Source organism: Piliocolobus tephrosceles, chromosome 3 (assembly GCF_002776525.5).
Source record: "Piliocolobus tephrosceles isolate RC106 chromosome 3, ASM277652v3, whole genome shotgun sequence".
Classification (NCBI taxonomy): Eukaryota; Metazoa; Chordata; class Mammalia; order Primates; family Cercopithecidae; genus Piliocolobus; species Piliocolobus tephrosceles.
Window position 1 is genome coordinate 99,654,693 of NC_045436.1, and position 72,089 is coordinate 99,726,781.

A 72,089-nucleotide genomic window follows, 5' to 3' on the forward strand; every position below is an offset into this window, starting at 1 on the left:
CTATGTTCTTGTGAAGCAGCAAACCGGCAAAATTGTCAAGGATAGACCTGAAGAAGGTCAGTAGAGTGACCACAGTTGACAACGTTGAATCTAAAATAATACATTTCCAGCTTCATTTTCTTTATATTTCTACCCTGGGATCACAGCAACTGTGCTATAGCACTGGCAACATTCAGAGTACTGTCCCTTTTTATTGGACTCACAAGAAATGTATTGGACCTGAGCTTTTTGGATTCAGGAGGGAAACTTGAGTCCATACATAAGGTGTAAACAACTGTTACACTCCATTTCCAGAAATTTTATAGGAATTATTTTATAGTAGCAGTATACTCTGAGAATAATCCCAATATTTATAAAAACTTAATGGCTAAAACATAGACTCAAACTTCCATTTTAAAGGTTTAAAATTTTTTCCTAAAACTTAAGAGTAGAAAATGAAATTTGATCTTATCTTTGGAGAACTCTTTCACCACATAAAATATTCTTTTAAAACTCCCTGTAAAGGGCCTTCATCACCTGAAAAAAAAAAAAATCATTTTTTCAGGCTGAGAAATTAAATGTTCTGTTTAATAAAATAAGTTGAGTGTCATTTTAGTAACATTGCTCCTATACAGTTATTTTTTATTTTTTATTTCTAAGTCTGAACTGAATTTGCTTGAAGACTTCTGAAATCAAAATTTAAGGCACTGCAGATTAAAAAGGATTAATTTTTTGGGAATGTGCATTATTTCACTATAAGTTTTTGCACTCATAGAACTGTAAGACTAGACCAAACTTGGAGGGAAATAGATATGTGAATTTCTCTTTATTTTATACTAGAAATGAGACTGAAAAGGGAATGGATTTGATTAGGCTTGGCACAGTGAAATCTGGGCTGAACTGCTGCTATTACACTACTAAGGTTATGATAGATTAGATAAACCAGATTTAGGGAATTAATTTAAGTTGCTTAAACACACTTGGCATTTGGTCAACCATCCTATCACTGGGCAGTGAATAAGACGTGAAATGTGAGAAACAGGATAATTTCCTTTCTGGAGTCCTAAAGAGTTAGTGGGAGCCCAGACTGTAGGCAGAATTAAATGAACAAACAGGATTGCCTTCTGTAGAAGATGAGATGCTCTTGATACATGAAGGCAAACTCAGAACTTCATGGGTGTTCAGCTAGTAGGGAAGCTCCTGTGAGATGTCCCAAGTGACAACAGAGGAATGTCTGGAACCAGAGGTGAGAAGCTATAGCCAAGACATATTTGTAAGACAATGTAATCCTTCCCTGGGAATTCTTAAAAACACAAAGGTTAAAAAATCTTAGTAGATGTGGACTTCCTATAATGCACAGAATGGGATCTCATTCTAAGATAATTGGATTTTTGTTAAAAAATTAATAATAATTAAAATAAATGTTAACCATAGTAATTTAGAAAAGAAAGAGGTTTATTGGACTTACAGCAACACATATGGACTTAAATCATACATATGGCTTGCAAAGCAAAAAATTACTTAAGAGGCGTGGAATAAAATTTCAAAAATTCATTATATCAACTTATTGCTCAAAATGCAAGAATTTTCTTATCTGCTTTACTGGCATAAATTTGACAAGAATGGTTTTTCATAACCATATAATGAATGACATGTGTGAGATTACAGATTACAAACTAAAAATTATTAGGCTTTCATATCATTATTTTCTCAAAACTTTCATATTTTTATTTTATGTACATAATTGAACAATAAAGTAGTAGCAAAAATAGACTACCTCAGAATTATGTATGTAACATATTTGTAAATAAAAATGTTGTCCCACTGTTAGCTCGCTTTTAAAATGGAAAAGTCCATTTAAAATATATTTCAAATACTATCCTTAAAATTTGACAGTTTCACTAGGCTCCTGTAAAGCACAACTGCAGCTATAAATTAGAAGAAATGATATAACTTTATAATAACAAATACATCCATTAAGTTAACTGAACCAGCAATAGTTTCATTTTCTAGATATTCTTTTTGCTATATAGACCTAACACCACAAAGAAATCTGTTAAAATCTTAAAGGTAGCCAGGCACAATGGCTCATGTCTGTAATTCCAGCACTTTGGGAAGTTGAGGTGGGCAGATCACTTGAGCTCAGGAGTTTGCAACCAGCCTAGGCAACATGGTAAAACCCCGTCTCTATAAAAATACAAAAATTAGCCTGGTGTGGTGGTGCATGCTTGTAGTCCCAGCTATATGGGAGGCTGAGGTGGGAGGCCTTGAGCCCAGGAGGTCGAGGCTACAGTGAGCTGTGATAGTGCCACTGCATTCCAGCTTGAGTGACACAATGAGACCCTGTCTCAGAAAATAAAATTCTTTCATATCTGTTTAAATACTATATCAAAAGAGTCATGGACGATATATAGACTGATATAATTAGGGGTAACAAAAAAAAAACAAACAAACAAACAAAAAAAGCTCCGCTAAGTAGATCCATCTAGGTTCAAAATCCTGGAGGATGTCTTTAGCCTGTTTGGTAAAACTCAGCCTGAAGAGCCTGGGTTTATATATTTTCCAGAAGCAGCAGGATTTCTTAAGACACAAAGTTTAACACTTCTTGTATATAGTACTTTAAATGCTTGAGAATTTTTTTTTTTTTTTTAAACAGACTTTTGCTCGGTCACCCAGTCTGAAGTGCAATGGCATGATCTCAGCTCATTGCAACCTCTACCTCCCAGGTTCAAGCAATTCTCCTGCCTCAGCCTCCTGAGTAGCTGGGAATACAGGTGCCTGCCTCTATACCCAGATAATTTTTGTATTTTTAGTAGAGGTGAGTTTTCACCATGTTGGCCAGACTGGTCTCGAACTCCTGACCTCAAATGATCCACCCACCTTGGCCCCTCAAAGTGCTGGGATTACAGTCATGAGCTACCGTGCCCAGCCTTGCCTGAGAAAATTAAGAGCACATTCAGGATTCTGGTGGATGGCCACAATTAAGTCAGCTCCATAAATGACCTTAAAGTTTTCCTTTTATTAGTCTCTGCTCACTCCTGCACACGGATGAAGACTGATTGTTTTGTTCAGTTCTTATTTTTTTGTTCAGTATAAATAAGATTCAGTACAAATAAGGTTCTTCAGCATTCAACAAGAAATCTGATGGGCAATGTGTGTATTTGTATGTTGTATTACTCCATTTTCACACTGCTGATAACGACATACCCAAAACTGGGTAATTTAGAAAAGAAAGAGACTTGTTGGACTTACAGTTCCACATGGCTGGGGAGGCCTCACAATCATGGAAGAAGGAGGAGCAAGACACATCTTACATGGGTGTCAGCAGACAAAAAAGAAGCTTGTGCAGGGAAATTTCCATTTTAAAAACCATCAGATCTCGTGAGACCCATTCACTATCATGAGAACAGCATGGGGAAGGCCCGCCCCCATGATTGAATCATCTTCCACTGGGCCCCTCCCACAACACATGGGAGGAATTATGGGAACTACAAGATGAGATGTGGGTGGGGACACAGAGCCAAGCAATATCATTACACCTTTGGCCCCTCCCAAATCTCATATCTTCACATTTCAAAACCAATCATGCCTTCCCAACAGTCTGCCAAACTCTCAACTCATTTCGGCATTAACTCAAAAGTCCACAGTTCAAAGTCACATCCAAAACAAGGTAAGCCCCTTCCACCTATGAGCCTGTAAAATCGAAAACAAGCTAGTTACTTCCTAGATACAATGGTGGTACAGACATTGGGTAAATACAACCAATCCAAATGGGAGACATTAGTCAAAACAAAGGGCCACAAGGCTCATGCAAGTCCAAAATCCAGTGGGGCAATCAAATTTTAAAGCTCCAAAATGATCTCCTTTGACTCTGTGTCTCATATCTGGGTCACTCTAATGCAAGAGGTGGGTTCCTATGGTCTTGGGCAGTTCTGCCCCTGTGGCTTTGCAGGGAACAGACTTCCTGTCAGCTGTGTTCACAGGCTGGCATTGAGTGCACCTCTTCCAGGTGCACAGTACAAGCTGTCAGTGGATCTACCATTCTGGGGTCTGGAGGATGGTGGCCTTCTTCTCACAGTTCCATTGGGCGGTGCCCCAGTAGGGACTCCATGTGGGTGCATCAACCCCACATATGCCTTCCGCAATGCTCCAGCAGAGGTTCTCCATGAGAACCCTGCCCCTACAGCAAACTTCTGCCTGGGCATCCTCACATTTCCATACATCTTCTGAAATCTAGCCAGAGGTTCCCAAACCCCAATTTTTGACTTCTGTGCACTTGCAGGCTCAACACCACATGGAAGCTGCCAAGGCTGGAGGCTTGCACCCTCTGAAGTTATAGCCTGAACCCTATGTTGGCCCCTTTCAGCCATGGCTGTAGTGGCTGGGATGCAGGGCGCCAAGTCCCTAGGCTGCACACAGCGTGGAGATCCTGGGCCCAGCCCACAAAACCAGTTTTTCCTCCTGGGCCTCTGGACCTATGATGGGAGGGGCTGCCATGAAGACCTCTGACGTGCCCCAGAGACATTTGCCCCATTGTCTTGGGGATTAACATTGGGCTCCTGGTTACTTATGCAATTTCTGCAACTGGCTTGAATTTCTCCTCAGAAAATGGGATTTTTTTCATTTCTATCTTGTCAGGCTACAATTTTTTCAAACTTTTACACCTGTTCCCTTTTAAAACTGAATGCCTTTAACAGCACCCAACTCACCTCTTGCATGCTTTGCCACTTAGAAATTTCTTCCACCAGGTACCCTAAATCATTTCTCTCAAGTTAAAGTTCTACAAATCTTTAAGACAGGGGCAAAATGCTGCCAGTCTCTTTGCTAAAACATAGCAGGAATTACCTTTGCTCCAATTCCCAACAAGTTCCTCTTTTTCATCTGAGACCACTTCAGCCTGGATTTCATTGTGCATATCATTATCAGCATTTTAGTCAAAGTCATTCATCAAGTCTTTAGGCAGTTCCAAACTTTCCCACATTATCCTGTCTTTTTCTGAGCATTCCCAGCCGTTCCAACCTTTGCCTGTTACCCAGTTCCAAAGTTGCTTCCACATTTTCGGGTATCTTTTCAGCAATGCCCCACTCTACTGGTACCAATATACTGTTCTCACACTGCTGATGAAGACATACTCGAGACTGGGTAATTTAGAAAAGGAAGAGGTTTAATGGATTTACAGTTCCACATTGCTGGGGAGGTCTCACAATTATGGCAGAAGGCAAAGAGGAATAAGTCACATTTTATATGGATGGCAGCAGGCAACAGAGCTTATGCAGGGAAACTCCCATTTTTAAAACCATCAGATCTCATGAGACCCATTCATTATCATGAGAACAGCATGGGAAAGACCTGCCCCCAAGAGTCAGTCATCTCCCACTGGGTCCCTCCCACAACATATGGGAACTATGGGAGCTACAAGATGAGACTTGGGTGGGGACACAGAACCAAACCGTATCATATGTGTACCAACTGGCTTCAGTAGTAATCACAGTGGAATCGATGTGGATGAGATAAAGTTCAAATCTAATTTAACTCATGACTCACTACATCAAAATTATCAGTGTTAAAAAAGCAACTTACGATTGCAATAAGGAAACACAACTTGTTCTCCTGGACACTTAATCACTTTCTGCCCAACAGCCCTAAGTCTTAAAAAACGTAGCAGAAGATAGATTCCCTCTAGATCCTTACACTGTAGCTTAGACAGCAGTTTGTGGTATAGACATTTCTATGGTTAACTAAAGGGAGCTCTCGAATTAGAGCATGGTGTAGATGTTCTCAGTAAAGCCTCGACTTATGAACATCATTTATTTTTATGTCCTGTTCTGGTAAGCAGTCCAGCCTGTGAGTTCTACATTTTATCAATTGTTTTTAGAAAAGTGCTGTTCTTTCCCAATATCCATTGTAAATCCTAGTTGTTGTTTCTATGTGCAAACTCTGGAGTCATGCATGCCCTGTGGTTTCTTTGAAGCCTATGGGTTTCTGTCAGGATTTATGTATATGTGAGCCATAGTGCTGATGCAGGTTTTAAATTTCCTTTCAGTGTGGGTCACTCTATATTTGAAGTCTAACCTGAAATGTCTTCACTGGCCACAGCATCGTGACACTTTCTGAGTAATGGCAATCAAATACCAGGAAACAACAATGGTGGGCAATATTATTTCGGTGCCTTCTGACCATACCATATGAGGTACATTTGTGTTCCTGCTAGCATTATGAGGAAGACACTGGGATGTGCATAATGTCTAGGTGCCCTTGCCCTAGAAATAGAAAAACTAGGGAAAATAACTGAAGAAATGATTTCAGAAATGTAGTCTGGACCCATGTGTAGACAGAAGGAACATGTAATAAGGCTTACATTTCAGGGTTCAGGAGACAGTTTATGGTGCTCTATAAGAGCAGCAAGAGGCATTCAGGTATAGAAGTAACATTCTAGAGTCTCTGTTCCAGGATCAATGCCAGATAAAGTAGCTAGATGTCTAAGTCAGCCTGGGTTGCCGTAACAAAATACTATATACTGGGTGGCTTAAACAACAGTAATTTATTTTCTCATAGTTCTAGAGGCTAGAAGTCTCAGGTCAAGGTAACAAAATACTACAGACTGTGTGGCATAAACAACAGTAATTTATTTTCTCACAGTTCTAGAGGATAGAAGTCACAGGTCAAGGTCAGGGCCAGTTTCTGATGAAAGGCTCTCTTCCAGACTTGTAGATGCCACTTTTTCACTGTGTCCTCAAAATGAGAGAGAGAGTGAGGGCAGGGGGGGTCTGTGTCTCTTTGTCTTTTTTTTTTGGGAAATGGAGTTTCGCTCTTGTTGCCCAGGCTGGCGTGTAGTGGCGCCATCTTGGGTCACTGCAACCTCTGCTTCCCGTGTTCAATGGATTCTCTGCCTCAGCCTCCCAAGTAGCTGGAATTACAGGCATGCACCACCAGGCTAGCTAATTTTTTGTATTTTTAGTATAGATGGGGTCTTACCATGTTGGCCAGGGTGGTCTTGAACTCCTGACCTCAAGTGATCTGCCTGCCCTCAGCCTCCCAAAGTGCTGGGATTACAGGTGTGACCCACTGTGCCCTACCGTCTCTTATAAGAAAGTCAGTTATATCTGATCAGGGCTCCACCCTTGGGACCTTATTTAACCATAGTGACCTTCTTAAAGGCCTTATTTCCAATAGAGTGTTATGGGGAGTCAGGACTTCAACACAGAAATTTGGGGGAGGAATGCAATTCAGTTCATAGCACTAGATATCACACAAGAGCAAATCCCAAAGACAGAAGTGGAACTCATATCAGGAAACAGGGTGAGCATCATGTGTACAACAAGCAGGCTAAGAGTAGGCAAGGATGGCTTTTGTGCTATTTTCCCAGCTTTTTTTTTTTTTTTTAATAGGGTATTCCCTAATAATTTATTTAGAAAATTTTTAAACCGACCATTGGAAAAAAAAATAGTTCAAGGAATACCTGTATTCTCTTCACATGAATTCACCAATCATTAACAATTTTGGAAGCCCTGTTTCTTTCTTTCTCTTTGTTGAAAAAATATTTTCTTCTGGCCAGGCGCAGTGGCTCACACCTATAATCCCAGCACTTTGGGAGGCTGAGGAGGGCGGATCACCTGAGGTTGGGAGTTTGAGACCGGCCTGACCAACATGGAGAAACCCTGTCTCTACTAAAAATACAAAATTAGGCTGGTGTGGTGGCACATGCCTGTAATCCCAGCTACTCAGGAGGCTGAGGCAGGAGACTCACTTGAACTTGGGAGGTGGAGGTTGCCGTGAGCCAAGATCCTCCATTGCACTCCAGCCTGGGCAACAAGAGAAAAACTCCATCTCAAGAAAACAAAATCAAAACAGCAACAAGTACAACAAAAATATATATATTTATGTGTATATATATATGTTCTTCTATATAACCACATTATAATGATCACATTTAAGACATTTAACAAAGATGTCATAGTTGTATCTAATTTATAACCCATGCTTAAATTTCCATTACTGTTCCTATAATGTATTTTATGGCCATATTTTTTCAGTATTCAGTCAGTGGTCAGGAATTACATTTAGTTTATATCTTTTCAATGTTCTTTAATTTGGAAGTTTCCCTTCTCTGTTGGTCTTTTATGACATTGACCTTTTGAAGAATCTAGATCACTTACTTTGAAAAATGCCTGATGATTTGGATTTGTCTGAATGCTTCTTCATGATGAGATTAAGGTTAGCATTTTTGGTGGGCATAATATGTAGGTGGGGCTGCATCCTACTCAGAGTGCTATGGCTGAATCATGTAACGTCAGTGTGTCCCATTACCAATGAAGTTTAATCATTAGGTTGAGTTGGTGTCTTCCAGAGTTATTCATTGCAAACGCACCTTTCCCCTTACCTGTTGGGTGATATTTTGAGATTATTTTAATATCCTGATTTTAAAAATTCACTCCCATTCACTTAATATCTTATCATCCATTGATTATTCTTCCCTCAATCAATTATTATGTTGGTGGTTGAAAGCTGGAGATTTTCTAACTCTATAATTCTTTTACATTTACTAGCCCTCATTCTTCTGTAAAAAAGACCTTTTCTTTCCCCAACTTTGTTTTTTAGTATCATTACAGACTCATAGATTCTTGATTTTAGTTCAGTATGTTACAATCTATTACTGTCATTATTCTTTTTAAAAATTGAAGTATAATTTGCATATTGTGCAGTGTACGGATATTAGATATATTTCAGATGAGTTTGGACAAGCATACACATGCAGTTAATTCACACCCTTATCAAGATATGGAATATGGAATATTTCCAACACCCCAGAAAGTTTCCTCAAATTCCTTCCTAGGTAAGCACTATACTAATTCTAGGCAATCACTTTCCCTTATTAATTGTACGACTCAAATTATTTCAAATTTGGTCAATACAAACCTTTTACACTGACTTCTGGGCCTTTTTGTCATGGTTCCATCCATTTTTGAGCACTGCTTGCTTTCCTGCACGCTCATCTTTTGACTTTACTTAGGTGTTTTTGCCATATTAAGGTTTATTTTAATGTAGCTAAATAATCATTGTTTTTTTCTTGATTGTAGCTGGATCTCCAATTATAGTTACAAAGCCTTTCCCCACAGGTAGTACCTGTATGGTTCGATCATTTACATTGAATTTCTTATGTATTTGGAGTTCATTCTACTGAATATGCAGAAAGAAGCCACATTTATCATTTTCTCAAAGGTATTTCGGTTGTCCTAATGCCATTTGTCAAAAATTCCAGCTTTTCCTCAGTGATTTGAGATGCCGGCTTTGTTATACATTAAGCTTCCATGTGTACTTGGGCTGTTCTGCACTTTCTATTCCAGACCACTGGTCTTAATTTTACTTTGTCTTATGTCAGGATCATAACGTTTATTTCTGATTGTTTCCCTTTGCCTAATATAATTTGCCTATCCCTTTTTCAGCATTTTGAAACAATTCATTTAAGATGTCTTTTATATTCACCATGCCATTGGCTTTTACTCTTTGAGCCAACTTGGAAACCTCTTTCTTTTAATAGATAAGTATGTTTATGTTTACTATCATGACCATTTGCTCCTAACTTTTTCATATTATTTTCTTGTATTTACTATCAGTTTTATGTTGTTTACTGTGCTTCTTTCTCTCTATGATCTGTTCTTTGCTTAGTTTTCTTTTTTGTATTCCTTTCTGAATTAAAAAATGTGTATGACTGTGCTAGTACATTATGCTTTTTAAAATAATTTCAACTTTTGTTTTAGATTCAAAGAGTACAAGTTCAGGTTTGTTACATGGGCATATTGTGTGATGCTGAGGTTTGGGGTACAACTGATTCTGTCACCCAGGTAGTGAGCATAGTACCCAATAGTAAGTTTTTCAACCCTTTCTCCCCTCTCTCTGTCCCACCTCTAGTTGTCCCCAGTGCCTATTGTTGCCATCTTTATGTCCATGAGTAACCAGTGTTTAGCTCCCACGTATAAGTGAGAACATGCAGTATTTGGTGTTTTGTTCCTGCATTAATTTGCCTAGAGTAAGGGCCTCCGGCTACATCTATGTTGCATGATTTCATTCTTTTTTATGGCTGTGCCCACTTGTTTTTGTTGACAAGTGATGGCTCTATAGTGAGGGAAGCAGGACACTTTGATGAAATTTAAAATTTCATTTTCATACAGTCGTTTTGACTGCGAAGAACTTCACAGAGCAATTTTGATGAGACTGTATCAGCATGATTCTGTACAAATATAAAAATTTCAACATTTTATTTTCAAAAGATATCCCTTTTACTTATTTTATCCCTATTCCATACCTTACAGGAAAATTTTCACTTTCTCCTTTAGGAAATTATTTTATTCTTAAACTTTTAATGGCTGTGTTTTATTTATATTTTAAATCTTCAGCATGTTTTAAATTATATAAATAGTATATGCTTCTGAAGGCAAATTCAAAAAGTATAAAATGTATGAAGTTATACATATACATGATAAGGAAGTCAAAATTATCTGATCCTCTCTATTCCCACATCCTAGTGTTCACTACAGTTAACAGTTTACTACAACCATCCCAAGAATTGTCTGGGATTATTAATTAAGCAAACTTTTAGTTAAGTTCTCAGAGGATAAGCGACTAAGTCTTAGTGAAATGTTCTAATGCACCTGTATAAAAACAATATTAGGTTGGAATTTTGGCTAGTGCACTAAGATATTATATGCTGGACTTTAAAGTGAGATGAGAAAAATATTGATGCAAAATTGTCAAAGGAGATGTCAAAAACTATTTTTTGTTATTTTTAAGCTCTTTAACTAACTCACAAATATATAACATTTAGGAGAATTGAAGATTAAACGGAAGATTTTTGGTAGGGAAATATTTATATGCTATAACCCTTCTAACACATGGTGGGCAGGGTAGTGAAATTTGTGCCTTTACACTCATTCGAGAGAAATGGGCCTTGAAAAGACCATTTGGAGTGTCAGGTATTCTCTGGGAAAAGCAGACTGGGGTCTGACTCCCACCTGAGAAGTCTAGTGGACGAGGGGTCAAGTTTGATAAAGTGGATGATATGAACTTCATAAACTGAGTGTTTTTTCTCAAGCTGATATAAAAATAATACTTGAATAATGAATAATATCACATTCATTGCTTAGAAATTACATACAGAAAGTTCACTTTGAAAAATAATTTTTGATATGTGATAATTCCTACTCTTAGTTTTGCTTGAGCATTCCAGGGTAAGATGCAATAAAAATGTGTACACATATAAGCACACACCTAAATAATTTTAAATATAATGCCATTTTGTATCATAATTTTTCTTTTTCATGAAATTTGCAAACCCAGTTTGGAGAAAAAAATATGTCAAGTTACATTACGAGTCACTGAATTGTACATTTAAAATTGGTGAATTTTACTGCATGTAGTTTATACCTTATAAAGCTAATTAAAAATTGCATTATCTGGAAAAAATCCGTTAAAAGTTGTCAGAAAGAGTAGAATAATTCACTACCTTGGTAAATGTGCATTCATGATATTAACATATTAAAACTTTGATAACCAGATTACAAAATATAAAATATTCTCTTGCTTTGGGTCTATACCAATCATTTATGTTTGCTGTCTTTTATGTTTACTTTCCCACTGATTTGACATCAAATCCTGGCCCATTATATTTAGAAACTAAGCTATCACTTTTAAAAATATAGGCTCTATGCTTGCCAGATGGCTTTGGAAGTTCTCCCAGAAATGTTTTCATTGTCATAATCCACTTCACAATCCCATCATGAATGAGATCATTAGGGAATGACATCATTTTCAATACCTCCTAGATTATAAAATTAAAAAAAACCCTCATCTTCTATTTGTTTCTCTTAAATAATCATGTCCTAAATGAATCAGGACATAATTCCTAAATTACACACCCACAAACACACAAGGTATCATGAAATCATATGACTAGAGGAATTTCTCAGGACATAAATAGTTGTGTGTGGTCATAAAGTGCTAAAGGCTTTAAAAAATACTCTGGGAATATACTATGCCAGGCCAATGGGAAGAATCCACCAAGAGATGGCAGAGCAGACGAATTCAGAACGGCAGTAAGAAAGCACCTAGGAGCTTTTCTGCATTCTTGACTCCTTTGAGAGACTATATAGAAAGTTGCCACTGTCTTTAAAAAGAGGGATTACATAATGAAAGCTTCAAATTCCTATTTTTTTATTTGGTCATACATACATGCATATAGTCAACAAATATGTATGATACAAATTCAATATGTAATAGGATAAGCACTAGAGATAGAGTTGTGAAGAAGTTAGATATGGTCTCTGCTTTCATGGAGCTAAAATGCTAGTTGGCAAGACAATCGACCAGTAACAAATTACAGGGATAATTTTACATTTTCAAATGTTGTCAGTGTTATAAAGAAGTTCATGTTTCTATAAAAGTCTCTATCACAAGGTCATAAGCAGATCTAGAGGGCCATGAAATCTTCCTTGGGCTCAGCTTTAAAAGACAATGAAGAATTAACTACAGGAGGCAGTTTGGTGTATGGTGTGTGGAAGGGACTGTTCCAGAGAGAAAAACCTCATGTACCATGTTTTTGACACAGAAAATTACACTACTGTGGTAGTAAGCTGATGAATCAGAACTCTGAAATTGGGGAGGAAAAAGCAGCTTTCTTTCACAAAAAAATATTGCCATCCACCAGAAAAATATTTTTGGATAAAAATATTTCCTCCTTTAAAATGAAACATCCCTTAAAAGGATCAAATCAAGTCTATCTTAGAGTGAATTATTTTAAAAACTAAACAACATCACTTTGTAATTTGGTTTTCAGGCAATGGTTTGGGAGAGAAACGGGGTGCTGAGTGAGGGCCATGTGTAGAACTATGTGACTTATCTACTCCAAACTTCAGATTGGCATTATGGTGAAGTCCATTTAAAGATTCTATCCCAGTGCCCTGATAACATCAGCTAATTCAACAGGGTGTAGTTACAGATGCCTGTTATATCCCAGCCACTGGCTGGCCTCGGAGGTCTTGGCGTGTCTTACTGCAGTGCCCATATTGTGAATGACAGCAATAGCCATAGAGACACAAATGAAGAGGAATGACAGAGATTTGGCTTCTGAGTTTCTTTCTCTTTCTTGCTGGGTGGCCCTAGTCTTCCAGGTGTGTGTCAGAGATTATTGCTAATAAGGATAATTATAGTCACAGCTGTTCTGAGCTGGTCTAATTAAGATAGAATAGGAGGTTTTCTTATGCAGAGAAATAGCTTCTAAAATGATGCCAAATAATGATAGAAATTTAAGACAAGACCCAATGCCATTTTTGAAATTATAGGTTATTTTTGAAGCTGAATAAATCATTTGCTTTTCTGGGAAAGTGTTGCGAGTGTACAGTCTTATTTTTACCATTTTTTACGGGGGATGTTTGCATCACAGAGCATTTGAAAACATTGTTAAACTACACTTCTGGCAGGTGGTATTACTGTTCACAATAATACACGATGCCCTTTTCTTATATACAGTTTATCCCTCCCAGCTTATTGCCACAGCACTTCCCTGCTTCCTGGTGTGGAAGGTGTATGTTTCCCCTCCTTTGCCACTGATTTTGAATTTAACCACGTGATTTCTCTGGCCATTGGAATGTGAACAGCTATGACTATGCTACCTGAAATTAGAGGCTTTAAATGAAATTCTAAGGAATAGCTTAGTATTGTGGTTTTCTTCTCAGCTCCATAAATGGGTATGTTCCACACTTCAGCTTACATGATTAAAAAAACCTATAGAACTGAGTTAAGCAGAGCCCCCGTAGTTACATCCATCTAATAACTGCCTATATGAAACAGAAATAAGAACAAAATGCTTGTTTTTGTAAGCCCATGGGATTTAAAGGTTGTTATGTAGAAGGCTGAACAGTATAGAATTTGATACTTAGAAGTGGAGTGTTATCAAAATAAAAAACTTGAAATATTTGGCATTGATTTTGGGGGCCAGAGACAGCTAGCAGTGAGAAAACTTATTAAAGGCTAGAAAATGGGCGACACATTTTATGCAGCAGCAAAATATTTGACAAAATATTTTGGCTTCCAGTAAAGAGGATTTGAAATGTTACTGATGTGAATTAGTCATTAGAAACTGCATTTGATAATACAAGAGAAAGAATGAGTGCAAAAGTAAGTGACTTGTTTGACACAGGAGATGAAAAGGAGACTAAAGAGCTGAGAAACTCCAGGATTTGCAGGCCTGGAAATTCAAACTGTTTCTCATCTCTAACTGGTGAAAAGATAAATATTTTGAGCCACAAAGGCTAATTAAGACTCAGAATAGTACTCATTTTAAGGACAAAGACCAAGTTAATGCCTGTGCTCAAAACCTGATTGGATTAAGGCATCAGTAAATCATTTCAGTTGGACAAAATGTCTTGGGTGGGAAAAGAAAACCAATGGAATAATCTCATAAAGTCTGATAAGCTCAAATACCTGTAATCAAGTTTAGACAGAGAGACAGATTTGTAAAAGAATAGAGAGTGAGTCTATTAGTACATAGAGGAGAATAGATTAAATGGACATTAAAAAGGAGAAAAGTTAAAATTTAAAAAAGTTTTAATGCCAAGAGTATTGCCAAAAATAGAAGAGTGTGTGGCTTTTTATAGCTTAAAATGTCTTCCCTACACTCAACTTTCTGAGGATAAGATGGCCAAAAAAGCTGCTCACCCCAAGAAAGGAATATTTTATAACTTTTTTTTTCAGATTTGGCAACAGAGGTAAAGAACAAGGAAGAAAGAGGCTGGTGCCTGTAACCCTGGAGAATATTCTCTGGAAAGTTAATTCAAGTTTCAGACCCCTAATCAAAGACTTAATCAAAATAGTTTCCTCTATCCCCAAGGCCAGCATGTTTGTCCAGTGGGATTTCAGAACTGCTACCTACTATGAGTTTTCTGTTTTCCTTTTTTTTTTTTTTTATATTAACTTCACGTTCAAATTGGAATGTTTATGTGTTTTTTCTGCCTCTGCTCTACCATTTTGTGTTGGGTGCTTGTGAAGAAGATAATTTGTTTACTTAGTTCATGTGTCCAGATCGAGATTTGCCATTTGGATCTGATGGCGATGAGATCATGAACTTTCAAGGCTGAAGTTTGGATTGGTTGAAACTTTTAGGATGTCTTCCATGTGGTTGTAAGTAAATTTTGTGTGTACAGTGAACAAAGTGAGTATCTGTGACCAACAAAGGCAACTGAGGTGGATTGTATTTACAGTTACTCACTTCCTCCTTCTAAGCAGGAGAATGACATATCACTGCTGATTGCATAATTTGGCCTTGGCCACGTGGCTTACTTTGTCCGGTGGAATATAATGTATGCCACATATAAACAAAAGCTTTAAATGCAATGTCTTGTTTAAACTAGGCCTCTTGCTTTTCTTCTTTTCAAGTATTTATGAGAATGTCTTAGAAAGGGCTGCTTCTTTAGCCTGGGAGCAGGAATGGGGAGACACATAAAGCAGAGACAACCAGAGCCAGGAAGCTATCTCTGAGCCAGTGATGTGTAAAATCAGAAAAAATTAAATGTTTATTTCATAGGCCACTGAGATTTTGGATTAATTGTTATGCAGCAAAACTGACTGATACAGCACTTAAGAAATTAGGGACTTTTCAGGATTGATGTGTCTAGCTTCATGAATTCAATCTTGATTATAAACCTAAAGTACTTGTAAGAGTACCCATATAGACATTCATGGCTTCTTTTTAGAAGCTTGCATATTCTCTTATCTTCATGTTTTTAAATATAAAATTTAATTTGTACAAATTAATGGAAATTTAGATGAACTTTTATTTCCTTAAAAGTCCTGTAAGTGTTGATAATTTTGACATCATGCTGTTTTGGGTTTCATAATTGTATGATAGAAAATATTTGGGGAGAAAAAATAATTTGTTTTCCCTGAGTGTTCCATAGGGGGGAAAGACCCTACTATTAAAACAAACCCCATATTAAAAGGTGGGTTTATAATTAATTACAGGTGGGCCTATCTACGTGTATGTATATAGAAAATTTTATATTAATTTAAAGCAACAATTATAGATGAGTTAACAGTTAGCAAGTAATAAAGCTGGTAATAGAGGAAATATATGAGAATATTTAAGTCATGTTGCAGGGAGATTTTAACAGTTAAAAATATATTCCTCTTTCATAGACATGCAGACTTATAAACCAGACATAAATATCTATTTAAGACAGTTCAGTCATGTTTAGTGTAAGTCATGATTATGTGATTTTTAAAGGCAGTCATACAAAGACTGAGAAAGAAAAACACCTTAATTGTACTAGTGAGTAATAATGACAGCCTATAATGATGAAACATTGTTTTTAAGGGTAAAAATACAATTTTATAGTTACAATGGCTGTCCTCAATACATTGGTTGACATTAAATGTCAGACTATCTAAAACTGTTCATGTCTCCAGGAGCCAGTCCTTACTGAGTTATAGTGAGAGGTATAAGAATTCCATTTGACAGAATGTCGTGATGAAATCGATCTAGAATCTCTGCAAACTGCTGCTATTTTCTCTTTTGCTTCCTTCAAAATTTCTGGACTTTCTACTCAGTAGATACACTCGGAAAACCATGGGAAGAAATTAGTGTGGGATACAGTAATACAATGGGTAGTCAATGAGAAATAAATAAAATCTTTATTTGGGATCTGCAAAGAAAAGAAATAACAAAAAGAAAAGAAAAATAAGACCTTGTTTTATTCAGGGAAATGACACTATCAGTGTAATAGTCAGACAGTTTAAATACTATGAATGACCTAAAGTTGTTATATAATTATGGATAGTTTATCAATTTGGAAGAACAGATAGCATGTTTTTCAATAATTCATAGAAGAAAACATTTCCATGGTCATAAAAATGTATTTCTCAAAGAAAATATATATAGATTTCAAAGGCTCAGTAAAAAGACATTCATATCCCAAGGCAGGATTTAGTGAAATTTTTACTGCTCTGTGTTGAATGAAGATCTCTGTAATATTTGTCTATGTTCAGGCTTATCAGAGGTTAAATGCTGAAGATGGTAATGCCAAAAAAGTTATCACGTATCTGTTGTCATTTGAAGGGAAATACTTAGAGTTTCAAGTATTATTTTCTGGGAAATTGAGGATTTTCTTGGAAATCTGACTTTTTAGAATTATAGATGTGAAAAATTTGTGTGGTGGTAATTTGATCATGAGATCAACAGGGAATGACCTCATAAAAAGATTTCTAAAAGTCTTACATAACTTTGATTCATCTGGCATAAAGGTTAAATTATTTTTTGGATCTTAGAAAAAGAAAATAATTATGATTACTTTTGGCATTTATTTCAATCAACATAAAGCATGTACATTATATGACATGCCTAATTAAGAAAAAACAGAAAAGTTTACATTATCCAGAAATTTAATTCTATTACAAATTTTTTTTTCATGAAAACACTTTCTTGTTTCTTATAGGAAAATACATTTTCTGGAATTGGAGTCACTATTTTGAGCCTTTCACAGATATGGTTGTTTCCTACCACTAGTATACCTTCTTATAATAAACAGCCACAAAAAGCTAGATGCCACTGGCTGTATGGACCTGAATTTTGAGTAAGAACTCCTATTGATTTATTGAAGCCTTTGCAGGGATCAAGAATATGTACAACCACCTAAAATATGCTAATACAGTTTGTCACTTTGTGGCATGATGTTGAATAGCTTAAGCTTTGGGTATTGATAGATAGGGTTTGGACTACTAGCTCTATCATTTACCAGGTTAGGTAATTTTCTTAACTTCTCTAAGCCTCAATTTCTTCATCTGAAAAAGAATAATAAGAATAACTAGACTGGGCACCGTGGCTCACACCTGTAATCCCAGCACTTTGGGAGGCCGAGGTGGGCGGATCACCTGAGGTCAGGAGTTCGAGACCAACCTGGCCAACTTGGCAAAACCCTGTCTCTACTGAAAATACAGAAATTAGCCAGGGGTGGTGGTGGGTGGCTGTAGTCCCAACTAGTCAGGAGACCAAGGCAGGAGAATCACTTGAACGCGGCAGGCAGAGGTTGTAGTGAGCCGAGATTGTGCCACTGTACTCTAGCCAGCGTGATAGAGCAAGACTCTTTCTCAAAAAAATAAAAATTAATAAAAAGAATAGCTAACTTATGATTTGCAAAGATGATTAAATAAGGTATTGTATTGTATATAAAAGTACTTACTGTGTTTCACACGTTGTTGGAACACAATAAATGGCAGGAAAAATGTGTTTTCTTATTTATGCTCCTGTATTAGTTCATTTTCATGCTCCTGATAAAGACATACCAAAGTCTGGGCAATTTGCAAAAGAAACAGGTTTAATTGGACTTAACTGCACATGACTAAGGAGGCCTCACAATTACGGCAGAAGGCAAGGAGGAGCAAGTCCCATCTTACGTGGATGGCAGCAGGCAAAGAGAGAATGAGGAAGACGCAAAAGTGGAAACCCCTGATAAAACCATTAGATCTCGTGAGACTTATTCACTACCACGAGAACAGTATAGGGGAAACTGTACCCACAATTCAATTATCTTCCACTGGATCCCTCCCACAACACCTGGGAGGTATGGGAGTACAATTCAGAATGAGATTTTGGTGGGGACACAGAGGCAAATCATATCATTTCACCCATGGCCCCTGTCAAATGTCATGTCCTCACGTTTCAAAACCAGTCATGCCTTCCCAACATTCCCCAAAGTCTCAACTCATTTCAGTGTTAACTCAAAAGTGCACCATCCAAAATCTCATCTGAGACAAGGCAAGTCCCTTCTGCCTAGGAGCTGTAAAATCAAAAGCAAGCTAGTTATTTCCTAGATACAGTGGGGGTACAGACATTGGGTAAATACAACCAATCCAAATGGGAGACATTGACCCAAACAAAGGGGCTACGGGGCCCATGCAAGTCCAAAATCCAGTGGGGCAATGAAATCTTAAAGCTCCAAAATGATCTCCTTTGACTCTATGTCTCATATCCATGCCACTGATACAAGAGTTGAGTTCTCATGGTCTTGGACAGCTCTGCCTCTGTGGCTCTCCAGGGCACAACCTCCCTTTTGGCTGCTATCATGGGCTGGCATTGAGTGTCTGTAGCTTTTCCAGGTGCATGGTGCAAGCTATCAGTTAGGGGTCTGGAGGGTGGTGGCCCTCTTCTCACACCTCCACTAGGTGGTGCCCCAGGAGGGAATCTGTGTGGGGGCTCCAACCCCACATTTCCCTTCCGCACTGCCCTAGTAGAGGTTCTCCATGAGGACACTGCCCCTGCAGCAAACTTCTGCCTGGGCGTCCAGGTATTCCTATACATCTTCTGAAATCTAGGCAAAGGTTCCCAAACACGAATTCTTGACTTCTGTGCACTCACAGACTCAGCACCATGTGGAAGCTGCCAAGGCTTCAGAGGGATTGCACCCTCTGAATAATATATTGTCATACAATAAATATACTGTCTGACAAAATGTATCACTGTATAATAATGCTAGGCCGGTAGACAGTCTTCAAATATTTTTGTGGACTGGGTAGAAAGCACAAACTAAAATTACCTAAAGTATCCAAATCATATTTTTCGGTGGCATTATGAATTTAATTTTAGGTAATGACTATTCCCATAATTATCTGTGAAATCTCTAAAAATTCCAGGGAAAAAAAAAAAATCTTACTACCCCTACAAAACTTATTCTATTAGCTAGTAGCTAAGTGTGTGTGTTTGTGTGTGTGTGTGTGTGTGTGTGTGTGTGTGTGTGATTTCTAGCCTAAATCTTTCCTTGAACTTGATATTCCTTTTATGTTGCTTTTGGTGAAACAAATGAAAAAAAGTTAGTCATTCTTCTGTCTAAAAACTGTCTATATATTTGAACACAGTTGTTAACCATTTTACGGCCTTCCCTCTGGGAGACAAGCACATGTTTAGAGATGCACTGTAGTTCTAGCAAGGTTAATGGTAACAACTTTAAGGAAAAAAATCTATAGTATGAAAAATAAAGAGTGATAATAAAAAGATATTTAATTCTGAGATGGATTCTACCTTAATATATTATTTTTAAAATAATGAACTACTAACTCTTTGTGACTCAATGTATTTATCCATCTGTAAAATGGGGATAAAATGCTGATTCCGTAATCTGTGCATAATATTTTAAATGACATTAGTTACAAATGTAACTAAGCAGATACGATATAAAAGAATCCTTTACTTTTGGCTAATTATAAAATACATTTCTGGTGTTCCTACAGTACATAAGCTATCTAGGGGTTGATACAGACAAAAGACAGGGAAATATTGGTAGAAGAAGGTGATTCCCTGGCAAAGGTCCCACCCTCAAGCCTGGATACTCATGGCCTTAAATGGAAATAGGCATTTCTGTTTTAGCACCCAAAAGTTACATTTTGGCCCACCACGCCCCCCTATCCTAGATCCATATAAACCCCAAACCCCCAGCCCCAGAGGGAGATGAAGAGACAAACAGAAGAGCAGAATGACAGCAGAGTGGTGTGGCAGAGAAAAGAGAAGAAGCATCTGAACACCAAGAGGAATTCAACTGGGGACAGTTGGTGAGGAGATTGACTGCTGGGTGACCAAACCCCAGGGGAAGATTATTTTCCCACTCCATCCCTCTTCCAGCTCTCCATCCATCCCATTGAGAGCCACCTTAACCACTCAACAAAACCCCCACATTCACCATCCTTTAAGTCCGTGTGTGACTCCATTCTTTTGGAATGCTGGACAAGAGCTCAGGATACCAAAAGCTGTCATACTGATCCTCTGCCCTTGCAAAAAGGTCCACTGAGCTGAGCTGGTTAACACTTGTATTAGTCTGTTCTCACACTGCTGATAAAGACATACGTGAGACTGGGCAATTTACAAAATAAAGAGGTTTAATGGATTCACAGTTCCACACGACTAGGAAGGCCTCACAATCGTGGTGGAAGGTGAAAGGCATGTCTCGCATGGTGGCAGACAAGAGACGAGAGCTTGAGCAGGAAAACTACCCTTTATAAAACCATCGGATCTTGTGAGACTTATTCACTATTATGAAAATAGCATGGGAAAGACCTGCCCCCATGATTCAGTTATCTCCCACTGGGTCCCTGCCACAACATGGGAATTATGGGAGCTACAATTCAAGATGAGATTTGGATGTTGACATAGCCAAACCACATCAACACTTAAGCTGTGCACTGTTTTAGTCTACAGGCTAAAAGAGTGCACTGTAACACACGCCCACTTGGGCTCCTGCACCTGTCCATCTGTGTGCTCCCCCTCCAGTAAAGAGTTTGAGCAGTGGCAGTGACCCAACAGATGAGCCACACCCCTGTCACATGTCCTGCAGTGGGGGTCACGGAACTCTCCCATTTTAGTGTGATTTCTGATGATCAAGAAATTTCTTTACAAAACAGGAGGATGGAAAGGATGTGGCCAAGAACACAGGTTCCAAGTCAAACAGCCTTGGTTTACTACTAATTAAATATGACCTTGAGGAAGTCACTTAATATTTCCTACCTTGGTTTTTCCATCTGTATAGTGAGAATAATAATAATAATCCTTCCTTCTAGGAATGGCATGAGTTATACATGAGAGAAAATATGTAAAATTGGTAATTATCGGTATTATATACTTGGTATTATAACTAATTATAGATAGAATTACTTAAAATTACTTGGCATAAATTACTCAATATTTGGCTGTTTTCATGACCACTGTTAACTGACTTGCTACCCTTGGGCAAGACACTTAATTTTTCTGAGTTGTCATTTACCATGTATAAAATGCCCATAAATCCCTATTTTGTAAGTTTGCTTGTTGAAGTCTATAAGCTTCTAGCTCATAGTTTATGATTAATATTACATTTTTCTTGTTTATGCTCTTTTTGACCTCTATTGCCTTTTCTATTTCACATTATTACTGTTATTTTTAAAAACGAAAGTCATTGTCTTTCAGCCGGAATTTATCTAAATTTAAAGGGTTTGCCGAAAATGAGTGATAGATGCATCAAACGTTCTAACTCAATTAGTGATTGAAATGCTTCCTTCCGTACCAGCACTATCACTGTGAGGGATGTGGAGCTATCAAGGACCACCTGTTTTTTTGGCAGGGAACCTGTAATCCAGGGGGGCAATTCCCATGGGGCCTTGCACAGTTGACACTACAGGCTGGCTCCTTTGCTGAATAATCCACAGATGGGCTTCAGGGCTGCTCCCTTCTGTAGATGAGGAGCTGTGCATGTCAGCACTGGCCTAGGGGTTTGTTCTACAGGGCCCTTTGGCTAGCCATCTCAGGGGCTCTTCTAGCGTATTACAAGGTATCTCTCCTCTCCTTGCAGATCTCATCCTGCCTTTCCTGGGCCCCTGCCCTCCAAGGCCAGGCCTCACCTGTTCTGTCCACCTCACCAGATTCAAGTGCCAGGGTATCTGCCTTTACCTCCATTTTTTCTGCAGCCTTTACTATGGCATACAACTCGTCCTCTGTTCACCTCAGGGACTTTCCCTGTAAAAGCCCAGTTTATAAAACTTCTTTGACATCTTGAAAGACCCAAAGCTCCTGTGGGAAATGGAAATACCACTGTGTATTCAGCGAGCAGCCTTGAGGTGCAGGGAAGAAAGAAAAACCCAATGCTGAAAGTGAATATTCCAGGAACTTCTCTCATCACTTATGTGGGGCCACAGTGTTGCTTTGTTGTCCTCTGAATGTGTGGTGCATGAGTCACTGCATCTACTTCACCATAATACCTGAACTTTAGGAATCTCATCAGTTCTGCATTTTAGAAAGCTCTGTAAGCATACTTGGGCCCAAGCTTTATCTGTGCTTCCAAGAACATAATAAAATTGTCTATAATATCTTGGCTCAAGAAATTGAGAAAGCTTCCAACCCCACTGGAAACAACAAAAAAAATTTTTTTAAAAAGAAAAAAATTAAGGAAGCCGTTCACAACATTTGGCCCATAACTCCTATTTCTAACTATATGTTGAATATCTACTATGTGCTAGGCTCTGTAAAAATGATAGTTGATGTTAGTGGCTCCTGTGAGCTCTGAGTACATAGCCTTATTTAATCCCTATAATAATCCCAGTGAGTGGGCGTAATTACTACCATCATTCTACAGGCGAGGAAACTGGAACTTGCATGGGTTAAACAGAAGCAGGGGGCAGGATTGGGCCTGGAAGGCAGGCCTGCCTGTTAAAAGGCAAATATTCTGTGTTTGACCACTCTGCTCTCCCATCTTATTTAACTAGAAGCTGCCTTCTTGGAAATTTTAACTATTTGTTAGACGCCTCTGATAAGGAAGAATGCAAGAAAGGCCCTGATAGCTGTATGCATTCATTTAAAATGGCTCATATTTTATATAAAAAGAATAGCCTCTTATCCCATCATTTCTGTAGGCTTAATTTTCTGATTATCCAAACACAGGCAAGGTTATAAAATGTCAAGTTAGAGGACTGGGGACAAAGATGTTGCTAGAAGTAAGCACTCAGGGACAAGTGGTAGTGACAGTGCGGGTGAAAGACAGAGACTCTACCAACAAAACAAAGCACAACACCAGAGCACATCCACGACAGCAGGGACCTCATCTGACCTGTATGCCACTGAACACCCAGCACTCAGGAGAACATGTCTTTGTTGACAAGATTAACAAATGAATACGTGTTAGAAAACACTGCAGAATGCTGAGGCCTTTTGGTATGAAGAAAAATCATTTCTCAAAGAATGTTCCTTGTAACAGTGGCCCAAATATGTTTTTAAGAAAAAAATAAAAAATTGTGCGTCTAGTTAGTTATGTATATACTTCATATTGTATTCCAATCTGTCATTTTTGCCATGCAACTAGCTCTGGAGCTATCCCTCAGTTAAGAAATCTGTTTAGTTTGGTTTTGTCCCATGTTGTCCTTTCGATCAGAAAACCTTTTTTATATAACACCTGAAAATGTGCTTGGAAGCTGTATTTTGAGAAAGACAAAAATACACTTCTGAATGCTGGTACAGGGCCAGCAGCTGTACATCTTTGATGTGCTTGAAGGCTCTGCTATTTTAGAGCTAGTTCAGAAAAAAATGAACAGACTATGTAATTTATGTTAGAAGCCAAGATAATGACAGAAATTTAAAAAAGGTATCCAATAAGACAAAGAAAAAATTATGTTTTGGTACTTAAAATACTAACATTTTATAAATCTGGAAAAATGCCTCTGACAGTCTTCCCCTCTTGGTCCTGGCCCCAGCAGGCTGGCCTGTATGGATGACATTGGCTGGTTTCCTTGATTTCTAGCTGCTAGTGAGGGGCCTGGTAGGAGATCACCAGGGGGCAACTGTGAAGTCAGGGTCTAAATGCCCTGCCTCCTTCCCTGCCCAGTCGCTTCAGGTTGGTTGCCTCTCCCCACATGACTTGCTCTTTCTGGGTTCCAGTAATACCCACTCTCTTTGTCCTTTCTGATGGACACAACCTCAATACTGCTAGCCTGAGATACTGCACTCTTCTCTATGATCAGCTCATACTTTTAAAAATAATTGTTTCAATTAAATCCTCCTTGAATTATCCTAATTGAGTGTACCAGTCATTTCCTATGTATTGTTTATCTTCTTTGTGAGTGAGTAGTTGGTTATTTGGAATATGTCTGTATAACACTAATATGATTTGCAGTTACCCTGATAATTTATTTAACTGGATAAATATTATTTTGTTTTAAATTTCCTAAAGAAAACTTATTTTTTCTTTTTCTTTTTTTTTTTGCTAGAGAGTTCAGGGTCAACTCTGACAGTAGAACGTAATGGTTAGATTAGGTGCAGATACTCTGGGATGAAAATGGTTGGGTTTTAATTTTAGTTCTGTCTCCATTAATTGTGTGACCCCAGGCAAGTCATTTAACCTCTCAAGTACTCAGTTTATCAGTAAAGGATGGATTATAATAGTGGGTGACCTAAAGATTATAATGAACATTTTAAAACTCAATATTTAAAAAGCACTTAAAACAGTGCCTGGTACATGTTAAATGGTAAGTATTTACATAATAGACATTATGATTTTATTGAGTGCCTATTGGGTTCTGAGAAGTATGTTAAATACTTTTTAATGTTTTATTCCATTCACTCCTCAGAACAATCTTGTTAAGTCGATATATTCATTTAATAGAAGAAATTGAAAATCAGAGTAATTAAATAATTTGCCCCAGACCGCATGGCAACTAAACAGTAAGGTTGAGCTTTGAAGGCAGATTGGAATTATATCTTTATTAAATTAAATCACACACACAGAGAATATATACATATGAATATATACACAGACTTATCTCTACATACTATATATGATACTTAATACATAATATTTAAATTTACAGAATACTGTACCTGGCATATCATAGGTGCTCAGTAAATGTTGCTTCATCTTACTCCTAAATCCCACTTCAACACACTGATTCCGTCTTACATGTAAGGAGTAAAATGAACTTTCTAAAAGTTCTGTGCGTATAAACTGGAGAGAAAAAGGATGTAACTTACCTAGACCACCTAATCTCTCCCTTCTTCCCACTGTCCCAAGATAATAAAAGCATTAAATTAACAACGTATTTGAAGATATACAAAATTTGGATTGTTTCAAACATACTAAGATATTAACTTAGAAAGCCATGGAGGGCTGTGATTGCTGCAGTGGATGAGTCCCAGATAACGAGATCAAAGGTGAGCAGGAGTCTAGCCAGATGTCTCACTCAGGGGCTCTGCCTGCTTTCAAAGTAACTGATGGATGATGAGAGAGGTTACATTGGAATGCTTTTGAATGCTGTACATGAATGTCATAAATGTTAGAAGTTTTATCAATGAATCAAATGGCTTTTGGCCAACAACAATTTGTTAAAGCACCACTCACTTAAAACATTATCTGATTTTATACAGACATAACTAGGAATTCAATCAGAAGGGACTTTTTCTCGAAACCATCATAAAACTTACCCGTACCACTATTATGCCAGTGTTCCATATGGAATTTGAAAATATCATTTGAGTTAAGAATTTTAAAAATTCCAAAGTATTATTACTTTGTTAATTATCAAAGTAACTTTGTTAATTGCAAATGTTATAGGCAGAAGTTAGATTTAAATAAAGGTCCTTCTAACTCCAAAATTCACGTGTTTTCTTCTGTACATACATTGTCTCCAACTTCAGATATGCATATATATATATATTTTTCTTTAATGCTATCAAAGTGACTAGCTCATTAATCTGTAAGTTTTGTGCTGGAACATCCAGGGTAGTAGTTACTAGCCAAACATTACCCATTCCAATTAGTTATTAGTTACTCTTATCCTTTCCCTTAGAAGTTATTTATTTATTTATCTAAAGATTTGCCTTCTTTAGTCTAGGTCTAGAGAACCTTACATGATGATCCCCAGCTCTTTTTTTTTTTTTTTTTTTTTTTTTAGAAGGGATTTTCTTCTTAATAAACAGGAAGAAAAGCAAGTTGGTTTTTTTTTTCACTTTCTTAGTTGTTTCACTGAAAAATGTCTTTGGACTCTACATTTTATTTTTCTTTTTGGTTTCTTGAGTAAATGTGTTCATTGTAATTTCAGGAGTAGTGATATTATTATAGCAGTTAAACTTTCTTATTCTTTGACTTCTGACTTTGTTTTAATTGGTCTTATTCTTAAACCAAACTCAAGAAGTATAAATTTTTTGTTCCATACAGTTATTATTGACACTGTTTTAAAATCATTAGTAGAATCACTATGTTACATGGCTTTATATGGCTCTTACTACACTTTTTTTTTTTTTTTCTGGGACTAGGAGCTGATTCAACTACATCTTCCAAAGAGACCAATTATTGATTCAGCTTTGGTACCCAAATGATACTGAACAGTAGATGAGAAAACCTTCTTATGTTTGCTTTCCAATTCTCCCTAGGAACAGAATCTCTGACCCACAGGCTGGGAACTTCCTGGTCACCTTGAAGTCTATCTTTAAGTATTGACAGAGTTATATAATATTTTCCAAAGTGCTGTGGATTTACACACCAACAAGTATCAAAGGGGAAGGCAGGAGCCCTTGTCCTGTGAACCAGGACCCAAATGCTAGCTGAGGATAACTTACACATTTGAATGTTGGGTAGTCTCTTTCTGTGGAAGGCCTCAGTCTTCGGCTCAGTTCCAAGGAGGCAGTTTTATCCCATTGACAGAGAAAAGCATTTGGTAATTTATCAGTGGTAACCTTAGCATTTTATGGTATGGAAAGTGCCAAGTTTTCTTAGATTTATTAAATGCTATTGTTGTTTTAGACTATTATGTATTCTTTTTCTTTTAAGATAATTTCTCTCCTTCTCAGAGACTCTGTCTTACCTTGAGATATTTAGTTGATTTCTGGGAAGTCAGAAAGTATCTCCGAGGAATGATTTTACTAGAAAGACCAACCATTTGATCACACCTCTAAAGAGTGTGGCAGAAAAAGGATGTTTCTTCCAAGTAGAAGGACACTACATAAATGAACCCATACACATCAGACGGAACATGTCATATCATTCCTTTTCAAATAATAAACAGTGAATTGTTAGAAAACTTACATGTCAAGTGTGCAAACAATTGGGCAAAAGCTAGAGTCTCAGAGAGTAAAAGAAATTACCTGGATCAAAAAGAATTCAGACTGGGGCATGTAAGAGTTTTAATGACAATGACACAATAATCGTTGCTGATAGTAGCTTCAGTCATTAGATCCTGTTTTTCTTCATCCAAACAACATAGTATAGTGTTTAAGTGGGTAGACTTTAAACCCAGGTCATCCGGGCTTGAATCCTAGCAGAGCTGTCTTAGAGCCATGTGTCCTTGGGTCATTTACTTATTCTCCCTAGTACTCAGTTTTCCCATATTTAAATAAGGGGTTGTAATACTACTTAACTCACAAATGTTATGAAGTTAAATGAGTTATTTAAAAGTATTTAGGACTAAGTCTTGCACAAAGAAAGTGCTTTTTAAATGCTTGTTAGGTTAGTATCATAATATCAATATATTTATAATGTTTACTGGGCAACTGCGTTCAAAGATACTGTACTGTAACATTGTCCCTGCCTACAAAGGATGTTTAGTCAGGAAAACCTGATAGCATTCAGATATGAGAAGACGGATGCTAAATATACGCTCTTGGAGATAGTGATTTGTAAAATTTTAAAGTTGTTTAATTTTATTTTAACTAGAAAACTTGAAATGGTTACTTTTTATTGTTAAATCCCTAAGAGTATATACTTCCCTTTACATATATGTATATATGTGTGTGTGTGTGTGTGTGTGTATGATATATATATAAATCACAGGACATAACAAAGAATTAGACACAAAGTACTTGTTTTTAAAAATGAATTAACATTTACTCAGGTAGATATCAAGCTACTTCATTTTATCTTGTAATTGGGCTAAATGTAGCCCTTGGTTATATAGACATGGCCTTTGAGTTTCAAATATCATCGTTTGTTGAACTGTTCATGTAAAACTCTCACTATAGTTTATTGTATAGGGGATTTATTAAAAACTAAAACCAAAATGCTTTCTTTATACTAGCTATAAACAGAATAAAATATAAATTTATTAATGTCATATTTAAATAATCCATGTTTATAAAATAATATTTTAACAATTATAATTCTGTCGGGTGCAGTGGCTCATGCCTATAATCCTAGCACTTTGGGAGGCTGAGGTAGGTGGATCACCTGAGGTCAGGAGTTCAAGACCAGCCTGGCCAACATGGTGAAACCCCATCTCTACTAAAATACAAAAATTACCTGGGTGTGGTGGTATGTACCTGTAATCCCAGCTACTGGGGAGGCTAAATCAGGAGAATTACTTGAACTCAGGAGGTAGAAGTTGCAGTGAGCTGAGATTACACCACTGCACTCCAGCCTGGGTGACAGAGGGAGACTGTCTCAAAATATATAATTTATTCTATCAGGCTTCAATATAAGCAATTGAGTATTCACCTAATAGCAGTAAAATTAAAAGGGAAAATTTCCAAGATTATTTCAAAAGACAGACAAAATACATTTAAAATGGAAGGAATTTACTCTTAAGGCTCACATTTAAATATCCTGCATTTGTGAAATATTTGAATTGGAATTCTATCAAGCTATATCTGAATAATGGTCTAATCACTTAATAGTAATGAAACTAAAAGAAAAACACAACATTTCTTTAGAAAAGAAACAATAGAATTTTGCTGTGCTTCAGAATCTGCCAAAGTAGGCTCATTGAAGGGCTGGATTCTTCTACAGAGTGGGGGAATGGGGGAATACCCAGTGCTTGGGTATAAAGACATTTCTCTTTGCTAATGGAAAATATGTTAGGCCAGGAGTATCTCTCAATGATGAATCTTCTTTGGATGGCCGTGTTATCTTGAGTAGAATGGAGAGGTAGAAAAAAAAATTATCTTCCTATGAACTGCCCCTGGAGCTCTTCTTTCCCATGTGACTTCTGACTGCGGGAGGAGGCAGAGGAAGAAAGATTGGACCTGAATTATGTGTACATAAGTTGTTGAAATCATCCTTTGGGTCATTTCTACTGGATTCAACGTTTGAAGATGCCCAATCCTAAGGGTTAACAAAAGACAGTAAATTTTGGTTTCCGCTGGTCTAAAGAGAGTATGCCAAGCTAGACACAGCAGGATAAATTGCATAAGGCTTCTGTGGAGAACTTGTTGGAAAATATAGTAACTTGATGGAGGAACCATTTTCCTATGATTCTAGATCCATTGAAGTAACATTTTGAATACATTCACTCAGTCCTTCAACTATCACAACTTAATGCTACTGCTTTCTTGGTGGACTGATAATCCAGAATATAACGTGGTGGTCCTCTCCGACTTTTGACATATGCCTTGTTTTAAGCATCAGGGATATAAGGAGCTCCTTTAAATTTAAGGAATTAAATGTAAGCTCTACCCCATTGAATTTTTTTCCGTCATTTGTATTTTCTTTTCTTAATTTTTTGAGTTTTCTCTTGGCCAGTAGAGCTTTTGATCAATTACTGTGAACAATTACTTTTCCCCCATGGGGAACCATTTGCCTTTAATAGGAGCAACTGCTTTTTAATTTTTCTGTTAAAATGTTTGCTTGTTTTCTATAGGTGTGCATCATTTCACAATTATTGGCAATGGTTCAATGGTTTCATCTGCTTTGAACAGTTTCTTCTCTATCATTAAGAGGTAAGTTCTCAATTTATTGAATATTGCCATGTATGTTATTTACTTTGTTTTCTCAGTGAAGGTCAATAATGTCTTTAAGTTTTTTGGTGAAGATTTCGAATATCACTTTCAAACTGTGCACTTTCTATCTTCAATGAAGTCAGTTTAAAAATTTTTTAAATCTCGGTTTGGAAAATTTAAATTTGATCTGTAAATTTATTATATATAATAGAAACATGCTTGAGAAGGTGAATATTATAGAATAATAATTTTAATAATGCTGATTTTTCAAAGAAAATCTCTGGAGTATATAGAGCTTTTCTAAACCAGTCTTATATTTTTCCCCTGAAGACCTGTTATGAATATGTAGCTGGAGACACTTTCCCAAATGTAAACAAGGTTGGAATACTTTTCCCAATGTCTGCTGTTGTAAACATTGTCCATGTTTAATAATATTGTTATGATATAAACATTGTCTATGTCTAATGATATTAAAATGTTATTAGCATCACCGTGAACATTCAATATGCAACTTTATATTTCTATCTTTGGCACCTGAGGAAACAAGTAGGTTTCCTTTCTTGGTGTGTGTAATGTGACATATACCTGCCATTGGACTATTGTCACAAAGTTACCAACTTAAGCCCATAGTTTTCCCCTCCTCTTTTGCGAAGTAGTTGATTATTAGGGAATTGATGTCAAATGACTTAAGTTTAAAGGTTTGTGGAATAGCTCTGTGTGTTTGTGTGTGGTGTGTATTTGGGGAAATGCTTATTAATATCTTTGTTATTGATCTTACTGTCAGTTGATGTGCTTACTCAACTGAATAGTGGCAATCTTATTATCTATTGCTACATGTGCTGTGAGAATGCAAATAGTTGTTTATCAAAGCCTGGCTTGTCATAAGATTAACTTTTTGTTTCTATTCAAATATAAAGATGGCAACAATGAAACTCTCTCGTAAAATGATCTTATTTTCTTCTATATTTCATTATGGTAAAGAAAAATTTTAAAGGCATTTTTCAAAAGACTATAATATATTTCACCTAAATAAATCCCTCTCTTTAAAAACATGTATATATAGCATATGTATTTGTGTATAAGCAGAAGTTTTGTTTATGTCTGTGTATACAATACACTTACCTCTTTTCATTACAGGATAGAATGCAAATCTAGGAAATCCTCTCAAAGGGGATTATCTTTTAACATATTTGAGTCAATTTTAGGAAAGCAAACCACAAAACTTGATTAAATTACCAACTTTATTTGATTTTGTTTATTTTTAATGAATTCTGTTGTGATTTTTGTCTGGATAAAATTCAGGCTGCATACTGTACCTTTTGGAACATACCCATCAACAAATTGCAAACTTCTGCAACTTCCACATTTTTGAATTATCCTTTTGTTAAACTTTTTACAAAATCACCAAAGGAATCAAGAAAATATCATTTAGCAGGACTTCGTATAACTTTTATACTTATATTTGTTATAAGATCTGGGAACATTGATTTCTAGTATAACCCCAAGTATTTTTATTAAAAACTTGTGTTTCCATTGTTAGTTGGAGAGCATCAAATATCCTACCTGTTTACTCACTGCTATTTTTTCAGTCCCTGGAATGAAACATATGAGTAAAAGAAGAATGAATTCTAGATGTTCATAAAGTCACAGTAATAGAAAGGCTTTTTAGTGTCACTGATCTCATCATCATAAGTTATCGATTGGTGAATAGTATTTTATATTCAACATGTACCTTCATGTACAAGATGGCCCTTATAAATAACATATAAGATATGAAAAAAAATACCCAGAATATGTCTATGTTACTGATGAAAAAGTTAATGTATGTCATAATCAGACCAGAATTCAGATCTTCTCAGCTGTGTTTCACTGTACTTTTCATTGTATTGCCATTTGATTAGAGAGCTGCTGTAGCTTATAATCATATAGACCACTAATCTCTATAATATCTTCAGAGAGAGATGTTGTTGAAATTCTGTTTAGGATCTATTCCAGTGTATAATCATCCTCATTGATCAACAATTTAACTTAAAATTTAACCAAGTTACTTGACCAAAATTTAAGTTCATTTCTCCATAAAAGAACTCATGCATTACAACAGAAAGTAAGTTATACTTTTCACAGAATACTCTTTATATACTTAAAGCATTTAAAAATAATTTCCTCTTTCCAAATGTCTTTAATTTTTTAAAAATAAAACATACATTACTTTCTTGTAGTAATTTTTATTCCATTAGAACTTGTGTTTCTCCATTCTCCTCTGCCCTCAATATTTGTATCTCCACTTGATTTTACTCACTTCTTTCAAATTCTGTTTCCCACTATTTCATATTCAAAATCTTAATTGACTTTCTACAGCATGGACAAATACATCCTTAGCCTGGCATCCAAAACCTTAAGTGATACAATCCAACCTACAATTGCAACCTTAATTTTTTCAACTTATATGTATGTCTTATACATAATTGAGCTTCAGCTTGAACTAAGATGGACTTAAGAAGTTGTGACTTTAATATTTGAGATGATGATATTGAATAAGTATACCCAAAGGTCCATGGACTCCAGTCATTATTGAGGCACTCTTTGTATTGTAAGAATTACAAGCTGATGTGAATGTGAAAACAGCATTCAAATTATAGTGTACCCACTATACACAAGTCTTATGGAAGGAGTTTCAAACATTTTGGTCTCAGGACTTCTTTACACTCTTAAAAATTATTGAGCCCTCCAAGGAGTTTTTGTTTAAGTGTGTTATATCTATAGATATTTACTCTATTAGGCTATATCACAAGTAAAACTGTGAAGAGGAAATACTGCTAATGCTGACATTTGCAGTTATTGGTGCAGTGGCTCATTTCTGTAATCCCAGCACTTTGGGAGGCTGAGATGGAAGAATTGCTTGAGTCCAGGAGTTCGAGACCAGCCTGGACAGCATGGTGAAACCCCATCTCTACTAAAAATAACACAAATTAGCTGGGCATAGTGGCATGTGCCTGTAGTCCCAGCTACTTGGCCTGAGGCAGGAGAATCCCTGGAACCCGGGAGATGGAGGCTACATTGAGTTGAGATAGCACCACTGCACTCCAGCTTGGGTAACAGAGCAAGACCCTATCTCAAACAAAAACAAAAACAAAACAAAAAAAAACAAAACAAAACAAAAAAATCCCCGCAAAAATCTCTTAATAAGAGAAAGGCAATTTTGAAATAAATAAATTGTTGAGGCCTCCAAGGAGCTTCCATTGAAGTAGGTTATATCTATAGATATTTACTCTATTAGAAATTAAAACCAAGAACTATTAATTTATTTAGAGTATTTTATCTATTTAAACTACTAATTAATTTAAATCAACAGTAATAAACTCATTATATGTTAACATGAGTGCATAATTTCATCAAAATTAAACATTTTCTTAGTCTGGGCACAGCGGCTTACACCTGTAATCCCAGCATCTTGAGAGGCTGAGGCAGGCAGATCACTTGAGGTCAGGAGTTAAGAGACCAATCTGGCCAACATGGTGAAACCCATCTCTACTAAAAATACAAAAATTTAGCCAAGTGTGGTGGCAGGCTCCTCTAATCCCAGCTATTCAGGAGGCTGAGGCAGGAGAATCACTTGAACCTGGGAGGCAGAGGTTGCAGTGAGCCGAGATCATGCCACTGCACTCCAGCCTGGGTGACAGATTGAGATCCTATCTCAAAAAAAAAAAAAAAAAAAATACATACATACATACATACATACATACATACATTTTCTTAAAATATTTGTGAGGAAAGTGGAATTTTTTTTTTCAAATCTCTTCAGTATTTTGCTTAACAGAATATAGCTGAATCCTCATACCTATTTCTCTATCCAGTTCATCACATAGCCTTTGGAAAAACTCCACTAAGTATTTGTGAAAGAAGGAGAATGTAAAAAGCAAATAACTTCTGAATATTACGATGAATATGGTTTTGAGTTTGTGGACCCCCTCAAAATATCTCAGGCACCTCCTGAAAAAAATGTAGATCAGATAAAATGTAAACGTGATAAGACATATAGGCGGTAGGTGTTTTAAGGCAGTTTAGTCTACTCGGACAGTATGTGCTCTCGTGGGCTTATCCATATAGGCAAATGCTTTATATTTTCCTTTGAAATCATCTGTTTTTTTGGTTCATTGTTTCAGCTTTAGTTTGTTATGAAAATAGACACATGGTTGATAGGTTCTGTGCATTATAGAATCAGGTCCTTGGAACACACCTTAAGAACCACTCACATAGAGGTTAAGAGCTTAGGCTTTGATGCCCACTGCCTGTTTGTGTAGATCAGCTTCTCCACTCCTAGTTCTGTAATATTGGACAGGTTATTAGACTTCTTATGCTACGGTGTTTCCTCCTCCAAAATGGAATTAACAATTAATATATCTTGAGCTGTGTTTTGAGGGTTAAATAAATTAATACATGATTTGCAATTATAACTGTTCTTAGCACTAGAAAGTCAATTTTATGGCAAGGTCAATACATTTTGTTTCTATCTGGGGCTCCTCTCTCTATCCCTGGCATTCAGCGTCTTATCCAAATTAATATTTATTTGTCTTAAAGATAGAAAAATAGGGAATACCTTTTATGTTGATCAAGTCAACATTTAGACAGTGTTAATCCTTTGATATTTAGTTATCAAATAATTCAGATATAGCTGTATTATCCACAGGGATTTCAATATGTACCTGAAAGAAGTAAGAGCAAGCTCTAAACATTTTCATAAATCTACGAAGTCTTATTCATTGCATTCATTTGCATCAATTTTCCTTTTTTTCAGCAATCTGTCATGCTTAATTTAGTCCTTCCTTTCTCATTAGATTAAGAGAACATAAACAAGTCTAGAATTCATTCATTCATTCATTCATTCATTCATTCATTCATTCATTGTGTACCTGTTGTGAAATGCCAAACGTTTTGCTAAGCTCTGTTACGAAATCTTAAAATCTTGTGGCAAAAGACACATATTAAACCAATGAGCAAAAAAACAAGCGTATAGATTTGTAATGTGAGAATATTTTGAAATGGTCTTTCTTGTTGCTTTTTTATGCTTTCAATATTATCTTTATGACATACTTAATGTTTAAGCTTTTATTAAAATTGACTTTGTTATATTCACTTTGTTATATGTAAAATAATCGGTAAGAAATGATTGGGCAGAAAGGGAAACCATGAAAAGAGCATTAGTTCATCTAGCTTCTGGTTTCAACTTTGACACTAACTAACAATATGATTTGAATAAGATATGAACACTTTACTCTCATTTTTCCCAATTACAAAAGTAGGCAGTCATCTAAAATCTCTCCCAGAGCTATTATATTTGTTATTTTAGGAATAAGTATATCTTTACAGCAATTTTCCCATGTTGTTTGAGTGAGGTATTATTCTGTTGTAGCATTTTAATTTCACAATCGTAATTACTTTTTTCAGTCTATCAATCCATGGGATTACGAGCATCTTGAAGTTGGTTTCTGAATCGTCTTCATTTTTATGTACCCAGAATGCTCAATGCAAATTTTGTTGAATGTTGAATGTACTTTTAAACTGTATTTGTGATGGCAAATAGTCCTAAAAGACTTTTCATTAAGTTTCCTGGAATGACCAACGGAAACAGGTCTGAACATACGTTTCTGAGTACATTGAAAAGAATAGTAAGTGTTTCATAAAGGTTAAATTTTAAGGAACAGGGGCTCTACTTGGTTGGACTTTTCACATATGAAACTGTGTTCACGAGTCTTTAATTTTATTGTGTCCAGCAGATGGCACTAGTGCCTCAACTAAAACTCCAGTTTGAAGAAAATGTAAGATAATGCATACCTTAAAACTAAGCTGATGTCATAAAAATCCAAGAGAATATCACACACATATTCAGATCTGTATAGTTAAATGAAACATGAAATTGCTGAATAAGTATTTATCTTTTAAAAAATTCTCTGAATTTTATGTTTTAATTCATCGCAATTACTCTAGAAAAATAAAAGACTACAAAGGGGAGAAAACAAACACAAACTGGGGAAATATTCCAGAAGAAAAAGTTCCTCCAAGGTCAGGACATGCTCCAAGATGCTTTTTGGCCATATCTTCTCTGCAAAAGTTATGAAAAATAATCACAAAAATGAATAAACACTATTCAATTTCTTCTTTTTCTAAGTTGTCTCTTGTCTTCGTTGTATTTTAGTACCTTACCAATTGTATACAATTATGAAAGAAACATGCATGAGATACTGTTGAAAATTATAGAAGAAAAGCAAGAATAAGCCAATACTTCTAAAACTTAACTTGAAAAAATTATTGTTTTTCAGAAAGATTTTTTGGCATTAAAAGCCTTGATTCATAATAACATCCTCCTTCTTGAATATTGTTATGTTCTTTTCCCAGTCAAGCAATCAACAGTTTTCCTTTTCTTTTAAAATCTGAAATGAACAAATGTTTACTCACAAAATCTTAAAATGTCATTTTTTTATTAGTAAAAATCTTTACTGCTTTTCTTATTATATGCAATTAGGCTATATTAGTTGTTAACTATTTGTAACTTTTAAATTTGATATGTTCACCCTTTCATTTAATCTATTTTTTCAAACCTAATGAATATTATTAGCTGATTGAAATTAACAACTCATTTAAAAGAAACAGAGTTTTATAATATCCTGTTTCTTCCTCAGAGTAGTTTGATAGTATTAATGTAATAACTATTCTCACTTTATTCAGTAAGATCAAAGTAATGATTTGGTGAAAGCATAGAAACAACATTTATTTGCCCTTAACTGGATCTTTAATACAGCACCTCTACTTAAGAAATTTAAGAAATACTCTGAGAAGCTATTTATATAGAGAGATTTTATCATTCAATCATGCTTTTGGTGAAATAATTATTAAAGATTATTAAGCATTAAATAACTATTAAGGATTCTTAAGGATTAATATGTAAAAACATAAGGCTTTAATTTGTTGATTTTTAAAAATTCTGTAATTTAATAATAACGTTCAAAGAAAGGAATAGAACCATCTAGTCTCAAAAGTGGGAGGGGCCTATTGTGACTTCCCTATCTCTTTTTCTCCTCACCCTCTCTAACTCAGTGACTCATCCAGTTTTACTTCATGTCTGTTGTCATTATCTTGAGCAAATAAAAAATAGAGGGAATAAAAATCAAGAATGTGTGCCTTAGGAGAGGACAAGGTACCATACAATCTCATATTGAAAATTAAATAAAAATATACTAAGTTATAAAACCAAAGAGAGAGAGAAAACAAAACAACAACAAAAAGTATGCTGTGAGTTTGTGTGGTCACCAGTGTAGAACATGCAGTTACAGACTAGATTTCTTTAATTATTTTATAGTCATCTGAAGAATAATTGGTTTGTTGGCCTTTCACATACGAAAGACGTGATAAGACATATTGGCAATAGGTATTTTAAGGCAGTTTAGTCTCTATTCTGATAGTATATGCTCTCGTTGGCTTATTCATATAGGCAAATGCTTTATATTTTCCTCTGAAATCATCTGCTTTTTTGTTAATTGTTTCAGTTTTAGTTTGTTATGAAAATAGACACATGGTTGGCAGGTCTAGTGCTTTAGAGAATCAGGATGAAATAATAGAAAAAGAGAACTTTCCCACCCTCTGCCTTACACTCTTCTATGCATGTTCAGGGGGAAAGTGTGGTGAGAATTCAGTGTGTCTGCTCCATGCTAGCAGTTTGCTAGAGGTGGAGCAGTTATGAAAGAAGTGGGGATGGCCAGGAAAAGCTGGAAATAGCTTCGGGAAATGTGGGTAGAAGCTATACAAATTTTGTGGGCTAAATAGAATTCTGGTGGTTGGAATGCTTATCCAAACTATTTTGAAAGTTAATTTACATTTTTTCCAGGGATAAGTTTTTATTATTTTTTAAAGAGGGATGGAGGAGAGAGAGAGAGAGACAGACAGAAAGAAAGAGAGAGAGAGAGAGACCTAGCAAACATCTACCCCTCATTCCATCTGCTCCTTAGGTGTCTCAAAATTAATTTTCTTCTTTCCACTATCACAGATCTATTCAGAATTAATAGTATGACTTTTATGATTTTACCAACAATGTAAACTAAAGTTGTTTTTACATTTCTGTTTTTAAAAAGCGAGTAAATAATTTTGATACAGAGAATCTAAAATAAATAAAAACAACAACAAAACAAGAAAACCCTTACCATCTGGGTTATGCTACATTTGCACTGAAGTCTTGGGTAGTAAGTATATATCTGGACCATTTAAAAGTAACTTTACTGTGAGGCGCATCACATCAAATAGAGGCTGTTTTGTAGTCTACCTTGTATTTCACTGCTGTGAACTCTGTGAGCAAACAGAATTTGTTCACAGGGTGAAACACATATTTATGGTCCTGAATAAACTGCACAGATTCAAAACCTATTTGTGTGACAGTGCTAGACACAGGAATTCTGAGGCCAAATGGGATGTTTGTAGTCCACATTTGCATATCAATACCCAGACTCCCCTTTAGGAATACTGCTGCTTCATGACAATGCTGTTGTCTGAGGTCTGGGGGAAAGAAAACCCATAAAAGTTTGGACTCACTTTTCAATGCCCTCGATTCCTTTTTTGTGCTTTGGAAAACTGTGAAACAGGGTCACCAAGTTCCATTCTCCATAGTTTTATTATGTTTTAAATGAAGCGATTGAACCTGCACAGAACCCAGACAGACAGACAGCACATTGCCACTTTGTGGCAAGGCAGCTTCTTAGGAATGGTGAAACTTGTCTTAGTGTGTTTCATGGAGTTGGGATCTGCACTATGGTTCCTTAAAGAACCAAAGTAAACCAAAATTCTTAAGCAAAATACTTAGAACCCTTTTTCCTGGAGAAAAAGTATACAATAAATAGTTCTTTTAGCCACTGAGAAGCTAATCTAAGCATGTAATTGTTATTTGAAAACCAGGCTGTGGATATCAGAGGGATTTTATAAGGTGATGTCATTTTCTACCTGGCCAAACTGCCTTGATGGCTTTCAGTTCTTGTCCTTGAAATGGAGTTCTTGTCACACAGAGCCTTTCATAATTTTGCTGAAGAGTTATTTGGAAAAAAATGATTTCATTATTTTTTGTCTAGCAATGCTTTGGTCTTTCTGAAGGGAATTTTAAAAGTTAATGTTTTCCCTTATTTTTTAGAATGTAGTTGATTTTGTTAATTGTAACCCTCCAAAGAAACAAGATGTAAAGAAGGCCATGTTTTGATATTACTGCCCTTTTCTACTACTGCACATTTGCAAACATCTTTTGAGAGTGCTATAACTGCAAATGTCAACATTAGCAGTATTTCTTCTTCACAGTTTACTTACAATATAGTGACATATTTTTCCATGCAACTACAAGGTATTGTGTTCTTAAATGCCCATTTTAACCCTACTTCATTTTAACTCACATACTGATTTGCTTTTAGATTTTGCCATTAATTTTCTTTTTCTATGCAATACAAACCTATTTCTGCTTGAATATCTTTTTATGGCTACCGCAAGAATGACTTACAGGGTATAAAATTGTCTTCAATATAGGTGGCGCGGCACTGGGTTAGCAATATTTTAATTGCTTTGATCAGAGCTCTGAATAGTTTCCTGATTCTACTCCAATTACCTATCTTCCTAATTCTTAGCTTCTAAGGAAGAAGATAAGCAAGAGTCCATCTGACAAAAGAAGCTATTCTGATCTCTAGATCCCATCTTTATTTGGTGCTATTGAAAAAGAAATGTCACTGCCCCTGAAGAAAACATTGGTGGCTTCACTCTCCTTGATTTTTACATAAAATTTGCTATTACTGGCCCTTCTCTATTTTCTTATTTTCTTTTCTGGTATCTCTCTTCTCTTCTAACTGCTCTCAAATAGTACATATAATTGAATTCTTCTCTTTCTAAATTCCCCGTTTTCATGTTTTTCAGCGCCTTTAGGTCTTCACCCAATACCTCAATGTAGGTAATTCCAAAAATGATAATTTTACCCCAGTTCTACTCCAAGAGTTAAGTTGTTTATTTGATATTTCTATTGGTTATTATACTTATCACAAATCTTGGTAAGTCTGGAACTAGGTACTACAAAAGATTTTCATGTGGTAGTTTTTAAATGTGTTCAAAAATTATTTGATACGATCCTCTTGAAAAAGTAGAGCTGGGCCAGGCGTGATGGTTCACGCCTGTAATCCCAACACTTTGGGAAGCCAAGGTGAACGGATCACCTGAGGTCAAGAGTTCAAGACCAGTTTGGCCAACATGGCGAAACCCTGTCTCTAGTAAAAATACAAAAATTGGCTGTGCGTGGTGGCATGGGCCTGTAATCCCAGCTGCTCGGGAGGCTGAGGCAGGAGAATCGCTTGAACCTGGGAGGCAGAGGTTACAGTGAGCTGAGATTGTGCCACTACACTCCAGATTGGGCGACAGAGTGAGACTCTGCCTCAAAAAAAAAAAAAAAAAAGAAAAGAAAAGAAAAAGTAGAGCCTAACTCTCCTCTTCTTAAAGGTGTGCCAACTTTAATAATCCTTTCTTATGAATAGAATGTGACAGAACTGGCCATGTGTGACTTCTGAGGATACATGTTTAAAAAAAAAAAAAAAAAAAAAACTTTGCCTCTTCTGCCTTGCTTCCTCTTAGGTCTGTCACTCTGGAAGAAATAAGCCACCATATCATAAAAATAGTCAAGCAACCCTACAGAGATGTCCATGTGGACAGCAACTAAGGCCTTTCCATCATGGCCCCCCCCAGCTTGCAGGCCAGCTTGCAAGTGGATCTTATAGTTTTAGTCATTCCTTTAGATGATAATCCTAGTTGACATCTGACAGTAACCACATGAGAGATTCTAAGCCAGAGCCACCAAGATAAATTTTTCTTGAATTCCAAGTTTACAGAAAGTCTATAAGATAATATTGTTACTTTATGCCACAGAGTTTTGGGGTAGTAGCTTACGCAGCAGTAGGTAGCTATTCTAGCACTCCTCCAACAGCCACTTCATTTCTTATACAGTCATGCATTACTTAACAACAGCGATATATTCTGAGAAATGTATTGTGCAGTTTTGTTCTGTAAACATTGTAGAGTGCCTTTACACAAACCTAGATGCTATAGCCTACTACACACCTAGGCTATATGGCATAGACTATTGCTTCTAGGCTACAAACCTATATGACATGTTACTGTACTAAATACTCGGGACAGTTGTAGCACAATGGTTAAGTGTCTGTGTATCTAAATATATCCAGATATAGAAAAGGTAGAGTATAATATGGTATGAAAGATTAAAAGATGGTACACCTGTATAGGACACTTACCACAGATGAGTTTGCAGGACTGGAAGTTGCTGTGGGTGAGTCAGGGAATGACGAGTGAATAAGAAGGCCTAGGAGGTTCCTGTACACTACTGTAGACTGTATAAACACTGTACACAGGCTTCACTAAATTTATACAGATTTTTTCTTCAATAATAAATAAACTGCTTACTGTAAGTTTTCTACTTTGTAAACTTAAAAAAACTTTTGGACTCTTGTATTAACACTTAGGTAAAAACACAAACAGATTGTACAGCTGTACAATAGTATTTAATTTCTTTATATCCTTATTCTATAAGCTATTTTCTATATTTAAAGTTTTTATTTTTCCTTCTTAAACTTTTTGTTATAAATGAAGACATCTACACACACATTAGCCTGGGCATTCCCAGGGTCAGGATCATCAAGACATCACAGGCGATCAGAGTTTTTCAACTCATTATAAATTTATGGGTCCCCCATCGTGTAGGTGGTCTATCATTGACCAAAACATCATTCTGCATCACATGACCATATGTGAAGAATTAAGTTTCATGCCTTCTTACTTTGAAGTGATTTTGGTATCTGCTCCTTTGAAATTTAATTGCCATGTTACCCCAAATTTAACAGAGAGTATTGCCCCCAACATGGCTGTATTGCTTAGCCTTTTAACCAGTATCCCTGATTCTTTTCTTTTAGTCTTCATTGTACACCTGTAGAAGCTTATTTTTCTCTGAAATACATGGATGCCGTATAGTTCAAGTGCTCAGAAAACTTTAGTTGTTTTATTTACCTTCAAGATAAAACCTTGTATTTCTTAGAGTGGTATATTGGATTCCTATTCAAAACTATTACTCCCTCTCCTCCTCCTCCATGGGAGGATACTGCCTGTCCATTTGATATTGGGCTTGGTCCTGAGACTTGCTTTGACTTCATGATAAACAGGGTATACTTCTACACCACTTGATTTGGACTCATCTATGTATCTTACCTTGGCAATAGACTTTTAGCAGACTTGACACAAACAGGACGATGAAATGCACATAGTTTGTTGGGCTTGCTTGACTGTACTCTGCCATTCCTGTGAGAGGCACATCGCTTAGCTAGACTGCTGGTTTGAAAAGGATGAGAGAAATATGGAGCATACATAAGCCCAACACAATGTGAGGAGTTAGGCACAGGTGGACCTACAACTTGAAGCGGAACTACTGATCTGCACTCAGCATACATCAGCCAAAGCCTAGCATACCCAGTAAGAATAAATAATTGTTGCATTAGACCATCGATTTTTTTGGAGTGATTTGTTATACAGCAGCAGCTGACTGATAGTTAACCTCTATTACCTTAGATCCATGTTATGTTTTCAAATATATCATTTTTTTTTCTACCTAACATAGCCCATTATTTCTTGTCTCTTCTCTGTTTTCTAAATGTGCTTTTCCATTCCTGTTGACACAACTTTTCCATTTTTCCATAAATCCTGTTAAGATCCTATTGGTGACAACTAATATTTATTTGTTAATAATCTGTTCAGTCGTAATACTGTCTCTCTTATGGCAGAATGTTATTTTCATTTTGAGAGAAAGTTAAATCTTGAAAGTTTTTAAAACTTGCCCAAATTCACAGAAGAAGTAAATCAGGAACAGACTTTGGACTCTGGGCTTTGTGATTTAAAAATCAATACTTGTAACTAAGATTCTATATTTTTGTTTTGGTCCCAATACCTTCTTTTTTGACAATTCTAATCCACAAATTTTGCTAATTTTTTCAACTCCCAGTGCACTTAATATTCTCAGCACTAATAGTTTTTATAATCATATTGAATGTGATTTCTTTAGCATTTTATAATTAATATAGCATCTTACAATCTTTTATTCTAGCCAGTCCTTATAACCTCTTTCTGAAGAATGTATGATTATTCTTTTGTTCAGGAAGAAAATAAGATCTCTGGTTAAATAATTTGGTCTTAGCCATTCAGCTATATGTGATGGTGCTGAAAAAAGAGCTGTTATAAACTGAATTGTGTCCTCCCCACCCCAAATTTATATGTTGAAGCCCTAACCCCCAATATGACTGTATTGAGTTAGAGATAGGGTCTTCAGGAGGGTAATTATGTCAAATGAGGTCATAAGTGTGGGACCCTAATCTGATAACACTTGTGTTCTTATAAGAAGAGACACCAGAGTGTGCATCTCCCTCTCTCTTTTTCTCTCTCCCACTCTCTCTCTGCATGTGACCAGAGGAAAGGCCTTGTGAGGACACAGTGAGAAGGCAGCCAACTATGAGCCAGGGAAAGAGGCTTTACCTGAAGTCAACCCTGATGTCATTTCCATCTTGGACTTCTATCTTGGAATTCCTCCATTCTCCAAAACTTTGAGAAAATGAATTTCTATTGTTTACTCACCCAGTCTGTAGTATTTTGTTATGGCAGCCTCAGATAACTAATGGAAAAGCTAAGCTTTTTCACTCGCAATATCTCTATCCTCAGTTTCTTACATCTTTTCTACATTTACCACTAACTCTCTGAGGACAATGATGACATCTTTGTATTCCCCACCATATGTTATGTGTATAGTAGATTTTTCAATATTTCATAGGCTCACAGAAGATTTAAAAGTGGAGGAGGTCTAAGATGTTAACTTATCCTCCTGTTTTAAAGCTAAACAATTCAGATCCAGAGATGTTCAAAGACTTGGCCAAAATGGCTCTACAGTTAGTACAGAGCAGGGTATGAAAATCCAGAGCCCACTTGCAGCCTCTGGGAAACAGCGCTTCCATTATTTCCCTGGGGGAGATGGAAATGGGATGCATCACCCTCACTGCTAATACCGTTTCTTGTTTTTAATAACATTGTATGATGGAGCCCAAACTGCACAGGAACTGAACAGTTGAAACTAGATCCTAATTCGAGTAAGCAAAATTGATACCACATGATGTACCCAAAAGGAAGTATAATCCAGGCTTTTCAAGGAAGGTGACAAAGCAAACACACTTAGCAGGCATATTCTTTTGTTCTTATTGGCTTAATCAGTGAAAAATTTAAATATATTCTGTTTTTGTGTGAGAGAGTGAAAAATGTAAACATATGTGTGGTAAATCTAATTGCACATAATGTATTCGTCTTTATTTTCCAAAAGGGGAACCTGACTCAGGTGGCCCCAAGACGTGTCGGAGGCACTTACATATTTTCCTCCATCTATCAAATCAGTCTGTGCAGTGGGTTCACTGCTTTATGGTAGGGACACAATGTGTAAAAGACTGGAGCTAGAACAAAAGCCACCAATAAAACTATCCTTGTAAAAATGACAACAGGATCTTTCCACTGTTATCATGAACTATTTTAAATGCTAAAGCAAAAGGATGCCAACTGGTGGCCTTGTTGCCTCTCTCAAGAGAGAAGAAAATGATTAAATTAACACAAAGCTTTAAATCCATTCCCACTTGGCAGAGAGGTCTGAAGCTGATCATCATGGTAGCATGTGAAAACTTGCAAAGTGGTGGTTAGTGGTACTTTTGCTTAATGGAAAAATAACACAAGTTGATAGTGCAGGCTGTCATTTTTATTCAGTTATTCATCCAACATTGAGAACTTTGAGTTAGATCACAAAGTTTCAGTCTCTTTTACTCTTGATTTTGAAGGTGAAGGTTGATCATGGTAATGTGAAACTCTACCAAAATCTCCATCTGCAGAGCGGAGGCATGGTGCTGTAGAAGGGCACTGGAAGGAAACTCAGATCACTGAGATCCAGCCTCACTGCAGCCGTTGGTGCTTTCCTTGGCCCGTGAAGAGTCTCTTAGCCTCACTGAACCTATTTGCCTCCTCTGTACAATGTTCACAGTTAAGTCCATGCTTAATGCACAGTAGTGCGAGGAAAATATTAGAATACCATTTAAATTTGTATAATCTTTGATAGCTCATGAAATCCTTCTCATCTGTTTTTTTCTCTCACATGCAAATGCAATGAAGTAGTTGGCCTAGGCAAAGAATTTATAACTCAGATCTCAAAAGCAAATGCAACAAAACAAAAATAGACAAATGAGACTCAAACCGAAAAGCTTTTCCACAGCAAAAGAAATAATCAGCAAACAGGCAACCTATCAAAAGGAAGAAAAATATTTGCCAGCTATGTATCTGATGAAAGGCTAATATCTAGAATTTACAAGTAATTAAAACAACTCAACAAGAAAAATACAAATAACCCCATTAAAAAGTGGGCAAAGGACATGAGCATTTTTTGAAATAATATACACAGGCAGCAACAAATGTGAAAAAATGTTCAGTATTGCTAATCATCAGCGAAATGCAAATTAAAACCACAATGAGATAGCACCTTTCACCAGTCAGAAAGGCTTTCATTAAAAAGTCAGGAAAACACAGATATTAGTGAGGATGAGGAGAAAAGAGAATGCTTATACACTGTTGGTGGGAATGTAAATTAGTACAACCTCTATGTAAAACACTGTGACTGTTTCTCAAATAGCTAAAAATCAAACTACCATTTGATCCAGCAGTTCCACTACTGGGTATTTGCCCAAAGGAAAAGAATTAGTATATTAAAAATATACTGTGCTTGTATGTTTATCACAGCACTATTCACAATAGCAAAGATATGGAATCACTATATGTCCATTAGCAGATGATTGGATAAAGAAAATGTGTATACATTCTTGGAGAAACATATATATATATGTATATACACACACACGCGCGATATTATACACTCACACACACACGATGTAATACTATCCATTTATAAAAAATAATGAAATCATGTCTTTTGCAGTAACATGGATGGGACTGGGAACCATTTTTTTTTTTTAGGTTACATCACTCAGAAAGTCAAATACTGCACATTCTCAGTAGGAGTGTAACAATGTGGACACGTGGACATACAGAGTGGAGTAGTGGACACTGGAGACTTGAAAAGGTGGGAAAGTGGGAGGCAGGTGTGGAATGAGAAACTTCCTATTGGGTACAATGTACACTATTTAGGTGACATTTCCATTAAAAGCCCCGACCTCACTATTACACAATATATCCATGTAACAAAAACGCACTTTTACTACCTGAATCTATAAAAATAAAAATATAAAAAACCAATGAATTAGGAAACACAGTAATATGTTTTTCTCATTTCAGACTGGGATGCCCAGAGGTTTTACATGCTTAGGATGAGGAACTGAGGCCAGAGTCACCTTGTCATAGTCACTGCATGGTGCTCTCTGGCAAAAGTACAAATGAGTACTATGTATGTGAAGGAGAAGTATTAGGCTATGATGTCTCTAATTTTTAAAATGTTATTTTGACAACCTAAATAATAATATTGGGCTTAATTTTAAGGGTATGTAACATAATTATATTTTCACATACCTCAGTTTTGCTCTAGTAGGTTACCAAATTTGTAAGCTTCATTTTCTACATCCATAAAATGGGATTCACAATATGCAATAAATGAAAGTTTGTGATAATTCAATGTATTAAATCATGTAAATGCATAGGACTCTTCATAGCATATGGAAAGGACACAATAAACATAATTATTATTATTTTTGATCTTAGATAAATAAAATATATGTGAACTTAAATACGGAAACCACACATGCATGTACATACACACAGGCTGGAAAACAGGCAAGTAGTTACTGAATGCCAAGTAATCATTAATGCTAACAAGTGCTTGGGGTTAAAAGGAGGTGTAAACCTCAAAACCATCCTGAAGGAGATCATCTCTGCACTGGGCATTGAAGGGTATGGAGTATTTCAGTTTCAGTAATAGAGAAAAGAGAGCAGAGGAGAGCCATGGATAAATGTACAGAGGTAGAATAGTGCAATGTGCAAAATACCTTTGTTTTGGTAAAAAATGTGTTTTTACAGGAATAGTGGAAAAGTCAAGGCCATATTGTAAATCAGTGGTCTTTAAATGCTTCACTGGTAATTCAGATATGTCATCTGGTAAATAGAGGGGAATTATATATCATTTCTATGTAGGTGATTACATAAATTTATCAATGATTAGGTTCTATTTAAAAAGTAGTTGTTCAGTGTACCTCTAGATGTACATGAGGTATACCCTATTATAAGGGAATGTTTTAATAATCCAGCTAACTCTGCAAGAGCATTATATATTTAAATGTATGCTGCATTGATTGCTGATTCATATGGATATATTGTCACAATCTGGCTTTTACACTTTTTAAGGTGCAGGGTCAATGACAGCGGTGTCCGCTATGTTTTCTGTGCTTATTCAGGGTGACAGCTTCTCAGCAAAACTGGTGAGGGGGTTGAAATGAAGTAGATAATATATAAGCAACATTATCAGAGCTGTATAATCTTTCTTTAACCTTTCCTTCCAAGTATCCAGTGATTTAATACTTAGTACCACCATTTAGTATAAGCCCCCAAACTCCCTTTATAGGTACTATTAATTAATCAATTATAAGCCTAGATTAGGCCAGGTACTCAGACAGATGCTGAGGGTGCTTATAATAAGGCATGACCACAAAGAGACGTGTGATTGGATAAAGTATAAGATAGATGTACTGGGTTCATGTAAAACAGAATGAAAGAATGACTGTTTTACTGTACTGTACTCTGATTTTACTGTGAGTGGAGTAATTGACTGAGTCACCTTCTGCTACTTCTCACAAACCCAGGAAAGTTGGATGGCTTGCTGACCTCTAAAGTTACCTATTTGCCGTCTCCCGGGTGTGCTTCATTCTGTCATCTCAGTATGGCAAAATCTTAACCATTTCTCAAGAAGCTATACATTTGGGCACACTCGTGAGGATCTTTGCCGCCAAATCTCTCCACCTCAAAGTTGTTTCATCCTTAGAAGAGAGTTGATAATAACTACAGAAATATTTACGGGACCCCAGAAATTAGAGGGAGAAGTTTAAAGGAGGAATTTCCAACTTCTCATTAGGAATCCCCAGAGCAGCTCAGTGTGTCTAAGAAGAGAGGGGCTATAATAGTGCCAGAGTCTTCCATGGCGTGGAGGGGCTATGAAAGAGCCCTGGGAGTAAGAATGAGAGACGACTGAACACAAAACCGATGATGTAGACTGTGGGAGAATTTTGCACATCCTAGATGATCTCAATGAGGCATTATCTGATGACCGAAAATCATGGAACTAAGATGGTAATAATTTTTTAATGTGAACCTGAATGTATAGCTTAAAAACATTACAGGCCGGGTGTGGTGGCTCATGCCTGTAATCCCAGCACTTTGGGAGGCCGAGGCGGGCAGATCACGAGGTCAGGAGATCGAGACCATCCTGGCTAACACGGTGAAACCTCTCTCTATAAAAAGTACAAAAAATTAGCTGGGCATGGTGGTAGGCACCTGTAGACCTAGCTACTCGGGAGGCTGAGACAGGAGAATGGCATGAACCCGGGAGGCGGAACTTGCAGTGAGCTGAGATTATGCCACTGCACTCCAGCCTGGGGGACAGAGCGAGACTGTGTCTCAAAAAAAAAAAAAAAAAAAAAAAGAAAAGAAAAGAAAACATTACAACTGGTGTATGGATCATGGGATCACATGTCTCCTCCTTCAGTGTCCTCTATGAAGAAATTGTCTGTCTTCTTTACATGTCTGCTCCTTGTTTAAACCTTTCTCATGACACTTTTTTTGGGGGGGAGAGAATTTATTAGAGTAACTAATATTAGCTGCTTGTTCTTCTTCTTTATTAGATTGCATTTTTCTTGTCCATTTGTGTCCCAATTTGTCTTGTTCTATTCCTTTCCCTTGTAGAACCTAACACAGTGCCTTGTACTACTCACATAGTAGGCACTTGTGTATATTTAATAATATACTCTGAAATTAACAGAATTGTGAAGAAGGCAATACCATTTAGTTTGTATTCCAGGAAAGATCCTTTCATACAACACACTATAAGACAAGGGGGTATCACATACCACTTATCATATGTTTGAGTGGATTGGAACACAAACATGATATTTAACTAACATAATCAGAATATTAGCAAAATTCTGTCTGTGACATTGCGATAGTTTTGCAGAAAATTTACTCTGAGCTCTGTAAAGCAGGTGAAGCATCTTGTGGCTCCACATGGGTAATCATTATGTTTTCATAATGCCATTTTCCTTACCCATCATTATAGAAGTCTTTAATGGCAGGGCACTGTTTTAAAAAATATGTAACCATTCCATGATGATTCAGATATCCACTCACAAAACATTATGTAAGGGAAAATCTTGGCTGTGATTGCTGAATAAACATCAAGAAACTGAACAGAGAAACTTTAGTATGAAACCTGTAATTCTAATAATTTTCTTCTATCCTGATCCTGGCCTCATTGCAGAGGGCTGTTGGAATAGTTTTTGTCTTTCCTTTCCAATTTTTTATTTCATTCTAATAAAATTGGCATTGTCCAATGTATACATTTCAGTATAAAACTTGAAAAATCATCTCCATAAGTCTTTATGGGGCTGTCCCACAAAACTGGCTACCTCATACTGAAAAAGATGGGATATTGATTCTTTCATGCATATGAGTAAAATTATTTTTTATGTGTCTCAAATTATAAGACATTCCTACTAGAAGTGAAATTGAAATAATATTTTTATAACAAATGTGTTTGTTTTAGGACAAAGAGTTTTGTATCTAATTAAGGTATATGACAAATCAGAACTTTTATATTCTGGAACAAATATTCCTAATGTTTTGGCATTTTAAGTGATAAAAATTAAAACAAATTTTTATATGTATTTTGTATTTCTCCTTATAATATACTTACATGTTTATATTTATTTTCCAAAGTGTTTGCATTTTAGAACCACCTAATACTTTAGAGGTAGTGACAATTTCCTTATTTAAAAACAAAACCAAACAAAGAGAACAATAGCACAAATCCTCTAGTCTGAGAATGCATTGGCTATTTATATTCCTACCTTTTCAATCTCTTAACCTGTATCCTAGAGCATCAGAATAAGCAAGACAAACATCTTGGATGGAAGCACATGCCTTTGCAGTGTTCTCACAAATGTATATTCCCTTTTACATATCTAGAGGGATGTAAGTATACTTTAAGTTTATTTTAGGATCATAGCTATATTTATTTCTCATAGTTAATGGTAAGATTTCATCACTATTGTGAACTGATGTCCGTAAAAGAGGAAAAAGAATCATTCTTCAATGACAACACATGGTTTTATTTTATTTTTGAGACAGGATCTTGCTCTGTCACCCAGGCTGAAGTGCAGTGGCATGATCATGGCTCACTGCAGCCTCCACCTACTGGGTTCGAGTGATCCTCCCACCTCAGCCTCCCAAGTAGCTAGGATGACAGGTGTATGCCACCATGCTCCACTATTTTTTAAAAAAATATTTTTAGTAGAGATGGAGCTTTACCATGTTGCCCAGGCTAGTCTTGAACTCCATGGCTCAAGCGATCCGCCTGCCTCGGCCTTCTAAAGTGCTGGGATTATAGGTGTGAACCACTGAGCCTGACCCAAATGTGATGTTCAGAAATTATAACTTTGATTTAAAAGGAGTTAGAAAAAAGAAAGTAAGAACACCTTTCTTCTTCTTTCATACTGCATTTCACACCACAATTGCTAATATCAAACAAAGAGTAGAAAGTCATGTGAAAAAATTGCAAAGGGTAATTCAATACAAGAACTTGCATAGAATTATTTTCCATTAACTAATCAAAATCTTCATTAATGTAAATGAAATCTATTTTAACTTCAAGGAATGTCATTGATTCTTTAAGGGATCTAAAAGAATAAAGAATAAATGTATAAAAATAGTAATGTGAATGTAATGTATAATTATACATCAACCTAATTGCACAATATAGTACAACGTGTAATCAGTACGGTGAAGAGCAATTTAGTCATCATTAAGAATTCTTAGGTATTTGCTTCATGGTTCAGTGATACAAAGCAAATGTACATTTTATACTGATATCACTCATCACTTTTAAACTGATTTCAAGTTTATTCTTTATTGAGTACAGAAATGGTCTGTCATTGATTTCAAATAACTTTTAAATATAAAAATGCTTTGATATTATAGTACTTATGATATACTTAACCTACATGCTTTAACCTTCCACAGTTCAGCCCGCTACTTTCTTATTCTTACACATAAACTTAAACGTCAAATTTTGAGTAAAATCCTTCACTAGCTGGTATCTCTTTTTGTTGACATATCCTAGAGATATGCTAGTTCCAGAAAAAGGATAAAGAGACAAGAATCTTTAATAACTAAATCACAAAATCTTTAATAAATAGAATTGGATAACCTCTGGTGCTATCTTCATAGCCTTGTAAACTAAAGATATTTCAGATAGTAGATATTGTCCCCCTTTAACAAAATCATTGTTACCTTTTGGAAGTCTACAAATAGCACACTAAATAAAACAGTCTTTTTTTTTTTTTTTTTTTTTGTACTACAGTAGCATTAAAAAATAAACAGTCTCTTTGCTAAGATTGTCTAATGTATATTAGATACATTTGAGCAAATTTTATTTAAGTGATTCCCTGTCTTCCATGAGCATGCACATTAATAGTCTTGGCATGTAGTTGGGCCCGTGACCATATATAACTGTGGGACATAGATTTGGAGAGGGAGAAAATATTGCTGTATTTGTCATTGCTTCTCAAACTTTAATGTGCATATGTATCACCTGGGGATGGTTGTTAAAATGCAGATTCCACTTCATTAGGCCTGGAGTAAGGTCTGGAATTCCACATTTCTAACAACCTCAGACGATTCCAGTGCTGCTGGCCCACTGAACCTCACTTTGATAGGCAGGCTCTGTGATATATTTTTATCTTTCATCTTGAATTAAATGAAATCTCTTAAAGAAAGAGATCTGACATATCTTCGTTTTTTCCCCAGCAGGGCCAAGCACAGCACTAGGAGGTATCTAATGGGTGCTCCACAAATATGTGTTGCTTATCTAAAGATAAAGCAAGAGTAGAAGACATATCTCTCTCTGATGACCTAATTTTTGTTTTCTTTCAGAAGGTATGAACAACCAAGGAGGCTTCTTTTCAACTTTTACATTTATTTGGTACAACTCAGGATAGTGGTATTGTCTGAGAGTAGCAACTTGAACTTATAAGAACTACACTAGAAGTCACAGAACTTGGAAAGGGCAGACCTACCTATTTGGGTCACTAGACTATTTTCAGATTCTGGAAATTATTTCTCTGGTCATTTCTCTGGTTATTTAGGAAACTTTAATGACAAATCTGTAATTGCTTCTTTCTTCCTATCCTCTACTTTCCCCGTTTTTAATATGTTCTAGGACTATTGCTTTCTTCAACCCATAGAAATAAAAGTACTGCAATAGCCCAACGTGTTAGAGTCATAAACCCTTCAAGGGAAGGTAAGGAGGAAACAGAAGGCTGAGGATAATGCCTTGAAAGTTCTTTTTAATATTAAAGCATCAATAGATAGTCACGTAGAACTATATGTACATTACTTTGACCTCTCTTCTAATATGACATTGTCCTTGAAACAATTTATTCATACCATTTCTAGTTAAAATTGCTCCTAAGCATTTTTGGCTACTGAAAATGTCAAAGGTATGTACTGTTCTGTTTTGTTGCTTGATCACTGGGAATCTATTTGCAAATGTGCAAAATGAAGTGATCCTATGGAATGACTGGGCACCTTGGCTCCCCCCTCTGTGATGGGTGGATAATTTTGCTTAATATGTAAACAGTCTTTTCAACACTGTCTGCTTAATCATTGTTAGTTTGCTTTCTTCTAGTATTCCATATTAAGTAATGACTTGGCTAATGTGAAGGATGCTTGAAAGTATATTAGCATCAAGTTCAAATATAGAGAGATTAAATAACCTTCCCAAGGTCAACACACTGGTCATTGACAAATATGGACCAGATCTCATCTCCAAAACCCCACATAATTGTACCAGGTTAGCTCATTCTTTCTTCCTAGACATCTTATTTTCCAGGGAGTAGTGAAGGTCTACAAAACTTTCCTACTAAATAGGAAATATATTTTGTTGTCAGATGTAAGCCCAGAAAAGCTATGGCTAAACTGCTATGTATCAAAAACATTGCAAACTTATAACAGAGTTTAAAATTTACTACTAGCTATGTTTAGAGCCCTAAGGAGATAATGGCAAGTCATTTTTTCTTCTTGATACATATGTCATCATTTATGGACAGAAAATAGTTCTCAATTGTAAAAAAAATAGCTCTCTATAGGATTTGCTGAGTTTTCTATGGCTAGAGTTATTAAGTAAAATAAATGGCATCTGAGAGCATTCTGCTTTGTCTTTGGCTTCAAATAATGTATTTTACTGTATTTTTTCATTCTTGGCTGCCATAAGTGGCAGAAAGAAAACCACTCTTCAAATGGCTAGTGCCTAAAAAGCAAATACTTTGTGGATCTTGGGGCCAGTGTAAACTCAGAATGCAAGATATCTTCCTCAGCTTCAGTACTTGCACAATGCCTGTCTTTATTAAACATGAGTGATTTGCAAATATGATGTTTCTGAGACAGCTAATGTCATGGGCCAAAATGAATGGAATCGAAACCTGAGACACATTTCTGTTAATGGGGCTCTTTTTGAGAAATGTGCATTATTTTGTCAGCTTCCTTATTTTAACCATTCTACCCTGTCAATACTAATACCAAGTGTTCATTTTCTTTATTATTTTAAATGAGAGAAAACAATGCAGAAAACTTAATAACTGTTCTATTTTTAAAACCTTTATAGAAAACATAATATGAAACGTGATATGGACTAGGCCCAAGACAAAACTGACTTTAATATGTTATATGTTAATTTGTTAAAATACAGTACATTTAACTGCAGAATGTTAGCAGGGTATATTTGTAGATAGTAGATGATTGATGTTTTTATCCTATATCCTTTTTTACCATTTATTCCTTTTAAACATTGGTTAACTTTGTTATAAAAAGCAACAAAAATAATTTGTAAAAGATTAAGATATTTAAATATTTAAAAATTTTTCATAACTGTATTAGTAAACAGTAGTACGTAAGTCTTGATAGGTACAAATGATGTCTCAAAAGACAGATGAGGTGGAAAATTACCACTAAATCTAGCTCATGGCATGACCCCAGCCGTACAGAAGGAAGATTTCTTCTCCTCCCCTATTCACCTCTGGGTCCCAGGTATCACTAAATATGTCGGGGGTCGTGTTGATGATCAGCAGCCTTGAGCCTGAACATGGTGGGTCCTTTGCATTAGCTCTCAGTTCCCACCACCGTCCTCCCTTCCTGTGTCATAAGGCTCACTCATTTCCTCAGTGCCCTTCCCAGTTACTGTCAAATCATAGAAACTAATTTCTCTGCCTCCAGCCTTTTATTTCATCAACGTATCTCTTATTATATCACCAGATTATTCTTCTCCAAATATTTATTTTACCATTTCTCACTTCTGTTAAAGAATCCTGAAAAGCATCTATCTCTTGTTTTCTATTGTTCCAAATCTAAACTCCTTTTGTCCTCTCTAGTTATCCTATAATTGGTTACAAACCATTTCTCTGAGCTCCTATTGTACTACTCACCATGTCGCAATTCTAGTCAAGCAACTCTTCTCTCCTTCTCCTACATAATCAGGCACAATTCCACATCCCAACCCTTCTTTTTTCTGTTCTGCTATCATGTAATATCTTCCTGTTTCTTTTCAATCTGTTGAAATGCTAAGGACCCTTTGGTCTACCCTAATTACCATTATCGTTCACGAAGCCTGATTGACAAGTCCAACCTGCAGAGAGCTCTCTCTTACTGATTCTCACTTGTTCATGTAATATGATCATTTAAAAAATTCTGTATAAAACACGAACTGACTACAACCACTTTCACATACTAGGCAAGTGGCATTATTACATTAGGAGAGATGATTCTTGTTTTTTTAGGAAAATAAGGATTCCTTGGGAGATGAACCCTTTACAAGAGTGCCAAATTGATCTTCAAAATTAAAGGGTAGAAATTGAGATTATCTGATGTCCTGGATAAGAGAGAGTAGAAAACTTGTAGGAACTGGAGAAGAAGAGGTGAGAGAGAGTTTGAGAAAATGTAGCTAATTCAATAGCTTTAGGGAAGAGTGGACAATGAGAAGTTACTCATGCTTAGGACTAACTGAAGAGTATAAACATTTAGTTTGAAATTGAAGGCTGTCCTATGTTGTAACCCCACCTTCTACTATCTCAAATCCTCAGTGAAATTCTGTTACACACAGCTGCCCTGTGTCTTTGGTATTCTGGAGGAGCGAAGGAATCAGTCGTGGCCAATGGGAGCACAGGTTTGCCAACCACAGGCAGTGGCTGAGGAGGTGAGATGCCGAGTGTGAACAGTGAAAGAGCAGAATCAGAAAATGTAGCAAGAGGAAACTAGGAGAAATGTCTCACCAATAATTCTCAGGTATTGGAGTGGTTATTGGTTTTTTTATAGTACATGAGACTGAAGCAATGCTATATATTTAATATTAAAGGAAAGGGAATTCCAAAAAGTCAGGAACACTCGAGTAGCTGTCTATGGAAGTCACACAATTTTGAAACAACTTTAATTTATTTCTTAAGTCTGAGATATTTTCATATTGGTAAATGTTATCTGTGCCACAGGATTATAATCTAATTAAAGGAGCAAATAAATCTTATAACCTTCTGAATCTTCACAATTGCTACCCTGGGGTCTGTTGCTCAATAAGTACTTTTGGATTGCAGCAAATTAAGTTGAATTAAGAGACTCGTTTTTCACACTGACAAGAATGGCTATAAATAGTATTGCTGATATAAAAATGTTATGTGTAGAGTCAACAATTTTACAGTATGGATACTAATTTTGTAAGACTTTCAGAAAATTTATGTTAGAAAACAAATGAAACTGTACTATCAAAATTGTTATAAAATAAACTGATCAGAAAATAGTTTCCCCCTACTGAATATAGAAGAATCACAGGACTTTGCCTTTCTGACTGTTAGAATTATGGTTCTTAGAGTTTGAATACATTGATAACATTCTTCTAATGTTATCATTCTCTGTATGATATATAACCACATAAGTTATGTAAGGAAGAGGGAAAGGTTATTTCATTTAACTTGTAGTCTGTGCTTGTTTTGGATATAATAAATTAAGTCATAATATTTGTAGGTAGTCATTTAAGATAGTTGAAGGCTTATAATTTCTACCATTAAGCAATTAACCTGTCATTTTTTAACTATGGCTTTGGGTAGGAAGTTAATTTGCGTAATTTTGTATATTCAGCAGTAACTATGCATTTAACTTTTATCTAGCCCTAAAAAGTAGTCTCAGTGAATATATATCTCTTCCTGAGTTCACTTTCAAACTTTTAGAAAATGAAATCAGAACTGAACTGAAGATAGGCGGAAAAGGCCTTATTTTTAGTCTGATGGAAGAAATATCACATACTTTAACTTCTTAAAGTTATTATTAAACCCAACAAAAAAACACTTATACCCCAACTATGTAAAACAACCGTAATATATGGTTTTTTTTCCTATGGCCTTCACACTTGGTTTAAATGAAACAGTGGTGACTTTTCATAAAAGACTATTTTGATGAGTGAATCTGATGAAGTCAGGTGTGGTAGGGATAACAGGCTTTAGAGAGTTGTACTTATATATGTTGAATAGAGGCTCTTAGAGGAGCAGGTAAGCTGAAATTAGGAGTTTCTAAGATGATCCAAACAGTAATATTTCTCAGAAAATCCCATTTGAATCTAATGCCTACTGATATTTTGTACACAGCCAATGAATCCCCTAACTGCTATTCAGATAAGGTACTCAAAATGAATAATATTATTTATCTATTATATTGATTGCCTGAAGATAGACAGCTATGTTTGGTTTAGGAACACAAACCATACAAATAAAAAAGTATTAATTAGTAACTAAGCACCATAAAATTAATGCCCATTCAAACATCCCTTCTTTTGTAGTACCAATAGTGGTGTCAGGCAACATCTTTGTCAATCAGTGCTTTGAAGATTATCAGTTGCTTATGCTGTTCAATTGTATAATTCAGTTTGATTGATGACTAAAAGTACAAAAGATTCAAGATTTATAAAAGTGACCTGAGAGAACTGTTTGAATCTCATACACAGCCAATAAAACAAACATGAGGCTGTGGAAGCTTAGGTCAGAGGAGAAAAGCAACAAGATTTATATGTGAGGGGCTTTCAATAGATAATAATTTAGGCCTCTTTCTGCTTAAGAAAAGGAGAGGGAAGACTAAAGGGGACTCTGTTTTGCAGCTTCGGTACCAGCTCTGCCACAGTGGGCTCTTGGAGGCCCTGATTCCAGGGCTTGGCTTTTGGATGGCATTTCTGGACCTGCCCTGAGCCAGAGGGGAACACACTGCCCTGATGGGAGAGTCCCAGGCCTGGCACAAGCTGACTGAAGAGCTCTTGGGCCTGGAGTGAACATTAGCGGTAGCCAGGCAATACTTACCACGGGCCTGGGCTGGTGGTGGCCATGGGGAGAGATTCCTCTGCTTGTGGAAAGGGAGGGGAAGAGTAGGAAGGAATTTGTCTTGTGGCCCGGGTCCCAGCTCAACTGCAGCAGAATGGAGCATTAGGTAGGTTTTGACTCTGGTAGTCAAGAATTAAGGTTTCCAACTGCAGACCCTGGTTCTTGGATGACATCTCTGAACCCATCAGGGACCAAGGGGGAACTCATCATCATAAAAGGAAGGGCACAAGCCTGGCTGTCTTTGCCACCTGCTGATTATAGAGCCCTAGCGTCTTGAGTGAAAATAGGTGATAATCAGGTAGTGATTACTGTGAGCCTTGGGCAAGACCCAATGCCGTGCTGGCTTCAGGTCTGACCTATAGCAGGCTCAATGATGGTGCCCACAGAGGTGCTTCTGTCACTCCTCTCACAGCTCCAGGCAGCTCAGCACAGAGAAAGAGACTCAGTTTCTTTGGGAAAAAGTAAGAGAAGAGAACAAGAGTCTCTGCCTGGTAATCCAAAGAATTCTTCCAGCTCTTATCCAAGACCACCAAGTTGGTACCTCTATGAGTCAACAAGAACCACAGCATTACTGGGCTTGGTGTGCCCCTAATGCAGATACAGCTGCAGTGACCAGAAACTTAGATCACAACACCCAGGTCTCTGAATTCCTGGAAAGCCTTCCTAAGAAGGATGGGTACAAACAAGCCCAGACTTCAGAGACTACAATAAATACCTAACTCTACAATACACAGACATGAACTTACACAAGCATCAGCTCATCCAGGAAAACATGACCTATCCAAACCAACTAAATAAGGCACCAGTGACAAATTGTGGAGAGACAGAGATATGTGACCTTTCAGAGAGAGAATTCAAATATCTTTTTTGAGGAAACTCAACAAAATTCAAGATAACACAGAGAAAGAACTCAGGATTCTATCAGATATATTTAACAAAGAGATTGAAATTACTGAAAAGAATCAAGCGGGAATTCTGGAGTTGAAAAATGTAATTGACATATTGAAGAATGCATCAGAATCTCATACCAGCAAAACTGATCAAGCAGAATAAAGAATTAGTAATCTTAAACATACCTATTTGAAAATACAGTCAGAGGAAGCAAAAGATAAAAGAGTAAAAAAGAATGAAGCATGCCTAGATGGCAATGCCATCTAGAAGATAGCCTCAAAAGGGAAAATCTAAGTTATTGGCCTTAAAGAAGAGGTAGAGACACAGAAAGGGGTAGAAAGTTCACTGAAAAGGATCATAACAGAGGACTTCTGTTATGATAACCTAGAGACAGATATCAATATTTAAGTACAAGAAAGTTATAGAACACCAAGCAGATCTAACCCAATCAGACTACCTCAAGACATTTAATAATCAAACTCCTAAAGCTGAAGGATAAAGAAAGGATCCTAAAAACAGCAAGAGAAAATAAATAAGTAACACACAATGGAGTCCCAATACATCTAGCAGCAGATTTCTCAGTAGAAACCTTACAGGCCAAGAGAGAGTTGCATGACAAAAAGTGCTGAAGGAAAAAAAAACTTTTATCCTAGAATAGTATATCTAGTAAAAATATCCTTCAAATATGAAGGAGAAATACCTTCCCATACAAATGAAAGCTGAGGGATTTCATCAACACCAGACTTGTCCTACAAGAAATGCTGAAGGGAGTAAGTACCTCATTCTGAAGGAAAAGGATGTTAATAAGCAATATGACATCATCTGAATGTCCAAAACTCGCTGGTAATAGTAAATACACAGAATATTGTAACACTGTAATTGTGGCTTGCAAGCTACTCATATGTTGAGCAGAAAGACTAAAGGTCAAAAAACAATAACTACAACTTTTCAAGACATATGTCTTATTTACTATAAGATATAACTAAAAACAACAAAAAGTTAAAAAATAGTAGAATGAAGACAAAGTGTAGTTTTTAATAGTTTTCTCTTTGCTTGTTTGTTATTCATGCAATCAGTGTTAAACTGTCATCAGTTTAAAATAATTGGTTATAGAATATCATTTGCGCTGGGCATAGTGGCTCACGCCTGTAATTCCAGCACTTTGGGAGGCTGAGGCAGGCAGATCACTTGAAGTTAGGAGTTCGAGACCAGCCTGGCCAACATAGTAAAACCCCATCTCTACCAAAAATACAAAAATTAGCTGGCAGTGGTGGCACATGCATGTAATCGCAGCTACCCAGGACACTGAGGCAGGATAACTGCTTGAATCTGGGAGGCAGAGGTTGCAGTGAGCCGAGATCATGACACTGTACTCCAGCCTGGGTGACAGAGCAGGACTCTGCTCAAAAAAAAAAAAAAAAAAAAAAAAAAAATCATTGGCAAGCCTCATGGTAACCCAAATCAACAAAATATACAGTTGATACCCAAAAATAAAAAGCAAGAAATCAAAATACGCCATCAGACAAAATCACCATCACTAAAAAGAAGATAGGAAGGAAGGAAAGAAGAAAGAGAAGGTCACAAAACAACCACAAAACAAATAATGAAATGCTAGGAGTAAGCCCTTATTACTAATAACATTGAATTTAAATGGACTAAACTCACAGTCAAAACACATAGTGTGGCTGAATGGAGAGAAAAAAAAAAAGACCCAATGATCTGTCACCTACAGGAAAAACACTTCACCAATAAAGACACACATAGACTAAAAATAAAGGGATGGAGAAAGATATTCTATGCAAATGGAAACCAAAAAAAGAACAGGAGTTCCTATACTTATATCAGACAAAAAAAGATTTCATGACAAAAATTGTCAGAAGAGACAAAGAAGATCATCATACAATAATAAAGGGGTCAACTCAGCAAGAGGATATAACAATGGTAAATATATAGACATCCAGACATATAAATGAAATATTATTACAACTAAAGAGAGAAATAGATACCAATATACAAATAGCAAGAGACTTTAGCACCACACTTTCAACATTAGACAAATCATCCAGACAGAAAATTAATAAAAAATTGGACTTATTCTGCACTATACACAAAATTGACCTAATAGATATTTACAGAACATTTCATCCAGTGGCTGCAGAATACACATTCTTCTTCTCAGCACATGGATCCCTCTCAAGAATATGCCATATTTTAGGCCACTAAATAGCCTAAAAAATTCAAAAACCTTGATATTATATCAAGTATCCTCTCTGACCTCAATGGAATAAAACTGGAAATGAATAACAAAAGGATTTTTTGAAACCGTACAAACACATGGAAATTAAACAATATGTTCCTGAATGACCAGTGGACCAATAAAACAATTAAGAAGGAAAGCAAAAAATTCCTTGAAACAAATGGTAATGGAAACATAACATACCCAAACCAATGGGATACAGGGAAAGCAGTCCTAAAAGGAAAGTTAGTAGCTATAAAAACTTACAAGCAAAAAGTAGAAAACCTTCAGATAAACAACCCAAGGATTCAACTTAATGAACTAGAAAAGCAAGAACAAACCAAACCCAAAATAAGCAGAAGAAAAGAAATCATAGATAGCAGAGCAGAAATAAATTAAATGGAAACAAAGTAAACAACATAACAGATGAATGAAATGAAAAGCTGTTTTTTTTAAAAAAAGATAAAATGAACAAACCTTTAGCCAGAGTAACTAAGAAAAGAGAAGACCAAAATAAATAAAATCAAACATGAAAAGATAGACATTATAATCTCTAGGGCAGAAATTTGAAGGATCATTAAAGGATACTATGAGCAACTATATGCCAATAAATGGGAAAACCCGGAAAAAAATAGATAAATTCCTAGACACATATAACCTACCATGATTGAACCATGAAGAAATCCAAAACCTGAACTGATCAATAGCAAGTAATGAGAGCGAAACCATAATAAAATGTCTCTCAGCAAAGAAAAGTCCAGGACCTGATGGCTTCACTGCTGAATTTTACCAAATATCTATAGAAGAACTAATTCTAACTGTACTCAAAACTATTCAAAAAAAAAAAAAAATAGAAGAGAAGTGAGTACTTACAATGTTATTCTATCAGGCTAGTATTACACTGATACTAAAACCAGACAAAGGCACATAAACAAAGAGAAAACTACAGTCCAACATCCCTGATGTATATGGATACAAAAATCCTTAACAAATACTAGCAAACTGAATTTAACAGCACATTAAGAAGATCATTCTTTTATTCCAGGGATGCAAGGGTGTTTCAACATACACAAATCAATCAATATGATACATCATAACAGAATGAAGGGCAGAACCATATGATCATTTCAATTAATGCTACACAAGCATTTGATTAACATCCCTTCATGTTAAAAACCCTAAAAATAGATATAGAAAGGATATACCCCAATACAATAAAAACTATATATGACAGACCCACAACTAGTATCATATTAAATGGGGACCAAGTGAAAGCCTTTCCTCTGAGATCTAGAACATGACAAGGATGGCCACTTTCACCACTGTTATTTAACATGGTAGTGGAAGTCCTAGCTACATCAATTAGAGAAAGAAGCAAAAAGTCTACAAATTGGAAAGGAAGACAAATCATCCTTGTTTGCATATGATATGATTTTATATTTATTTGAAACAACATAAAGACTCCACCAAAAAACTGTTAAAACTGATAAATTCAGTAAAGTTACAAGATACAAAATTAACACACATAAATCAGTAGCATTTCTGTATGTCAATAGTGAACAATATGACAATCAAATCAAGAGAGCAATCTCATTTGCAATATCTACAAATTAAGTAATATAGCTAGGAATTAACCAAAGAAGTGAAATGTTTCTACAATAAAAATTATACAGCATTGATGAGATTACATCAGGTTAAAAAGCTTCTGCACAGCAAAGGAAGCAATCAACAAAATGAAAAGACAACCCACAGAATGGGAGAAAATATTTGCAAACTATCCATTTGACAAAGGGTTCATAACTAGAATATATACATCTCTACAGAAAAAAATCTAATAATTTGATTTAAAAATGGACAAAAGATCTGAACAGACATTTCTCAAAAGAAGACATACAAATGGCAAACATATATGAAAAGGTTCTCAGCATCATTGATCATTAGATGAGAAATGCAAATCAAAACTACAATGAGGTATCATCACACCCGAGTTAATATGACTTTTATCCAAAGACAGTTACTAACAAATGCTGGCGAGGATGTCGAGAAAAGGGACCCCTTGTACACAGTTGGTGGGAATGTAGGTTAATACAACCACATGGAGAATAGTTTGGAGATTCCACTAAAAACTGAAAATAGAATTACCATATGATCCAGCAATCCCAATGCTAGATATATAACCAAAAAGAAGAAAATCAGTATATCAAAGAGATATGTGCACTCCCATGTTTATTTCAGCACTATTCACAATAGGCAAGATTTGAAAGCAACTTAAATGTCCATCAACAGATGAATGGATAAAGAAAATGTGGTACATACACAAAATCAAGTACTATTCAGCCATAAAAAAAGAATGAGATTCTGTCATTTGCAACAACATGATGCAACTGAAGGTCATTAAGTTAAGTGAAACAATCCCAGCAAAGAAAGACAAACTTTGTATGTTCTCACTTACTTGTTGGATCTAACAATTAAAACAATTGAACTCATAGAGATAGAGAGTAGAAGAGTAGTTGGGGAGGTGTGATGTGGATGGTTAATGGTTACAAAAATATAGTTAAGTAGAATGAATAACATCTAGTATTTAATAGCACAAGATGACTACAGTCAATAATAATTTATTGTACATTTAAAAGTAACTAAAATAGTATAATTGGATTGTTTGTGACACAAAGTAGAGATAAATGCTTGACGTGATGGATACCCCATTTACCCTGATGTGATTAGTATGCATGGTATGCCTGTATCAAAATATCTTATGTAACCCATAAGTATATATACCTACTATGTACCCACAAAAAATAATAAAATAAAATTAAATGACTGATACATCCTATAAAAAATAGGCAACGATTTAAGAATGATAAGATGAAGAGATGAGTCTAGGAAACAAAAATGAGCCTGTTGGCGTCTGTAATATGAAGTTCAAATTTGAAGGGAATAATGTGCTATAACACAATTTTCTTAGAAAAATATTCCTCCCACAAATCAATGATTCATTTCTGATTTGGTCTAAAAACTATTGCAAAATTTGTATTATAACATGATTGTAGAGATATGATCTAAATCAACTCATTTTCATAATTCTTAGTTTCAATTTTCAAGGCTAAGGGCTAGTTGATTTCTTTTCACTATGTAATATAAAATTCTTCATCTCCACTGTTTGTGAACTTACTTAAAATGATCTTTCATTGGAGGCAAACTAATTCTCCTTAAATTCACTTTTGCACTTCCTATTTTAGCTTATTTCCTAAAGCATCATTGAGATAAATATTGAGTTAGAGAAATAATCTCTTCTTGATTAAAAGATAGCATATTACATATTCTTTATAACTCTTCAATTTTTCAACAGAAATACATTTTAATATTAATATTTGATTTTAATACATAGGTTTTGTCAATTATTTACTTAAATATTTTCTAAATACTTACTGAGCACAAGGTAGTGTTGGGGTGCTGGCCTTACAACAATCAACTAGCACAATCTTACTTGGCTTTTTCTCTTCATGTCCTTGGGAAAAATTGCCTGGCTGCCCTAACACTATCAGAGAAATGATGGGACACTTTACGTTCCTATCCAACTGTAGCTTCCATTATTCTGTGATTGTCAAATATCACACATTTAACTCTAATAGGAATTCTTTTCTAAAGTAGGAAGCTGATGAAAGTTCAACATGGCTTCCCATTCACTTAGTGCTCCTTTCCTGGATAATAGGTAGTAGGTTTTTTTCCTCTTAGATACTGTGTTTTAATACATGTACCTCAACTGTTACGTGCTGTGTTAAATTTTATTGCTCCTAGCAGACTATTATCGGGAGTATTGCTCTTAATTAACTTCTCACCTAGTTATAAGCATTGTGGCCTCATTACATGGGGAATAAATATACTTATGCTCCAATGGTCAAGTCAAGAAAATGTCTGTTTCAACAAATCAAGCAAAGTAATTATTGCATTGTGTTTTGTGAAATCTGCTGTACAGATTTAGAAGGCTGAAATATTTTAATATCTTGGAAAAAAATTATTTTCTTTACATTTTAAATTAGGCATGTTTATTAAGAAACATTAAGTGAACTTGATAAATATCTCCTGCAGCTCATTACATTTAGAAATTAAAACAACATGTTATCTGGTGGGATAGACTGGGTTTCCTTGATCGTAACTGACCCAGAGAAAGTACCACTTGATGTACACTCTATACCATAAACCATATTAAAACAGCGAAAAAAAAATCAAAAACCAAAAATATAACTGCAATTAATTAAAATGCTGGATATTCAAAGAGTTTTCAAAATAAACATGCTAGCTCAGGCAAAAATGTTCTTCCTCACTCAAGGCCAGCCTTTTCTCTGATTCTCTTAATTCCATCTCCTTCTGCCTGTTTAGTGCCCATCCAATCAAATATCCCTCTGCTGTGTTTCATGTTCAGTATCACCTGCTTCATCCCATACATTTCATCTGCCTATTCCTCCATTCATTTCTTCAAGTCTTTTAAAAAATGACTTTTATGTGTTAAGCACGGCACAAAGTATGTATCAATGAAAATAAAAACACATAGTCATAATAATCATCCATATTCCTTAGGCTTTTCACACATTACTTTGTGTCATGCACACAATGACCCATGTGGTTGGCAATGCTTTTATGTCCATTCTACAGATAGAGACACAAGAAGAACTAATCACATAACTAGTAAGGGGTAGAGCTGGCATTTGAACCTAGACCTTTGGACTGCAGAGCAGTATGGTCTCTGTGACACACAAATGGACAAGTGTAATATATGATCATTTATATATTGCAAACATGCAAAAGAAGCAGTGAGACCCTAGATAAGCTGTGGGCATGATTTTACAGAAGTGATGCTTGAACTGAGTTTTGAAGGAAGACACAAAATTTTGAAATCATCCTTGACTCCTTCACTTTGTAGTCCCTTCCCACTCTGACCCAGAGCTTCATCCCATAATTTGCTTTGACTAATGAGACCAAATATGCTACATAGAATTAGAAGCACTCTGTGCCTTTTTACTCACACTCCTGCTTTTTTGCCTTCACTACTAGGATATGTCTGCATCAGCCTGCTGGAGGTTGAGAGACTAGAAAGAGCAGAGTCAGACCTGCTGTCCCAGATAGGGCTCCATACATAGTCTAGAGCCCCTCCAAGATAAGCAGATTCCTGAGTGAGCACCTCGTTTCCACAGCCCAACTCAGGGAGCTGACTTATCCCGCCAACTCATAGACACATGAGCAAAAAATAAATTCTTATTGTTGTATGTCACCAAAGTTTTGTAATTTGTGTTACATTGGATTATTATGGAAAGGGATAACAGATGTAACACCTATCTATCTATATTTCATCTCCCAAGTCCAATTAGTTGTTCAGTGATAGCTATGGTATCTCTGTGCTATTCTCATTCACATTTCATTCCCTTTCAATTATTGTTACAACTACCCTAGTCAATTTTCTCATTGCCTGTATTCTGGACTATGGTGGTAGCTTATTAACTGGTGTTCTTGCCTCCAAATCTCTCCCTTCTTCAACCTATCTATATAAAAGTGATCACGTATTTTCATTAAAACAGAGTATTGGCGTTGCCACTAATCTCTTCAAAGCCTTCAATGATTATTTCGCCAAGACCCAAATCCTCAGCCTAACATTGAAACTCTACACCTGTCATCTAGTCCCACATTCCTTCTTGCTTACCTGTTCAGTTCTCCTTTTCCATTACCACACTATGCTTCCCCTCTTTGCTATCAAACATCTAAGCAAATGCACATCCTCTTCCTTCCATCTAGAATGCCCTGCACCCTATTTCCAGATGTCTAGATCAGGAATTTTATCATTCCTGTGTGTCTAGATCTTGTGTCTCTGCCCAAGAAACTTTTTTCTGATTCCCAATTCTGAGGCTTCCTCACATTTTTTATACCACCTTTAGAATCTTGAGCACTCACTTTTTACCATAGTCATTTATGTCTGAAGACTTGTATATTCCACAATATTGGTCCTTAGGGCTGCTGTAATAAAGTATCATTAACTGGGCATGTTGAAACTACAGAAACTTATTCTCTTAATTCAAATCAAAACCCCCATGAGATAACCATCTCACACCAGTCAGAATGGCTATTACTAAAAAGTCAAAAAATAACAGATGCTGGCGAGGTTGTAGAGAAAAGGGAATGCTTATACACTGCTGGTGGGAGTGTACATTAGTTCAATCATTGTGGAAAGCAGTGTGGCAATTCCTCAAAGAGCTAAAAACAGTAATACCATTTGACCCAGCAATCCCATTACTGGATATATACCCAAAGGAATATAAGTTGTTCTACCATAAAAACACATGTACGTGTTTGCTCATTACAGCACTGTTCACAATAGTAAAGACATGGAATCAAGCTAAATGCCCATCATTGGTAAACTGGATAAAGAAAAGGTGGTACATATACACTGTGGAATGCTACATAGCCATAAAAAAAGAATGAGATCATGTTGTTTGCAGGAACATGGATGAGCTGGAGGCCAACATCCTTAGCAAAGTAATGCAGGAACAGAAAACCAAATACCGCATGTCATCACTTGTAAGTGGGAGCTAAATGATGAGAACATATGAGCACAGAAAGGAACAACAGACACGGGGACCTATTTGAGAGTGGAGAGTGAGAGGAGGGAGAGGAACAGAAAAAAACAACTGGGTACTAGGCTTAGTACCTGGGTGATAAAATAATCTGTACAATAAGCCCCCATGGCACAAGTCTACCCATATAACAAACCTGCCCATGTACTCCAGAGCCTAAAATAAAAGTGAAAAATAAAAAAGAAATTTATTCTCTCACAGTTCTGGAGGCAAGAAGTCCAAAGTCAAGGGACTGGATGGGCCACTTTCCCTCTGAAGTCTCCAGGGGAAAATCCCTTCTTGCCTCTTTCAGCTTTTAGAAGTACCCAGGTGTTCCTTGACTTGTGACAGTATGACTCCAATCTCTGTCTTTACTTAGTATTCTCTCTGTATGTCTCTGACTTCACATGGCATTCCCTTATGTGTCTGTGTCCAAACTTCACCCGTTTAAAAGTGTACTAGTTATATTGGATTAGGACCCACTACAATGCCTTCATCTTAATGTGATTACATCTGCAAAGATCCTGTTTTTCAAATAAGGCCACATTCACAGGTACCGAGGGGTTAGGACCTCACTGTGTTTTTTGGAGGGGACAAAATTCAAGTAATATCCAGCATACTTGAGAATAAGCATTGCATCATTTTTCATCTTTACCTTACTACCACTCTGACTAGCAAAGCTCCTGCAGGATGGAAATGATATCCTCTTCATTTTGTACCTGCTGTGCACACAAAATTTACTCATTGTTCAACTTTTTTCTGAACTGAATCCAATTGTTTATTTAAACATGTTTGGAAAGATCATAAAAGTATTCAGAGGATGCCAAGAAATATTTAGTTTTAAGCGTCAATAATATGTGAGCTGTTATAAAGCCTCAAATATGGAAGTAGTTATTAACACATTTTTAAAATCTCAATTTGGCAGAGAGAAAGGTCTCAAATGCACCAACAGAGACTGGCAAATTCAATTTTTGGAGGTATGAGTGAGGAAGAAAATAATTATCAGTTGAGTTTTTTTTTTTTTTTTTTTTTTTAGATGGGCTAATAAGTTGGCTAACTTTGAAAATTAGGTCACAATTATTGTGTTGTCTTCATTTTGAAGTAGTGAATTTTTAAAAAGAACATTGACGCCTGTCAGGCCTGGAATATGGTGACTGGGAATCAAAGAAATGGGTTTATAAAAACCAAAATGTTCAGCAAAGAGAAGCCAGAATTCATGTTTAAAGTCAAAAGACATGCACATTCATTAATTTTTTCAGTCAAATTATCCTTTTTGAAAGAATGATGGTGGCACCATCTCTGCGAGCAAAGGTCAAGAAAATTTTGTGTAGATGTCACAAAACAAATCACAGTAAGTACTTATTTGCCATATTCCAAACTGTCATCACAGGAATCAGCGGGCAACACAAACTGCTGCTGCTGCCCAAGGAAGCAGTTCTTACAAACATGGTGTGAAAGCGGCAAGGCTGTGAGCTCAGGTCCTACCCAGGGTCTTTGCTCAGAGAATTAAATTTGCAGGTCGCCAATTGGCTCTCCTTAACCAACTTGTAAATGTGAGCTTTTGGTCAAAAAGAAGACTGAATAGGAGACAGTGAATGATATGTGAAGAAATTAGAAATACACTGGAAATTATAAAGAAAAATGATACGCTTCAGTGGAGAAAGCAGAGACGACTAATATTTGGGTCTGGGATCTGCCACTTATGACTGACAATCATGAGCGAGTTCCTTTTTCTCCCTGAGCTCAAATTTTCTCATTTATATAGTGGGTATGGCAGTAGCCTGTGGTGATAAGAATTAAGTGAAAATATGCATTTAAAATGCTTAACACATGGAAGGAATGCAATAAATGCTAATTATTACTTCCATTATTTTATTGGAAACAAAAAATTCAAAGCATTTATCTACTACTGATCATGGAGAAATACTGGCGTTTAAAAAATAATGTGGGTCTTTATTTCAGTGGCAAATAAGGCATAATTACAATGTACTGGTTTTACTTATAAAGTGGTATGACTTTTTAACTTTGCTAAACACATTGGATAAAATAGAATAAATATTTTACTTTAATAAAAAATAAAATATTAGTATTGACCCCTAGAAGTAAATACTAGCAGCACCTAGAGGTCTAATTTCAGGTTATGCAAAATCACAAATGAGAAGACCACTATGTTTCACTTAGATTCTTCACCTAATGCCTTTCCACACGGTAACTCACTCAAGGAAGCATGGTTTTAATTAATTTAATATGCAACCACTAGGGAGTTCTAAGAAATGTATTTTAAGAGTTGTTTGTTGCATTCTGGGTCCTCTGATGCTGTTCAACCAGGAAGTTTGCTACTAGTCCATGGGTTTTCAAATTAATTCTATAAATGGATAGGTAGCAAATATTTGGGATTGTGTGGGTCATACGGTCTGCTGCAACTACTTAACTTTGCTGTTATAGCAAACTGCTACTTTATATAAACACATAGATTTGGCCATGTTCTAACAAAACTTTATTTGGGGGCATTGAAATTTTAAATTTCATATAATTTTCAAATATCACAGAATATAATTCTTCTTTTGGTTTATTTTTAATCCTTTAAACATATTCAACTAATTCTTAGCTGGTGAATTATAATGAAATAGGGAACTTGTGGGCCAGATTTGGTCCAGGGGCCATAGATTGCTAAACTGTGTGTTAGATGAGCAAATATGTTAAGTAACCACAAGACTTTATATAAATGAAATAGCACAATTTTCTTCCTCAGATGTCAGCCTTTTCCTGTATCTCTATAATTTTGAAACTTAAGGAACTGCTTCCTATATCTAGTTAGACAGCAATTAATCTTACTGAAGTTAGTCTTTCATATATAAAGTGGTGTGAAATTTTGGGACACAAACACATGTGTGCCAAAACTTCAGTTTCAGGAGAAATATATTCTCTATGACTGAACTTTCTTCATATTTTAAAATCCTTTCCATAGAACTCCAACACTTCCTTCATCTTGAGTAGTTCAAGACTTTCACTCTTCCCCTTGTCCCAGGTGGATAACATAGCATCAAAATAGAGCGCTGTGGGCCTTGTGTGGCACTGCTCCATGCTTGCATCTGCTGAAATGTCTCCTCTAGTCCACAGTCACTGTTGACTCACCATGATGATGTGCTGGACTTCAGTTCCCTGTTTCATCTTTGGTGATGTTGTGTTTGTTTCTACAGACCTGTCATCTGTACTATGAGGCCTCTCCAAGCTCACCAACTCTTTCTTATCTAAATTCCACTTTGTGTGGGGGGTTCGTGAATATTTACTTGCTCTACTATACCCCACTGGGATTATGAGAAACTCTCTAGCACTGTCATGCATGCAGCCATCTTTATGCTGAAGCTTGCACACTAGTGGGTGGAATCTTGCAGGGCTGCCGTCTCCAGTGATCACGAGGGGTCCTCGACTTTCGGACCTCAAACCTGGAAAGGGATCTGCTGCCCACTCTAACCTCTTCTCAGAGCCTACAGCACCCCCTCACACATGAGGTAAACATGACTGTTTTCCTCACTGATGCTTCACTTTCTGTTCAGAGGAGTTTTTTTTTTTTTTTTTTTTCATCACTGGAATAGTAAAAATTTACTCTTATATTTTGTGAATTCTTTCAAATATGTTCTTTCGACATTAATTTTATGCTTTGATTTCCTCAGCATCTAGCCTTCTGAGATTTGAAAACTTTCTTTAACATAATTGCCCCATTGTGTGTTTCCAATATCAATTTTGAAAGGCAGAAACTGAAAACAGGCTCTATTTTTTTCCTCCTCTCTGCACAGTGTTTTAAAAATTCTATCCTGGAGCTAGACTGGGCCTTCTCTTATCTGTGAATGGATTAAAAAGTAATGGGACCACAAATAATCCCTCAGCTAAGTATATTACCTTAACATAGCACAGCTGTATCTGCCCCTGTACCTTGTTGAATGGTTGTTGAGTTGAAGCTTATGGTGAGTTGAAGCCCACTTTGAATTCCACAGGAAAATGCCTTGGAAACATTTTACTTAAGAGTACAGAATTTAAGGGTGGGTACAGTGGCTCACGCCTGTAATCCCAGCACTTTGGGAGGCCGAGGCAGGCAGATCACCTGAGATCAGAGGTTCGAAACCAACCTGGCCAACATGGTGAAACCCCGTCTTTACTAAAAATACAAAAATTAGCCAGGTACAGTGGTGGGCGCCTGTAATTACAACTACTCAGGAGGCTTAGGCAGGAGAATCGCTTGAACCCAGGAGGCAGAGGTTGCAGTGAGCCAAGATCGCATCCTTGTACTCCAGCCTGGGCGATAGAGCGAGACTCCTTATCGGAAAAAAAAAGTACAGAATTTAATGTTAAATCCCAAAACAAAGGAATATATGTAGAATGTATTATATTCCCTGCCATATCTCCCAAAGAGGCAGATAGCCAAAAATTCTCCTGGCTTT